The sequence below is a fragment of the Macaca thibetana genome, chromosome 5, assembly GCF_024542745.1.
Source record: "Macaca thibetana thibetana isolate TM-01 chromosome 5, ASM2454274v1, whole genome shotgun sequence".
Lineage (NCBI taxonomy): Eukaryota > Metazoa > Chordata > Mammalia > Primates > Cercopithecidae > Macaca > Macaca thibetana.
In genome coordinates, this window is record NC_065582.1 from 53,818,815 (window position 1) to 53,890,903 (window position 72,089).

Here is a 72,089-nt window from a genome sequence, read left to right on the forward strand (position 1 = left end):
AAAATACAATTGTACCTTAATAACAATCCCTCAAAAGTCTTAACTCATTTCAGCATTAACTCAAAATCTACAGTCCAAAATCTCATCTGAGATAAGACAAGTCACTTCAGCCTATGCGCCTGTAAAATAAAAGACAAGTTAGTTACTTTCAAGAAACAGTGGGGGTATAGACATTGGATAAATATTCTTGTTCCAAAACAGAAAAATCTACAAAAAGAAAGGAGCTACAGAACCCATGCAAATCTGAAACCCAGCAGGACAGTCCTTAAATCTTAAAGCTCCAAAATAATCTCCTTTGACTCCATATCTCACATCCAGGACACATGATGCAACCAGTTGGCTCCCAAGATTTTGAGCAGCTCTACCACCAAGGCTTTGCAGAGTATAGCTTCTGTGGCTGGTTCACCAGCTGGCTTTGAGTGCCTGAGGCTTTTCCAGGAGCACTATGCATCTACCATCCTGCAGTCTGGAGGATTGTGGCCCTCTTCTTAATGTTCCACTAAGCAGTGTTCCAGTAGGGTTTCTGTATGGGGGCTTCAACCCCACAGTTCCTCCCTGCACAGTTCCTCCTTAAGGAAAACCTTAGTCGAGGTTTTCCACGAGGGCTCTGCCTCTACAGCAGACTACTGCAAGACATACAGGCTTTTCCACACATCCTTCAAAATCTAGGTTGAGTCTCCTAAGTCTCAATTCTTGCATTCTGTGCACAAGTAGGCTTAACATCATGTCAAGGCTGAAAAGGCTTATGACTTTTACCCTATGAAGCAGTGGTCCAATCTGTATTTGGGTCCTTTTTAGCCACAGCTAGGTCTGGAGTAGCTGGGATGCAGGCAGCAATGTCCCAAGCCTGCACAGCACAGCAGAGTCTTCTGGCCTGCCCAGGAAACCATTCTTTCCTCCTAGGCCTTCAAGCCTGTGATAAGGGGGGCTGCTGGGATGGAGTCCGAAATACCTTGGAGGTCTTTTTCCCATTGTTTTGGCTATCAGCATTTGGCTTCTCTTTACTTATGCAAATTTTCACAGCCGGCTTGAATTTCTCCCAGAAAATATTTCTTTTCTTTTCTACCACATGGCTGAGATGTAAGTTTTCCAATTTTTTATGCTCTGCTTCCTTTTAAATATAAGTTCCAGTTGTACATTTCTTTGCTCATAAATATGAGCATAGGCTTCTAGAATCAGTAGGCTATGTCTTGAGCACTTTAATACTTAGAAATTTATTCCACTATATACCTTAAATGATCATTCTCAAGTTCAAAGTCCCACACATACCTAGGGAAAGGGCAAAATGTCAACAGATTCTTCGGTAACACATAAAAAAGCGACCATTGCTCTGGTTCTCAATAAGTTTCTCATTTCCATCTGAGATCTCCTCAACCTTGCCTTCACTATCCATATCACTATCAGTATTTTGGTCACAACAATTTATCAGGTCTCTAGAAAGTTCAAAAATGTCCCTCATTTTTCTCTTTTCTTCTGAGCCCACTACAGCCTTCCAACCTCTGTCTGTTACCCAGTTCCAAAGTTTCTTCTACATTGGCAGATATTTTTATAGTAATGCCCACTCCTGGTACCAATTTTCTGTCCTAGTCTCGCACTACTATAAAGAAATACCTCAGACTAGGTAATTTATAAGGAAAAGAGATTTAGTTGGCTTATGGTTCCACAGGTTGCACAGGGAGTATGGTGATAAGGGCTGGCTGTGTCCCCGTCCAAATCTCATTTTGAATTGTAACTCCCACAATTCCTACATATCATGAGAGGGACCCACTGGGAGGTTATTGAACTACGGGTGCAAGTCTTTCCTGTGCTGTTCTTGTTACTGTGAATGGGTCTCACAAGATCTGATGGTTTTAAAAACGAATTTCTTTGCACAAGCTCTCTCTGTTTGCCTGCTGCCATCTATGTTATGATGTGACTTGCTCCTCCTTGCCTTCTGCCATGATTGTGAGGCCTCCCCAGCCATGTGGAACTCTAAGTCCAATAAAGCACTTATTTTGTAAAATGTTCAGTCTTGGGTATGTCTTTATCAGCAGCATGAAAATGGACTAATACATATGGCTATGGAGGCCTCAGGGAGCTTTTACTCATGGGAGAAGGCAAAGCCAAAGATGTCCAGGACAGGAGGAGGAGAGAGACTGGGGAGGTGCTACACACTTTTAAACAACCACAACTCATGAGAACTCTATTATGAGAACAGCACCAGGGGGTTGGTGCTAAATGATTAGAATCCACCCCTGTTATCCAATCACCTCCCATCAGGCCCCACCTCCATCATTAGGGATTACAATCCTACGTGAGATTTGGATGGGGACACAGATTCAAACCCTATCAGTTGGCAACCTGTGATTAACAGAAACACCAAGATTCCAGAAAGGGCTGTGAGAAGAGTGGTCTTCAGATCTGGACTGCAGTTATCATGAGGATACTTGAGAAGTTCCTATCCCATGCAGATACCACACGAAGATTCTTAGAGGGAACAATGGGACAGCAGCATCTTAAAAACATCTCCTGCTAATTCAGTGAGAGTAAGTGCTAATCATTCAGATTTGAGTGATTCAATTAAATATGAGCAATTTGTAACCAATATAGTTACAAGTGAAGACCGATATATACCATTTGAAGTTTACAAAGAAAACGAACTCCTAAGAAGAAAGTATAGACGTTTTCCATGAAAACTACAAGATGTCCTAAAACTATAAATCTGTTCCAAAGGCAATGTGAATAACATGAGAGTTCGTTCAGGAAAATATCAGAAAGCATGTTAATGCTAATATAGAAAATAATAGTGATAGCGGCAAACTCAGACTAACGTGGCAAGAGACAGCAGGCTGTTACTGCCACAGGAGACTAATGAGGGCACCTGTGACAACATAGAGGACAGTATTGTTCAAGTAATGAGTCCATCGAGAAATCAATTAAATACATAAAACAAGATTATCAAATAAAATAACACAGTGACTTGAAGATTTGATACAGCTGGAAGTTGAATATGTTTGTTAGAGCCATAGCAGATAAAATCCCCTGTACAAATAAAAACAAGAAAAACAGAATAAACACAATGAAGAAAAGCAGGGGGCATATCCATATGATCCAACACCTATAAAACACAAATTTTATATACATATAATAGAAAGTACAATGCAAATAAAAGAAAATAATTATTAAACTAAAATAAAAACAAATTAACGTGTTTCTTTTTTTTTTTTTTTTTTTGAGATGGAATCTCGCACTGTTGCCCAGGCAGGAGTCCAGTGACGCGGGCTCTGCTTAATGCAACCTCTGCCTCCCGGGTTCAAGCGATTCTCCTGCCTCAGGCTCTCAAGTAGCTGGGATTACAGGCGTGCGCCACCACGCCCAGCTAATTTTTGTAGTAGAGACGGTGTTTCACCATGTGGGCCACACTGGTCTCAAACTCCTGACCTCATGATTTGCCTGCCTCCGCCTCCCAAAGCCGAGGTTTGGGAGCCATGATTACAGGCATGGGCCACCACACATGGCTCAAATTAATGATTTTAAAAAATCCTCATAAATCTACAAAATGAGTGTAGACGAATCATAAGATGATTAATTAAATCAACATTCTCTCCAGTAACCCCCTAACACACTACCCCAAACACAAAACCATAGTTTGTGGGGGTTTTTTTATATATAATTTTAAAAATAAAGAAAAGCTCTATATGGCTAAAGTATGAATGTGATGACTTTCTCATATGTCATATTGAGAAAGTAACTGTTGTGTATAGGGTTGAAAATTATATATGTTTTATATTAAATATATACAAATTGGTATATGAAATATATACTAAATGGTATATTACATATATAAATCTTTCAGTTTCATTTTAATTTATCTTCTATTAAATTTCAGTGAAATTGTATTTAGCATTTCCTACACCTATAATTCACGTTTTTAAAATGCACAGTACAATTTTTTTGTAGTACATTCATTAGCTTTTGCAATCATTATCACAATCCAATTTTAGAGCATATGCATGGCCACAAGAAGAAACCTCTTAACCATTACCAGTCCCTCCTCAGCTACCCACTACAATGGCCCTTGGCAATCACAGACCTACTCTGTCTCTACAGATTGCCTTTTCTGAATATTTTATATAAATGGACTCATAAAATATAAAGTTCTTTTGTTTAAATTCTTTTTCTCAGTGTAGCATTTTGGGGGTTTATCCACATTATAGCATGTATCAATATTTTATTCTTTTTGCTACCAAATAATATTCTACTGTATGGATCTACCACAATTTATAATAATATTCTATTGTATGGATATATCACAGTTTATTCGTTCATCATTTGATGGCATATTGGGGAGTTTCTACTTTCTAAACACTGTGTACAATACTGTTATCTGAATCTGTAGCATCTGATTATTTTGGACATGTATTTTCATTTGTCTTCATTAGAGAGCTAAGAGTGGAATTTCTAGATGATAGGGTACTTCTATGTTTAACATGAAAAATTGTCACAGTGTTTCCAAATTAGTTGCATGATTTGGATGAATTGTTCCACTTCCTTGCCAAGACTGACATCTTGACTATGGCATTCCTAGTAGAGAGAAGTAATATCTCTGCTTTCAATTTGCATTTCCCTCATGACTAATGATAATGAGCAATGTTTAATGTGTATACTGTATACCTTATTTAGACAAGCTTCTATTCAGGTCCTTTATCCATATTCAGTTGAGGGTATTTATCTTATTACTATTGAGTTGTAAGAACTTTTTACATATTACTGGACCTAAGTTCATTATTATATAACATGATTTAGATTACTGTAACTCTGCAATATAATTTAAAGTCAAGTAATGGTGATTCTTCCTGTTTGTCCTTTTGGCTCAGTATACTTTTATCTATTCTGGGTCTTTTCAGGTTCCTTATAAATTTTAGAATTATTTTTTTCTACTTCTGTGAAGAATGTCATTGGTATTTTGATAGAGATTGCACTGAATCTATATATTGCTTTGGGTAGTATGGACATTTTAACAATATTGATTCTCCCAATCCATGAACAAATATATTTTTTTTTTCATTTTTTTGTTTCCTCTAATATTTAGCATCAGGATTTCATAGTATTCATTGCAGAGATCTTTCACTTATTTGATTCAGTTTACTTCTGGGTATTTATTTTACTGATTTTTTTTTTTCAGATTGTTTGCTGTTGGCATATATAAATGCTACTAATTTGTATATATTGATTTTTTGTTCTGAAACCACTGAATTTGTTTAATAGTTCAAAAGTTTTTTTGTGAAGTCTTCAGGTTTAACCAAATATAAGATCATACCATCTGCAAACAAGGATAATTTGACTTCTTTCTTTTCCAATTTGGATGCCGTTTCTTTCTTTCATCTGTTTGCTCTACATAGGACTTCCAACAATATGTTGGATAACAGTGGGGACAGTGGGCCTCCTTTACTTGTTCCTGATGTTAGAGGCAAGGTTTTCAGTTTTTCACAATTCAGTGCGATACTAATTGTGGGTCTCTCATATATTTATCTTACCATGTTGAGGTATGTTCCTTCTATACCAGTTTATCCATAGCTTTTATTATGAAAGGATGTTGAATGTTTTTAAATACTTTTTACAGCATCAATTAAAATATTTGTATGGTTTTGTCCTCCTTTCTACTGATAGGATATATAATATTCACTGATTAGGATATGTTGAACCATCCTTGCATGTCTGAGATAAATCCCACCTGGTCATAGTGGGATTTCTACTGATAGGATATATAATATTCACTGATTAGGATATGTTGAACCATCCTTGCATGTCTGAGATAAATCCCACCTGGTCATAGTAAATAATGTTTAAATGTATTTTTGAATTTGGTTTGCTCATATTTTGTTGACAATTTTTGCATCAATGTTCATCAGAAATGTGGGTCTTTAGGTTTTTTTTGTTTGTTTGTTTGTTTTGATTAGTTTGTATCTTGATTGCTTTTAGCCTGGCTTTGTTTTCAGGTTAATACTGGCCTCATAGTATAAGTACTGGCCTCCTCTACTGTTTTGAATAATTTAAGTAGGATTGGCATTAGTTCTTCTTTAAATATTTGGTAAAATTTAGCAGTAAAGCATTGAGTCCTGGGCTTTTCTCTGCTAGGAAACTTTCTATTACAGCTTTAATCTTGCTATGTGTTACTTTTTTGTGAAGGTTTTTAATTTCTTCATGATTTAATCTTGGTAGGTTTTATGTGTCTGTGAGTTTATTGATTTCTTCTATGTTTTCCAATTATCTGGCACATATTTTATAATAGCAGCCTGTAATGATCCTTTGAATTTCTGCCATATTGATTGTAACATCTCCTTTTTCATGTCTGATTTTATTTATATGGGTTTTCTCTCCATTTTTCTTAGTCCAGGTAACAGCTTGTTCACTCTGTTTATTTCTTAAACAAAAACAACTATTTTTTCTTTGATATTTGTATAGTTTTCTTCCTTTCAATTTCATTTATTTTTGTGCTGATCTTTATTATTTATTCTCTTGTACTAATCTTCACTTTGGTTTGCTCTTGGTTTTTTAATTCCTTAAGAGGCATTGTTAGATTATTTATTTTAGGTTTTTCTACTTCAAAGGCCTTTGTGGTCTTGGTAAGATCAAGAAAATACTCTGGATTACCAGGAAGAGACTCTTGTTCTCTTCCCTTAATTTCTCCCAAACAAATGGAGTGTCTGTCTCTCTCTCTCTCTTTCTCTCTCTCTCTCTCTCTCTGTCTCTCTCTCTTGCTGCCTGGAGTTGGGGGAGTGGTGATATAAGTGCCCCTGCAGCCACCAACTCATGGACTGTGCTGGGTGAGACCCTAAATCAGCACAACACTTGGTCTCACCGAAGGTCCACAGTGACCACACTGGGTCTCACTGAAGGCCCATGGTGACCACTTCCGGGCTACCACCTATGTTCACTCAAAGACTTAGGGCTCTACAATCAGCAGGTGGCAAATCTAGCCAGGCTTTGGTTCTTCCCTTCCAGGAAGTGAGTTTATCGAGGCCCCAGGTTGGTTCAGAGATGCCGTCCTGGAGCCATAACCTGAAGTCTGGAACCTTAGAAATCTAGCTGCTGCTCTATTCTACTGTGGTTGAGCTGACACTCAAGCCACCAGACAAAGTCCTTCCTGATCTTTCCTCTCCTTTCCTCAAGCAGAGAAGTGTATCCCTGTGGCCACCATCACACCAGTCCCATGACAAGTATTGCCTGGCTACCTCCAATGCTTACTAAGGTCCGAAGTCTATTAATTCAGCCTGTGGTAAATGTCGACTGTCCTGATTCTTTCCCTTCAGGGCAGCTGAATTCTGTCTGGCCAAGGGCAGGTCTAGAAATGCTATGCAAAACCAAGACCTGGAATCGAAGACCCCAGGATCCTCCTGGTGCTTTACCCTACTGTGGCCAACGTGTTGCCCAAGCTAATTTTGGTTCTACTGAAGGTTACTTTTTGTGTGTGCAAAGTTTTTCAATCTGGTATTCCTGTAAAGGGAATCATTGCTGGAGGCTTGTTTTCTGCCATCTTGCTCTGCATCCTTCCTAGTTGTATTTTTATGATATAATATACCCAAATTTCCACATTCCCAGAAAAAAAAAAATCTAAGAAGTTAAATTTTCAACAAGAATCTCTATTCATAATTTGGCTCTTTTAACTTAAATTGTGCATCCTTTTTGAGAGATTATCTTCTTTCAAACTACACCACTAGTAACCAAGACATTTAACCTCTAGGTAAAAAACGGCTACGTCTCAGTGCCTATCCCCCTATTTTTGACTCTCCATTATTCAGTATAGATTAAAGGCTCAAGAAGCTCAAATCAATGTCTTTGGTACTCCAGTTTCTACATAATAGGCCAGGGTGAGGTTTTTCTTTATCCCGTCAATATCTACTCATGTTTGGTACACAGAAGAAGAAAGGTTAAGTGTGAGGTCTATGTACATTGTCTTCCAGCCAAGGAAATTTGGAAAATGAATTACTTTAATCAGACATTCTGACACACACGATAACAGTATTTACAAAAGGGGTTGCCATATCTATAAAATGTTTTGTCAGGTATTACAATGATCTGTCTAGATTATTCATGGCAAATAAACCTGAAAGGTATGAATTTATGGAACATGCATATGGGTGGTAGTCACATAGGCTGTGTCTAAATTGTAGTAGTATTGTAGTAGTTTCTTTATTCTTTTTTTTTGAAGGAATTTTGTTCTGTCGCCCAGGCTGGAGTGCAGTGGCACAATCTCGGCTCACTGCAACCTCCACCTCCTGGGTTCAAGTGATTTGCCTGCCTTACCCTCCTGAGTAGCTGGGACTACAGGTATGTGACTCCATGCCTGGCTAATTTTTTGTATTTTTAGTAGAGATGGGGTTTCACTGTGTTAGCCAGGATGGTCTCAATCTCCTGACCTTGTGATCCTCTCACTTCGGCTTCCCAAGGTGCTGGGGTAACAGGTGTGAGCCACCATGCCCAGCCAGTAGTTTCATTTTACAATAGTATTTCAAAATATGTAACTTAAAAATTTGCCTGTTTTTACTAAAGTCAAAAAAGGAGATTAAAATACTTTCTGAATCATCTACATGATATTGTTTGGGGGCTCCTCCAGGAAGAGGATTGCCTCTGTGCCTGGAAAAATGACATAGCGTAAGATCTACAATTGTCTTGAGATCTCCTTCACAATTTGGCCCTTTTTGTTAACACAGAGATGCACTTCCCATTGTCCAAGTTTCATGAGCTATTAAGTCAGGAATGCACTTACAAACATCCTTAAGATAAACATAGAGTCTCAGTGATATTTTAAATTTTTAGGGCAAGATGAAGTAACAGTGCCTTTGTTAAGAGATACATGAATAGGTGCACATGCAGAGTTACCCACTTGCCTGGGAGATCAAAGCAGTCAATCATGGTAGACAGTAATAGTAATAGCAGTAGTAGTGCTGGTAGTAGCAGTAAATACAAGTTGAATTAATAAAGACAAATTCCAGACTTCATAAATTTGTCTAGAATCAGGCCTGGGAACACCATTAGGGTATCATAAGGTGTGGTACCTCAGTGGATAGTTGCTGGTAAACTGAATTAACCCCTCTTTATTTGCATTTTCATTGTAGCCATGGAGTGATTTAAACATCACAGACTTTCTAGCTTATTGCTATTCTAATTAGTGTACAAATGAGAACTTTTTGAACAGAAAAATTTAAACCAAGATGCTAGGTGCATTTTAATAGTTGAAAATCAGAATTACTGGCCTGAGAAAAAATAGTATCACCTAGATATATTCATGATAAGACAGTTTTCTGAATCTGAGTATAGCAGGCACACCTAGTATGATGAATACCAGTATGTACGTATAAAAATTCTGAACATACTATTAAGCACTATTTATATTTTTTCCATGTATTCTGCTGATTTGTGTGTTTTACTTTGTGTAATGTAAAACTTTCTGTAAACATTTCCATCGGCTGTGCAACATTTATGAAAATAACAAAATTAATTCAGACACCTTCAGAGTTTACAGTGTTGAAAAACCTATTCATTTGTATCCAGGTTTCTGAAAATTTCTTTTAATAGATGAAGATAACATTTTAAAAAATTAATAACAAGAAAGACAAACATGTTTTAAACAGACTAGTTTTAAGTGTGTCATTATTATTAATAAATATATAGTTTTATGAAAGATAGTATTTTCAGTTGTGTCAGTAAGTATAAAAACTTAACCCCAGTTATTATGTGATATCAGCAGATATCACAGTAACAATTTATATACCATTCAAGAAGTAGTTTTATAGAATTTCAGATATTTCCCAATTAAACAATTATATTCTATTAATGTAGTTAATAGATATATTAAATGTCTTCCACTTAGAGGAAATTTGAGATATTTACTTACTAGGAATTTCAGGTATTTTTTTACTTAAAAATGTAACAAGTTGTATCTATCGTATTCCCCAGTGAGTCATCATTCATTCAGCCACAGATCTGCAGAATACTTCTAAGGAAGTACATATTTTTTTTCAGATAAATGAAATATAGCTCTTTAAGAGGTATGATGGACACTCCTGATGCAGACATCTGCCAAATCAATCACTTTTTTTATACTTAAAAATTGCAGAAGTTGAAGAAAGACACAGAATTTTAAACTATTACCATAGCAGTACAATTCTATAATGCATAAAATAAAAGTATTTTAAATCTCCTGGGTATACATATCAAAAGTCATCAACTCTTGAAGTCAGAATTTGGGATTTGCATTCACATTGATGGGTTAAAACATCAATATGTTTTTTGGAAAGTTTATATTTTAACACTTTTCAACATTTCAGTTTTTTTGTATTAACTTTTCTATGAAATACTTCTTTAATTATATTATATGCAGATAAGTTATTAAAGAATCAATTGTTCCATTTATGAAACAGTGCTAACTGTGCACAGCCACATATAATTAACTGAGATTATCAGTCACTATCGATACTTTTGTTTTAGGGAAGGTATCATCCATGTATGCAGTCTAGCTTGGAACTTGGCATATAGATGATAATTTTAAAAGGCCAATTATCTCTTTAAATTTATAGTCAAACCAGTTATACATGCTTGTAGTCTATATGGTAGGCCCTGGAAACAACTTCAACCACAACACACATAACACTATTTATTAAGAGGGTTGGAGAAAAACTTAAATTTCTGTAATTAACATTAATATTATGATGATTTTGATTTTTGACAGAGAATAAGTGAGTCAATAACTGTTATTTTTAGAAAACATTATAAAATATTTTTAGAAAATTTGCAAAGCAGACAGTTTAGAAATATTTAAAAAAATTGATAAATAGGCCAGATACGTTGCCTCATTCCTGTAATCCCAGCACTTTGGGAGGCTGAGGTAGGTGGATTGCTTTAGACCAGGAATTGGAGACTAGTCTGCGTGACATGGGCAACCCCATCTCTACTAAAAAAAAAAAAAAAAAAATTAATGGAGCATGGTGATGGGACCTGCAGTCCCAGCTACTCCGGAAGCTGAGGTGTGAGGATCAACTGAGCCCAGGAGGTAAAAGCTGCAGTGAGTCCTGCTCTTTCTATGATCTCTCTACTGCACTCCAGCCTGAGAGAAGTGACACCTTGTCTTAAAAACAAACAAACAAGCAAAAACCCAAATAGATAAACTCTACAGCTCTACTTATCAATTTCTCTACTTACCTAACTAAAATATTTTTATAATGGGTATTAGAAATAGCTAAGAGTTCTTGTTAAATGCCAGGCACTTTAAATAGTGCTTTACAATTTAAACTTTAATTTTCACTTTAACCCAATGAGGTAGTTACCAGAAGGATCCTTATTTTATACAAAAGAAAATTTAAGCAGAGAGAAAGTACCTTCTTCAAAATCACATGTATAAAGGGAATAATTTGTAAAAAAAATAAAATTCAGATCTGGCAGTAGTCTCCCTTGAGTCTATAGTTTTAACTGCTATATAGTACTGCTTCTACATGAAATCTGCTTATGGTATTCCATATTTCAATGATAGCACCATCCTGTGTGTGTTAGTTCGTTTTCACACTGCTAATAAAGACATACCTGAGACTGGGTAACTTATTAAAATGACAACAACAAAAAGAAGTTTAATGAACTCACAGTTCCACATGGCTGGGAAGTCCTTACGATCATGGTGGAAGGTAAAAGGAAAGTTTTACATGGCAGCAGACAAGAGAGAATGAAAGCAAAGCGAAAGGGGAAATCCCCCATAAAATCATCAGATCTTGTGAGACTTACTCACTAACACGAGGACAGTGTGGGAAAACCACTCCCATCATTCAATTATTTCCCACCAGGTCCCTCCAAAAACATGTGGGAATTATAGTAGCTACAACTCAAGATGAGGTTTGGGCGGGGACACAGCCAGACCATATCACTGTGCAAGCATCTATTATTGGTTACGTTTTGCTCCTGATAGCACCTTCTTCCAAACCTCGTTGCCAACAATTCACTTATTCCAAGACCCATTTTCTTAAATTTCTTCTGATCTGTCATAATGGATTAGAGAAAATTGCTAATCAAACGAACTAAATTTAGTTAGAAAATGAATCTTCCCCTTGTAATATACTGTTCTCCATTTAATCTTGTAGTGACTAATGTATGTTATTTCAAGCAATACAGCAGGCTCGAGTCAGGTAACCTAACATATCTTTAAAACATGGTATGCAAGTTTCCAAAAAAAACCGTTAACAGGTTTTGAAAGTTATATGTTCATACCTCTTGGGATGGACATAGGATGATTGACTATGTTTATTCATTGACAACTAAAGAAAAATAAAATTTATTTAATGCTATTGTAGGAAAGAATAACTCAGGAAACTTCAATAGGAACCATAGGTCTTTTCCCCTTAGCAGACAAATTGAATTAATTATAGAAATGTCCTTGTCGATGAACATTATATATATACCACATGTGGTCATTTTGATAATACATAAAAAGATTATAAAATGCATAGAATCCAGTACTAATTAACATTTGATACATGTTATATACAATGATAATGGTGAAGACATACATACAAAATTTGGATCGCTTATTGTCATGTGCTTAATTTGTTTTTAGTAATACACTAAATATGTAGAGAAATTTTGGGAAGGACCACATAATTTGTGCTAGGCCCTAATTGCTTCCCTCTTCCATGTTAAAAGTCATATCCTGTCTTGCCGTACAACCTTTGTGACAGGTGAGTTCTTATAGCTGGGTTTCATAAGTAGTAAATATAAACCTAATAACCTTTCCTTAGTCTAATATATTTGCCATCCTCAATTGAACAAATACATTTTTATGATGAGCTGCTAGCCAGAAAAGATTCTGAAATCCATCATCTACTAAGTATACATAATTGCTTTAAATGCATTATGCTAAAATTTCAATCATAGTATCTCTATTATTTCAGAATCCATGTCAAACTAGAAAAGAAGTCAGGAAAAATCATCACATGTCTTGAGTGCAGATATGTGCCAGCTGACATTTATATGTTCATATATTGACAAGTTTTCTATCTTTACAACAATTTTATATGAAGGTTACTTAAAAATTTCAATTACTTAAAATTAAGTTATTTTATTGATATCAAGTACTTATGAAAGTCTAATGAAAATTAGACTTTACAATCAGGCTTTATGAGTTACAAGAAAGAAACTAAAGTCTGCTTTGTTTTCTTTCTCAGAAACTTTCGTAGTATCTTTCACATGTAGGGAGTCTAAAAATGGTTACATATTGAATGACTAAATGAAACCCATATAGTTAAATGCAAGTTTACGTGCAAATTCATGCTGTTTCTGATAATTGCCTAAAATCGAAAATTTATGCTCCTGAGATGAAATCAAATTGAAAAACATGCAGTGGAAATGCATCACTTCTGCTGTTCTGATCAGTGTACTGTCAAGTTGGTACTATTTCCTCCATCAATTCTCTGCAACCCTACAAAATTAAAGCTGCCACTTTAAAACCTAATATGACTATCTCAAAAGTCTACATGGTATCAACCTCTTTTTCTTGGTGCTGTAAGTTAGATACCCAGAAAACAATCTTTGCTATACTGAGAGTGTTGATGTAAAGGTTAATCATAATATTATTTAAGGAAAAATACGGTGAGAGTTGAATGAAGCAATGGTGAACAGAGGGAGAAGTTGAACTGTGATGCAGATGCAGTGGAAAACTTATCCAAAAGAAGATCTGGACCAGTTGTGATGGTCCTGCATAGTGATCTAAATTATGAAAAGAACACCAGGCTGTATAACCTACCATCAACTATTGGCTGTGCCTGTCATCAGGGAGGGATGCATAATCTTTTAAGTGGTGGCTGGCTCTATTTGGCTAAGTACAGTTTCTGAAAATAGACTTAGCTGAAAATAAGAAGTTTTCAGTGTACTGATAAATAACGAAAGAGGTTTATTATCCTACTAAGTCCAATGGAAATATTTGTAAAGTCTTAGGTTATCAACAGATGTCACTATTCCTGCATAGTTACTGTCAGTATTGAATACTGTTGAAGAAAATGCCTTACCATCCCATTACAGGAAATAGAATTTGTGTAGTTTCCTGGAATCGGGTTGTGTGTATGATTATCTTTCAAGATGGTATTTAAAGGTTTGCAGTAGACACTTATCTTAACTTCTAGAGCTGACAAAAGAAACATCCTCCTTGGAGTGGAAGCTGGATGATCTGTTGGGTAACACCTTTAGACTTAACTCCAGAAACCTTCCATTTGTGGTTTTACCTTTGCTACAAGGTTCCTTATTTCTATCTCTGCAGAAGCTAGAAATTACACATTTCTAATTATTTTCTTTGTGGCCTTTTCCAATTAGATCATCCAATACATACACACACAGACACACACACACACACACACACACACACTTAACCTAGTAATACTTATTATATTTTAATAATCATAATAAGAAAAACATTTAACACTTACTATGTAACCAGAAATGTTCTAAGAGCCTTCATATGTTAAACTATATAAACTGGGGCAAAGCTAAACTGCGATAAAAAAGGATCCAAAATTATAGTGGTACAAAGACAATGAATTCATTTTTCTTTCATGTAACAGTTACAATAATAATGTTCCCATCTCAGGAACAATTCTTCTCTTCATGGGTTTTTGGGGAATTTAGCTCCCTTCTAAACCATTGTTCCTTGAGAGAAATCAAGTCATCTTCTGCATGTTTGAAGCTCCTCTATATTCTAACAGTTGAAAGAGAAAGTGGAGGTAGAGGATTTATTTCTGATGTCATTATTCTCAAACCAAAAATGGCACACTCCACTTCTGTGCAAATTCCATTGGCAGATACTTAGCTACTTGTTTATAACTAACTGCAAAGGAAGCTGGTACAAAGTATCTAACTGGGCCAAAATGTGTCTGGCTATAACAATATTACAATGAATGAAGGAAAGACTCTTGGTGGAAAGCTAGCAGCTTCACTGGTTAATTCACTAGTGACTTTTTTTCGTTGTTGCTGTTTCATCAGCTGCCTTTCCCCCCCATCCCCCTTTCCTCAGGTTCAAAATAAATATTTTCTAGTCTTTGTGGGAAACACTCCTGAAGTGATAACGATCAGAAATATTGTTTTAACCATGGTATTCCTATTAAAGATAAAGTATTTAAAACCAAAATCAGGCACCATTTGTGTGCCGTATTCCCTGTTACTCCTTTTATTTTGAATCGGTGGCCAAGCTTTTGAAATGTGAGTGGGAGTGGTAAGGAGAGAAAGGGCTAAAATTAAAACAAAGGACAAACATTACCAGTGTTTCAAAAATATTGGTCTGCTATGGAAGCCTATGTATTCCGGAAACTAAAGATGTCATCCAATTAACCAATGCTTTTAACAAATCATGTGAAAACACAAGAAAATAGCAGGAAAGAGGGCCCCACCAGAAATCCTTGAACTGTTTCTCTGCAACCCAAGCAAATCAAATAAATCGTATTATCTGTCCTGCTTCTTGCCCTTCTATTAACTTATCTTTGGCTTGACTATAATTACATACATGGAATTTTCTTTAATATAACATCATATTCATAAGTCATAAAAAGAGTTAACTGCATAAATCTGGGTTTGATGACTAGAAATACATTAATTAAGGCATTCTTCTCACTCTGTAAGAGCTTGTTCCAGTGATTAGAAGTATTTGACTTGATTTTAAATACTAGGAGAGACCTTGTAGATCTTTCAGCTAAGCTTCTTCATTTTAAAGATTAAGAAGCTATTAGACAAAGTTTTAAATAGTTTGCACAATATCGTGTAGCTTATGTATTTCAGGTCAGGACTGCCACCTCAGTTCACGGACCCACGCTAATATTCATTCCAGTGCACCTCACTGCCTCTCCATTCTCTTCCTCGCTTCTTTTTCAGCATAATTGTCCCTGTCATCCACTTTCTAAACATCTGCACATCTTAATGAACTTTTCTAACATCAGAATCTGGAAGCTGAGGAGAACTCCATTTTTTTTTCTCTATAATTCAGTTTGCCTTTAAAGTGGTATTTCCCAAAGTGTGTTAAACTCTCATTTTTTTTTTTTCAGAAATGTTTTATACCAAATAGATTATGGGAATTACTTTGAGAAATGTTGTGCATTATGACTTTTCTGAGATGTATAATATATAATAGCATGTTAAATGCTTTATGCAATAATTTATCCTAAATAGAAAGTGTCTAAATTTGCATATAACACCATTTTTGAAAATTATATTTAATATCTTTTTTCTCTTTGCACCTATAACATTTGACTGCTCCATGTATTCCTTGGAAAAACTACCTCAGACTTATGATCTACTAGTCTTAGAAGGTCTCTAAAATTGAAGGAATGATCAATCTGGAAATAGTATTTGATATACCTAGGCTTATCAATAAAACCCATTATCAAAATTTAAAGTGATTGTGCAAGACACTGATCATTAATTCAATAAACATTTTTAAAGATTCAGTGTGATTTACATTAATAAAATTTATGTCACATACTGCCATTGTGTTCACTGATGATTCTAGCACATTTTGTTATGAAGGGAAACTTTGGAATATGTGTCTCTCATATGTTTGTGTGTGTGTGTGTGTGTGTGTGTGTATACACACACACACATATATGTCAATTTACAAACTGTCAGAACAAATGGGAGGTGAGGTTGTACTAAAGCAATAGAAATATAATATATTCAATAAGTATAATAAAGTAATATATGAAATGAATAAATATTTGGATCATGTCAATATGTACCCAAACTTAAGGATTAATTCAAAAGCATCTGAGAAATAATACTGCAGAGCAATAAATACGTCTTTTTTTTTTTTTTTTTTTTTTTTTGCTTTGTTTTGTGAGACAGAGTCTTACTCTGTCACCCAGGCTGGTGTGCAGTGGCACAATCTCGGCCCACTGAAAACTACACCTCCCAGATTCAAGTGATCCACCCACATTAGCCTCTAGAGTAGCCAGGGCTACAGGTGTGTGTCACCACGCCCAGTTAATTTTTGTATTTTTAGTAGAGACAAGGTTTCACCATGTTAGACAGGCTAGTCTCGAACTCCTGACCTCAAGTGATCCACCTGTTTTGGCCTCCCAAAATGCCAAGATTACACAATTTTTATCTCTATTGCTATCTCTATATACTCAAAGTGTCATTTCAAGAATAAGAAAAATTAAAATACTTATTTAGCTAATATTTAACAGTACATTATATCGTTAAGAACATTGTATTGGTGGGCAAAATACAAATAAAGATTATAAATTTTGAAATATTTAATTATAAAAGTCAACTTGTGATTCATTTTTATTTATAATTTATTAATTTGTATTTTTTATTTTATTTTTTATTTTTCTATAGACTAATGTTGGAAGTGACATTAATTTTATAATATACTATTTTTACCAGGTTTCCTAAAATGCCTATGATTTTAAAATATTATACTAAATATAAAATTTCTAAGCACTTTGCAATAGTAACAATGACAATAATTAAAATTATTAATAATCACTATTTTAAGACCATTTAATTTTTACATATAAAAGTTATATTTTGGTTACTGTAGCCTTGTAGTATAGTTTGAACCAAAACAGCATGGTACTGGTACCAAAACAGAGATATAGACCAATGGAACAGAACAGAGTCCTCAGAAATAATACCACACATCTACAGCCATCTGATCTTTGACAAACCTGAGAGAAACAAGAAATGGGGAAAGGATTCCCTATTTAATAAATGGTGCTGGGAAAATTGGCTAGCCATAAGTAGAAAGCTGAAACTGGATCCTTTCCTTACTCCTTATACGAAAATTAATTCAAGATGGATTAGAGACTTAAATGTTAGACCTAATACCATAAAAATCCTAGAGGAAAACCTAGGTAGTACCATTCAGGACATAGGCATGGGCAAAGACTTCATGTCTAAAACACCAAAAGCAATGGCAGCAAAAGCCAAAATTGACAAATGGGATCTAATTAAACTAAAGAGCTTCTGCACAGCAAAAGAAACTACCATCAGAGTGAACAGGCAACCTACAGAATGGGAGAAAATTTTTGCAATCTACTCATCTGTCAAAGGGCTAATATCCAGAACCTACAAAGAACTCAAACAAATTCACAAGAAAAAAAACAAACAACCCCATCAAAAAGTGGGCAAAGGATATGAACAGACATTTCTCAAAAGAAGAGATGCATACAGCCAACAGACACATGAAAAAATGCTCATCATCACTGGCCATCAGAGAAATGCAAATCAAAACCACAATGAGATACCATCTCACACCAGTTAGAATGGCGATCATTAAAAAGTCAGGAAACAACAGGTGCTGGAGAGGATGTGGAGAAATAGGAACGCTTTTACACTCTTGGTGAGATTGTAAACTAGTTCAACCATTATGGAAAACAGTATGGCGATTCCTCAAGGATCTAGAACTAGATGTACCATATGACCCAGCCATTCCATTACTGGGTATATACCCAAAGGATTATAAATTATGCTGCTATAAAACACATGCACACGTATGTTTATTGCAGCACTATTCACAATAGCAAAGACTTGAAATCAACCCAAATGTCCATCAGTGACAGATTGGATTAAGAAAACGTGGCACATATACACCATGGAATACTATGCAGCCATAAAAAAGGATGAGTTTGTGTCCTTTGTAGGGACATGGATGCAGCTGGAACCATCATTCTTAGCAAACTATCACAAGAACAGAAAACCAAACACCGCATGTTCTCACTCATAGGTGGGAACTGAACAATGAGATCACTTGGACTCAGGAAGGGGAACATCACACACCGGGGCCTATCATGGGGAGGGGGGAGGGGGGAGGGATTGCATTGGGAGTTATACCTGATGTAAATGACGAGTTGATGGGTGCAGCACACCAACATGGCACAAGTATACATATGTAACAAACCTGCACGTTATGCACATGTACCCTACAACTTAAAGTATAATAATAATAAATAAATTTTTTAAAAAAAGTTATATTTTTGTAACTTGGTTTATGAATTCAAGTTAACTCCTAATATGACTTTTTTTTTCTTTTTTTTGGATGAAGTCTTGCTTTTGTTCCCCAGGCTGGAGTGCAATGGCATGATCTTGGCTCACTGCAACTTCCACCTCCTGGGTTTAAGTCATTCTGTTGCCTCAGCCTCCCGAGTAGCTGGGATTACAGGCGCCTGCCACCATGCCCGGCTAAATTTTTTTTTTTTTTTTTTTTTTGTACTTTTAGTAGAGATGGGGTTTCACCATTGTGACCAGGCTGGTCTCGAACTCCTCACCTCAGGTGATCCACCCTCTCGTCCTCCCAAAGAGCTGGGATTACAGGCGTTAGCCACTGTGCCCTGCCTGATACGGCTTTTCAATGTCCATATCATTTAGAAAGAAAAACTGCTTTAAGTTTATTTTCTGCTTTGTTTTGAGTCTTTTTCAGTTTTTTTTTTTTTAATGTTTAATTCACATAAACCATGAATGCTTGCAAAACAATACATGAGAAAGGTATATTTCTTGCATTCAATGTAGTTACAAAGAAAAGGAGTAGCTGAAATTCTGTGTAAGTTTTCTAGGGTAATAATACGATTAAAGGAGAGCAAATAGTTTTAGTTCTTTATTTCTAAACTTTAATTATATTTAGCTGCATTTTTGTTACAGTCCTGCTGAATTTTTTTAGTAAAGTAAATTGGCTGACTAGAAGATAAAATATTATACACTGCTAGAATTTCTAAATCTTTTATACTTTAGAATCACCCAGATCGTTTTTAAAATTCTTCATTGTTCTTCCCTGTAAGAAATATTAAATCAGAATATATGGGCTGAAATCTAGTAATGTATTTTTTAAGTCTCAGTTAATTTTCACTAAAATTCCTAAGGCATGATACTTGGCAATAAACAATTTTTGATACTTTATCATCATAAATGAGAGTTATTTGAACGATTACAGGACATAAACATTTTGATACAGTATGTCTTTAATAAGTCACAATGGTCTTCCGAAGGAAATGAAGAAGTGTAGGACTTGAGGTCAGAGATGATAGATTCTAATTCAATTGCTACAAATGAACTAAAAAAACAGGACATTCGCGTGGTAATTCCTCTCACAGCACTTGATAGGATGTCTCTGGCAATATTTATAACACCTGCAAAAATGATAAAGTAATTGTTCAGAGAAAATTAATAATAAAATTCATTTATGTAAGAAAAGAGTAAGCAGTCATTTGTGTATAAAGTTGGCAAATTCTCTTTCCCTTCAAATCCTAATCTTAAGCATGTTGGACCTAGAAAGAAATGTAAGGTTTTTATTTATCCTTCATGTAAATAGAAATAATTCTAATATTCCAGTTGGAATCCCTTAGAATGCCAACCATTCTTAGCTATATAATCATTGTTGGCTAACAAAATGAATAGGGACCTTTCTTGCTTTCTCTAAAATGCAGTTGTCAACTCTACAGTGCTTTCATCATTCATAGTGAAATGAAATCATGTTTACTGCCTTTTGAGTGCCTGGGAACCCCAGTATCTTTTTCCTTTCAGTTTTTCTATTTGCTCAGAAGGAAATCACTTCTGGTCTTCTTAGTTTTTGTGCCATATGCCCACATTTCTTTTATTTATACACCTAAGTTTTCAAATACACACATAGGTGTTACTCAGAAAAGAGGGATCACTATTAAATGTGTCACTCCAGTAGCTTTTTGTTTCTTTCACTGACCTGAAAATATTACCCACTGTGATGACTTCTAAATCTTTTATACTTTGGAATAACCCAGATTACTTTTTAAAATTCTTCATTGTTCTCCCCTCTAAGAAGTATTACATCAGTATACTGGGCTTAGACCTATTAATATATTTTTAAATTCCTACAGATAATTTTGTCTAAAATTCCTAAGGCATGATACTGGGCAATAAAGAATTTTCTCTATTTCAATTACAAAAAATATTTTACCAATAGATGATGGACTGTAATAACTAATTACAATAATTTTAATAATAATTCCTATAGCATACCAACTGGGTAATCACATATTAACAAATCATATCCTTTCCTTATAGAGGATAAGAAAGATATTTTGTCAATGTGTTTCTTATATATTAAACATAATATTTTCTTTTAATTTTATCACTGAACTTCTGCAAAAATAGGAAAAATAGCTTGCACATGCAAGGTGCACACATCTAGGCTACTAATTAAATTGCATGATTCTGATGTTAATCAATTTTCTATATGCATATGTGTGTGTACACATATATAGATATATCTTTTCAATGTTTAAAGACATTAAAATTAAAATATTTAACTTTAATTTCTTGAACATGGTTTAATGTGTTGGCAAAATATTATAAGATAATATAATCAAAGATAAAATGATTAGTATATCTTGAGCAAACATAGTAAGACTTGTTATAGTTACATAGTTAAGTCAACCAAGAAAACTGAAAAGCTACGCTAATTGATATGGGTCAATATTTCCAGTCAGGGCAGGTTATTAAGCAAGTCTCAAATCTCAGTGGCTAGCACATTTCATCTCCAAGACCTGAATTCTCCTCCACATCATTTTTTTTTCTTTCCTACATCAATACCCTAACCACTGTACCCCATTTATTATTTTTGCATTTCTGTTCAGTATCTGATCCATAGGGTGTGGGGTGCATACATATACTTTCTTTGTCATGTGTTTGAAGCAAAGAGTGTGATTAAAATTTTGAAAGAAATCTTAGAAAATAGTTATTTAAAATTCATTTAATACTCTCAAATGCTCATGATCTCAGCCTTTGATATATCTTTCTTCATTGAACTTTCTCTCTTCCATTTCATTTCAGTATGTTATTTCTAAAGTGCAGACATGATTTCCCTGATTCACATTGGTTATGTTTGAAGACTAAACCTGTTTAAATTGGTCTTCCACAATCTGAGGAGTATTCTCCCTCCCTAACTTCCTTTTCTGTCTCACTCTTCGTAAATTTCAACACTTTAATCATACAGGGCTTTTTACGGTTTTTCAAATGAAATGTTATCTTACTATTTTATCTTGATAGATTCCAGTTTTTACTCTCAATTCAATAAGTAATGACAATGAAGTAAATCTGCATATTTTTGATGATTCGTCAGATATCTACATAAGCATGTATATTTTACTGATAAGCCAACAAACAAAAAGTAAAATAACTTGTATGTAAATACAATTTTAAAATTTATTATATTAAATATGCATTGATCAACAACAGTGCTGAAAATTTAATGGTGACATTTGAATAAATCAGACTTTGGGTGTTCAGTTTTTATGTCTTAAAATTGGAAATATTATAACGTAATTTTAGACTTTCCTCCAGGCATCTTCTGTTGGTTTATCTGTTCATGTTAAAAAGTGCATTTGAAATAAGAATATTTGAAATGCCACAGCATATGCTCAGGAAGATTTCAACCATATATATTTTTATTTTTCCCTAGAGTATCTATCATATAAGTAATACAAGAGATAAAACTGAATAAGGGACTGAATAAAATAATCAATATTGAGATTTTGTTGTTTGTATTTTGAAATTCTATTTATACTATATAGATCAAATAGAATTAATATTTTTCAGCTTTCAAATCTAATTATGGCTGGTAAACTCTAAAGCTAGTGATTGCTTCCTGCTGTGTATTTCTAGATAAATGTTTTCTAAGGCATGTACTTGAATATTTACCATATAGTTTAAGGAATATGTTAAGTTTAACTTAATTCTAAAAGATTTTCAATGTCTCACAACCTAGATGTTCTTAAAGAACAAGGTTAATGAAAAATATTTCATTTATTCAAATGTCACTTCAGCATAGAGGATCTAAAATTACAAACAAGATTTTCTAAGAATCTTTCACTGGGGATGCTTTAAAATTAAAGAAGGATGATCAGAAATAAACTTCAAGCACAAACATTAAATTGCGTGAGCAGTTTCTATCCACAATTTTCAATTCATGGGAGAAAAAAACTGTCATTGCTGAAACATAACCCCATCATCCAATTTACTCTTCACTTATAATGACCTCAGGAGTGAAATCAAATATCACTTGCAAAGTTAGAAAAGATTCAAAAAATAATTTTCATACAAAAATCTTCAAAATTTTTATCAAGACTGTTTATGAAAAAAATCTTAATTATGATCCAAATTTTCCTACTATATTTCTACTTAAAAGTTAGTTTTAGCTTAATATCATTCCCCTGATCAAGATAATGTTTTCTCAATCCATTATATAAACACCTTTTTACAATCTATATGATCCAGTTAATTTTTATCTCCCGAGGATCCTTGTCTGTTTCAGCCGGTCTTGGATGCGCTCTCCTCTTGATTCCTGCAGTACATTAGCTCATATTGTATACTAATTATATCCAACTTTTAAAACTTTCCCAATGTTCCATGTTTTTATTCTTATTATGTCTAATCATCCAGAGCAAATTTTAAAGACAGTGGTTGTGTCTCCAATTCCTTCTACAATCCTAACGCTGACTAGTAGAACTAAGTAAGTGGCAGGCAGCTAGCATGATCGTTGCAAGAGTAATTTAGTAATTAATTCAGTGATTTGGGTTGCATCTGAAAAAAAGCTATTGACCACAATAAACCTACTATTTTGTGTATGCATTACATTTTCCAGTCCTTTATTCATTCTTTTTCTTATAACTTTTGCTATTTATCTTCATCTTGCTTATGGCTTATCCATGAAACTTTCATTAATATATATTCATTTGTTTAGTCAATATCATTTAAGGCTAAAGAGTTTGCTGAACATTTGATTAATCTACTTTAAATCAGGTAATTATATCAAGAATATATTTAGACTATTTTAAATGCAAATATCAAGAAGTGATACAAAATAGCCATTGTAATTAGTTATTTCTAATTACTCTTTTGCCTTTTGCTCTTTATTTCCCAAAAGATTTCATGATTTTAAATATTATGTATACTAGAGTGGATTTGTTAGGAAAAAGGTAAACATCTTTTTCTTATTATAGTATTATTACTACTTTGAGCCAATGCAAATTTAGAACACAACAAAATAATTCGACATTAGTTAGCATCAATTTGACTAAAGATATGGTGTCTGCTAAGTTCAATAAATAAATAGAACATGTTGTTCTATTTTATTGAACATCTAGAAAATATACCTTTTATTTTTGGAAATCTCTAGGTATTGTATGTCCATAGAATTGTGAATCACCATGTAAACCACATAGGTGTTTCAGTTTTCTTTGGTTTTGTTTTAAAATAACTGTGATTTAATTTAGCTGCATTTGACAACTACTTCCTGGAAATATACATATACATTTACAATCTTATTTATTCTCAAATACATAAAATATTTTTGTATTCGCAACTTGCAGAGTTGGGGAGTGGCAGGATAAAACGATTCAAACGAGTGGGTGCGAATGAAATTGGTTTCTGTTTCCCCGAAGTTTTGTAAATAATGGACTTAAGCCTACATAATGAACCAGCTGCTTCTGAGAATGAAAGTTGTTTTTTTGGAAATAAGTGCTTGGGGATGCATATCTTAGGTCACTAGAATACTATTTAGTGTGCTATAATAACACTAGATGAGTGCACTCTCTTAAAGGGGTGGATGTGCCTTCTTAATCATTTAACCTTCTATAGTATCAGTAATATACACAGAGGCTGAAGTTGTTTCCTGCTGTGATTTGAATGTTTTAAACAAATGTATAATTGCATTTGCCTAACTTTTTTAACAAGGTAAAACTGCCTTAAATCTCTAAAGATATGTTTCTTATCTGTCTTTGTAACAAATAACACCTTAAAAATTCATGACTAGGTGTAAATTGTGTCTCAAATGGGTTTAAGAGGCTATTTTCCTACCAGAAGGAGTGGAGAAGGCATCAGTGAGAAAGAGCATAAGAAGCCTGAATGCATGAAGGACAGAATATAAGAGAGCCATGGAAAGAAGACCATGATTTTAAAGCAGTTAAATCCACTAAGGATATATTATGGCAAATTTTAAATGTTACCTTGGTTGAGAAAATAATATAATTTAGAGAAATAATATAAAAAATCTTAAAATCTTACAGTAAACTTATGAAGTTCAAAATCTTTTTATATTATTGTAGTTGGCCTTTTATGTGCTTACTATACGCCAAATACTATGCTTTATGCTTTGAACAAATCATGAAATTAAATTTTTATGTCAGCCCTACCTACTAGGTCATATTACTATTTTTAATATATATAGAAACATATTGGTTCTTAGAGTTGTCAAAAAAATTTGTTAATTATTATTTAGTAAATTGCTGAACAAGAATGTAAATCAGGCATGACTAATTTGATGGTTTATACTCTTAACTACTACAAAAATGTGCATATTTTAAGAGTCATTTTTATAGGAAATTTAGAGATATAATTTGAAGAAAAAATTATGTAAGGTGAGAATGTACAGCCTCCACATTAGGGGTTCCAACCCCTGAGCCACACAGCAGGAGGTGAGCAGCAGACAAACGAGTGAAGTTTCATCTGGTTTTATAGCAGCTCCTCCTTACTCACATTATTTCCTAAGCTCTACATCCTGTCAAATCAGTGGCAGCATTAGATTCTAACAAGAGTGTGAACACTATTCTGAACTGCGCATGTGAGGGATTTAGGCTGCGCACTCCTTATGAGAGTCTAATGACTGATGATCTGCCACTCCCACCAATCACCCCCAAATGGGACTGTCTAGTTGCAGGGAAACAAGCTCAGAGCTCCTACTGATTCTACTCATGGTGAGTTGTATAATTAATTCATTATATATTACAATTTAATGATAAAAGAGATAAAGCGCACAATAAATATAATGCATTTGAATTATCCCCCTCTCCAGCCTGTGGAAAAACTGTCTTCTACACAGTGGGTTCCTGGTGCCAAAAAGATTGAGGATCATTGCTCTACATAACTCTCATTGAAAAGTGGATAAAATGGCCACTACATTTCCAGGAACATGAAGTACCGAGAGAGGAAGAACGAAGGAGCTGGTGAGGCAGCAGTTAGGGCGGGTCCTCAGTAAAACTCCTTTAAACCAAGAACAGCCTGAAAACCAAGCTGCAGGCCCCAGGTCAGAATAAGCCTGCATCCCTAAATGAAAATCGCCATTCAACTAGCCCAGATGAATAAATTCCAATTCTTTTTAGGCACACTTCTCTCTCCCTTTGGCATGCCTTTGTCCTGTTTCACATGCTTTGTCTTGGCCCTTATACTTCCCTCTCCTGCTTGGTTCTTTGTACTCCTCTGCATTATCATGTCTCTCTGAGTTGATTTTGGTGCACTGTTCAGTCTAAGCCTTTCCCATAATAAGACCATAAAAACTCCTTTGCTCAACCTCATTGTTGGCAATCCTTTTTTGGGTCCCCTCTCGCTGCTGAGACCCTTTCTGTCACTTAATAAATCCTCTTCTGTCTTACTTTCCAGTGTCCATTAGCCTTATTCTTCTTGGTCATGGGACAAGAAACCAGAACTTGCCAAACTGCGGGAGCAATAGAGCTGTAATGTTTCCACTCATCAAGTTGTAGATGGTGGGAGTAAAAGAGCTTTAACACTCCCTTCTGCTTGCTGAACTACAGGAGTTAAGAAGCTGCCAGGTGCCACTCTCTCCTGTTCATCGAATGGCACGAGTAAAAAAGCTGCAACAGTATCATCAGTATATTCAAGCTTCAGTAAATACCAAATGATATATCAGCTTTTAGAAGCCAAATATTCATAGTGTTTTATTGGACCCCAGGGGATGAAGGTCTTCTTAAATCCTTATGTTCTACATTAACTGAAGGGATTGGAACTGCTTCCCTGACAGAAAATACACATCCAGCTACAAGAGGTCATGTCTTTCTGTAAGTTATAATAAAAAAAATGTAATTTCTCAATTGAAGAAAATGTAAATAAGAATGTTTTTTAGAAAAAAACAAAAATGTAAAGTATTGTTTTGCTATCAATTTATTGTCAGGACCAATTTGGAATTCTGAAATAATTCAATAAAGTAGCAGCCAGTAAACTACAATTCATTTCAAGTTTACTTAAGAGCAGTCTTCAGAAAACGCTTCAATGTCCCATTCCAGTTCCTCACTCTTTCCTCAAAATGGAGCTGTAATTTCAGTGAAATGTTTCCATAAAAGAGCAAGCTGAATAGAGGAGCAGAACTTGGATTTGTCTTTTGACATTCTCCTGTAAAAGATGAGTCTTATTTATTCAATCACCTTCTGTAGTTTCGGTTGCCTGGGAAATAGACTTTGTAACTGAAATATGCATTCTGGATGGTTCTTGTAGAGGAATTTGGGGACCAAAACTTCAAAGGGAGTAAAGAAAGGAGAACTGTGCAGAAGGAGAAGTTGAATGCACCTTCAAAATTGAGACATGAGAGGTGAGCCTTGGAAATGCTGAATGAACCAATCATTTGATGCGAGTGTCATAGAAGAGGGGAGGGAATGGTAATCTTGAATAAGACAGGTTATTTTCCACTAACGATTTTTTTTTTTTTTTTTTTTTGACAGAGTCTTGCTTTGTCATTGTCCAGGCTGGAGTGCGGTAGCATGATCTCGGCTCACTGCAAGCGCCGCCTACCGGGTTCACACCATTCTCTTGCCTCAGCTTTCCGAGTACAGGTGCCTGCCACCACACCCAGCTAACTTTTTTTTTTTTTAAGTAGAGACGGGGTTTCACTGTGTTAGCCAGGATGGTCTCGATCTCCTGATCTCATGATCTGTCCCCCTTGGCCTCCCAAAGTGCTGGGATTACAGACATGAGCCACCATGCCCGGCCTCCACTGATGATATTCTTATGGAGAGTCTCAGATGTGAACTATTAGCAGTTCACAATCTGCTTTTGGAGAAATATGTTCTGAAAGAAGATCTGGGTGATCCACCTAAGCATCCAAAATAATGAATAACTACCAGACGTGTCTCCACTTGTGTGTTTTCGAGGGGGTTATGCAAACATCTGATAGTATCAATTAATCATATTATACAAAAACAAACACACAGACGAACACTTTGTGTTTTCATATTCAAGGTGATTTAGCCTGAGAAATTTATACACTTACAAATTATTTACAATGCATATAGCTACCCAAGAAACACCAAAAAATCTAACTTCTGAGTTTGTACCAATATAGCTCAGTATTGCCAAACAATGGTGGTTTGCAGATTATTTGTAATCATTGGTTCCTCAACTATATCTGCAGCTGTAATTTTCCTAAGGTGAATTTTTTTCAAATCCTGCTAAAGTTCAGGCTGTGCAAAGTGTGTGAGCTGCCTGAGGCGAAGGGTGAAAGAGGTGAACTGAATATTAAAATGTTCATAGTAGTCAGTTTCACTGCTTATCAGTCTCTCCTACATGAGGTAGAAAACAGCAGTTGCTGAGGCACAGCAGTTAAACTGAGGAATCAGCTTTATTCTGCTGTAGAGTAAATGACATTCTGGGATTTGAGTAGATTAGCTAATTAATGAATGCCTTAAGTACCTACATTGCTTTCCTGTCCCAAGGCTTTTCACATCTTCAACTTACACTCTGGGTAATGTCTCTGAAGTCAGTTTTATTTCAAATGCAAAAACATTGTATCGTTGACTCCAGACCATAGGAAGGTTTCTGTTTAATATTTTAGTGTCTTATCAGTATTGTACACACCAACTCAAAGAAAACAATCATACACACACTCATCATTTTTTCAGGAATGATTACTTTCATACTCTCATACTGCAATCACACAGACCCACAAAACTCTGTAAATATATCCCTAGTATTGGCGAAGTCACAATACCCAAAATTGTTAATTTTAAATTTCATTTCTTCATATTGGAATATTCCATCCATTAATGAGTAGCAAATGTATGTCCTGTACTTCTTTAGAGTCTCATACATGATTCTATACTGAAGAGCATCTGTAATATCCATTTCAACACCAGTAAGCACAACATCTTGAACAGACTCATAATAAAAGGGAAGCAATAACATTAGATTAAAACTTTCCAGAGAAAATAGGATGGGTCATCTGATAAGTTTAATGTACAAAATCAAACCAAATTTTCCCATTCAGTCTATTAAGAAAGATTCTTAGCTCTACTAATCTTTTACTGTAGAATAATTAAACATTTTACAATTTAAAAATGTTTTAAAATATAGGATGGACACTTAATAATGATAATTTTGCCCTCTATGTATATTCTTATCACTTAAAACTTTGAAAGTTATAGAAGCCTCATTGAATCCTCAAACTAGGGATTTGTTAGACCCCACAGTAGCATTCACTGCTACTATTCTGCATTTAATTCTCTTGAAGAAAGTGTTTGTGACACCTTAGGGGCTTCCCAGCAAGTAAATCAATTCCAAATGTTGGCATTGCAGTGACATGGAAACAACAATAACTTCAGAGAAATGTGATCATAGTCAATGGCATCTTAAAATTGTAAACCATGCAAATGCATCAGCAGGAAAACACAAATACACAGGGGAGGCAAAAAGAAAGAGACATGCTAAGCAAAGACTATTGATGCCAATTGTAATGGCCAAAAAGAATTACAGTATAGGGAACACAAAATCAGAATATGACATTGTTAGCATATATATTCATATTTTTAATTTTTTAGTTAAAATAATATGTTAGTATTCTCTATATATGTATATATACATTTCCAAAATATCTTGGAATCGAATGCATAAACATTAAAATTCAAACTACGGTATTATATAATAAAATATATTCTATATTCAACTAAAATGAAAAACTCAAATTGACAATATGTACACAAACAGAATAAAAATACAAAGCAAATCATATAATGATAATGTCACAGTATTATTCTTAATGTGGTCAAATATAATATTCAACTGACTTTATAAAGAAAAACTTTGTTACTTAAAAAAATCAGTTTCCGCCAGGATGTGGTAAAATTACTTTTAAAATTTTCACATTCCTTTCAGAGATTTGGGTCCTTTGGCATATTTTTTACCTTAAGGATAAGTATCAAATATTTGATTATATGCTCATCTTTTTAGGTATTGGCTATAATATCAATATCCATATACTATATATTTAGATTTTGTTAACACATCCTGGATCCCTATGGCTATTATGTGAGGTGAAATTAACACCAGGACAATTGGAGATTTTTCTCAGGCAAGATATAATGAGCTTGTGGGTGGAGCACACAAGGGAACAATGGACAGGAACAGAATCCTAGTACCAGCTCCCAGAGGGGCTCTGTTCTGGTCATTTTGAGGAAGTTGAGGTAGGAAAGGGAATGACCAACATACAAGCATTTTTAGTAAGGATCTTTTCTCATCCCATGACCAGAAAAAAAGCAGATAAGTCCCACCTACCTTGGCTGAAGAGTTTAGTATTACAATGAGATTATAATGAAGAAAACGTCAGTGAAAGGTCAATGCTGAAGTTCACCTTGTCTTCAGGCAGCCAGATCTGGTTATATTCTTATTAGGAATGCCAGAGTCTTCCTCCAGTGACCTCAGAAAGCATCACTCAAAGAGATAAACACATTCTTCATTCATGATTAGGATCTCAGCCTGGTCACCTAAGTTACCAGGCTGGTCACCACAGCAAGCTACGTGACTTGGATCAGCTTGCTAAGGGAGGCAAAATTGTAGAGGAAGGAATATGCCCACACATGTAAGACCCAGCAGGACTTTGGTTTTAATGCCACCTGTCGGCCAAGATGGAGTCTCTTCCCTATACTGCCTCATGTTGGATGATTTATATGGTGCCAAGTAGTCAAGAAAAATAAATAATCTCTTTTCTATATATTTGAAAATATTATTATCCAGTGTCATACAGATAATCGCCTTGACATTTTCTGAAGTTTTACATAGACATATTTTAATGCAGACACTATGTTAATATGTTAATATCTTAATATGTTAGCATCATTTTAATACTTTGAAGAAACTATAGTTTGATAGAAAATATATGTATATATATACTTTGCTGATTTGACTTCCCAAATTGTTAATTTTCAGAGAAAAAAATTTATTTTATAATATTTAAGCTTTATCTAAAGCATGAATGTCAGGTGCACATAAGATTCTAAAAAAGCAAGAGAGGATTTGGAAAGACATACATGTACATTATTCAACTAATTATGCCATTTCAAAGGTTTATCACACTGGTCTTGCTATCAGCTTGTAGAGAAAAGTAACATTTGCCATACTCTAGGGTGGGCTACTGACAAAGGCTTCAATCATGCAGAAAGCAGTTTTCAAATTTCCATTAAAAAAAGCGGGCTTCATTTCCATGATAAATTACTCCGAGACAAGAATCGTAGCTGACTACTCATGTGCTTGATTCTGTTATCACTGATTTGTCCTTCAGTCTTCAAAAAAATGAAAATGAAGGGCTTACAACTAATTGTGCCAGGAAACAGAGCTAATTTCCTCATAAGGCCAGAAAAAGAAAAAGAAGATTGTACACCATTAAACTTGAGAAGGAATCATATCATGTGCAATAACAAAGTGTTATTAATATCTTTGTTGTCCTACAAAGTGTTTTGATTGCTATTCTTAAGTAAATTTGCTCCTGAAAAATCATACAGATTTTCCTCAAGAACAATGAAAAAAAAAATAGGTTTCAGTTTATAAAGAAGCCTAAAACTTTCTGAAGGAACTTTTAAATTTTTCCTTTTAATTGGGAAATCAGAAGCATTTCTGAGTGGGATAAATATAGTAGATTAGCACAAATGTTAACACTTCACTTGAAGATACATATCTCAACTTTTAACTAAGAATCACTCCCTCCAATATTCCACTGATTAGTAATCAGTTAAATAAAAATTAAAACTATAATGCAAAACCGTTTTATAGACATCAGATTAGTAAAGATTTAAAATGTGTTGGAAGTTATGTAGGACATTGGGGTTTCTCATCCTCTGCTAGTAGGAGCAACCATTTTGAAAAATGCTTTTGCATTAGCCAGTGGAAATGAATATGTCCTAATTAAAATGATACTTCTAAGAAGATGCCCTGAAGTTAAATCTCTTGAACATGTACCAATATGGACTTTCAAACAGAATAGTAATTGTTTTTTAAATTCAACTGTTACTACAGTTTCTTGTTTCTGGCCAGATAATTTTCATATTCATTAATTGTATATAGTTTAGTTAACAACAAATATTTCTTTTCCATTTTATTTGCAGCTTTTTGCTTTTCATGTTGCTAGAAAGATGGCTTATTAAAACTTTTCCAGTAAGAACAAATGTAATTGGCCACCTGAAATGCTTTCAGATATACCAATATTCTTGATTAGGTAATGAAAAACACAAGACTACGTCATTCATATTTAAAAGTTGGTAAGGATAACCATTTTTATTTATAAAATAACGTGTGCTCCAAATATTGATTATATCTGGGCTATTCATTACTTATGCAAACATATTTATAATTGTTTATGTTATATTAATTTATTTGAAATTTCATTAACACAACAAGATAGAAGTTTGCACAAGGAAGATTGTCTATTTGCCATTTTTGTATTACAGTTTAAATAGCTGTCAATTACACACATCACAACTTTCCTTGATGACTGTTTGTCTAGAGGATAAAGTAAAATCACACATCTCCTGACTTCTTACAGGTATAAAATCAATTTTTTTTCCTGAATCTTTTTATCCAGGTTAATGTTTCTAAAGTCATCTCCCTATTTATGAAGAGACAGACTTAAAACTGTCTCATTAAGTTGGGTTCCTATTTCTGGATTCACTCAGATTTACCTATTGCAAATTATAGATACAACCTACTTAGCACTGTCCTTCTAAATGGTAAAAATAATTGAGTGACTTTTTTTTCTAATATAGTGACAGGGTTCAGGACACAGAACTGTAAAATACAGCACCTTAGAATTTGAGAAAACAGCGGAAGCAGGAAGATCACTTTAACCTTCCATTTCCCCCTTCCCTTCTCTCTCCTGAAATAAATCATAACATCCTCATTCCAGAGGTTCCACTTTCTCTCTGTCCGGAAGAAAGAAATACCCTTATCTCTAGCAGCACAGAGACACAGAGAAGAATCTGAACAAAGAGACCTTGCTAAGTTCCCCCTAGTTCATAACCATTATATCATCCCCCCTTTTGCCCAATCATATTTCCTGACAAATGTTCACTCTTTATCAAACATAAGTGTAAAAACACACAGGTTTCCCTGTTCCTTTGAGTCTTCATTCCTGAAGGCTCCCATGTCACATGAAATTTATATTAAATAAGTTTGTATGATTTCCTTTTGTTATTCCGTCTTTTGTTATAGGGGTCTCATCCATGAACATTGTAATGCATCAGTGAGGAAAAGATACTGTTTTTTCTTCTCTCCAATTGGTAATTCACTCCAACTAAATACTATCTCAATTTGTCATCTGCAGAGGTTGTCCTCTAGTAAACATATTCACACCGTGGTGACAGCCCGTCTTCCTAAGACGTCTGGGCATTGCCAAATCTCCTGATCTCTGATGACATTCAGTTGGAGGGGAAGTTGTGTCACTGGAATATTGCTCCCATGTTTATAAAATACCTATAATGCACAAGAGAGATCTTTGCCCTCCTATCCTCACTGGATATTATATATCTGACAAGCAAAAATACATTTTTGAGTATTTGTGCTTTTTTATCATTAATTTGTTCGATTTTATATATTCATTGACCTTCTGTGTGTATGCGGATTTCTGGGTATATTTTTAAAACACTTTACTGAAGTATAATTGACAAACAAAAAGTTGTACATATTTAATGTACACAACTTAATGAGTTTGGAGATAAGAACACACCCATAAAACCATGAATATAATTTGTGCCATAAACATGCAGCACCTCCAAAACTTTTCTCAGAAAAAATATTATTATTTTCTGATAAGAACGTAACATAAGATGTACCATCTTTGCAAATGTTTAAGTATGCAAAATTTAAGTACACAGTACACTATTGCTAATTGTAGGGACTATACTGTATGGTAGAACTCCAGGATTTATTCATCTTGTGTAACTGAAACATTGTACCTTGCCATTTTCCTTTCCCCTAAGCAATGACAAAAACCATTTCACTATTTCTAGGAGTTTGGCGATTTTAGATTCCTCATATAAATGGTATAATCTAATACTTGTGGTTCTGTGTCTTATTTCAATTTTAAAAAGTCCTTCAAGTTTATCCATGTTGTTGTAAGCAGTATGATTTTTTTTCTTAAAGTTGATTAATATTTCATTGTATGTATATACCACTTATTATTTATCCATTCATCTGTTGATGGACTTCTGTGTTGTTTTCCATGTTCTTTCCTTTATTCCTTTTTAAAACTTTAATTCCTTACCATTTTGTATCAGATTACATTCATTCTTTTCATGCTTGTCAGTTTATTGTAAATTTGTTATATTAACATTTGGACTTACATAGCTGAAAATGCTTTTCTTGCTTTTTCTAAAGATTTTATCTTTACTTATATTGCTTATGTTGCCTTTTGTCCAAATAATTAAATTGTTAAAATCTATTTAAATAATTTAATTATTACCATACAACTTCCTGGATTGTTTCCCTTGCTTAAGATATCATAAATTTTAACCTTAATTTTGGATTCTTTCTGCATATTCTGTAAGTCCAGTTTCAAAATGATGAACCAGAAACATAACTCGGAATTCATCAAACTTAATTCCCATTACGTTTTCCTCATTCCACAATCTCTTTCTTTTCATGTCTCTTGCTATTGGTCTGTTAAGGTGAACATGGATATTTTGTTCATCGTGTTGGGCAGTACTTACAGCAAACCTAAGACAGCTATAATGCATAAATTAGGTTTTCAGAAAATTGGAGTACTTTACTTTTAAGAATAAAATTAACATATAAGCATTTATCATATTTATTACTTTAATAACAATGTTGAATGAGTGCTTCCTAACTGGTGATTTATGAAAACCCTGGGGCTTGTAATGATTTGAAAACATGCCATAGGCCATTTACTGCACATACTCTCATGGCACTCACAGAGCTACAGTAAATACAAGTTACTGTCATTTCTTTCCAGTAAGTGAAGTTCTGATAAATTCTAGTATCATTCTACTCTCCAAAAGAGCCTCTGTTATTATTATATGCATAAAGATGAATAATTGAAATGCAATTTATTTTGCAGTCTGATATTTTAAATAAATATAGAATAAAAGTTACAGCCAAACTAGACATATAAACATTTCAATGTTTTATTAGATATTTGGGGTCTGCAAAACAGTGTTTTATTTTTTAACAAAAAGAATCTGAGGTAAAAATCCTTAGCATTTTGACCACTGATGTCCAATGTATGTCAGATATTTTTTGTTAGTTTCCCTGGAATAAAACAGTGCTATGATCTGTGTTCCCCAAAATTTATATGTTGAAACTTAATGGCCAATGTGATAGTATTAAGAGATGAGGCCTTTAGGAGAGATTTTTTGTTTGTTTGTTTATGTTTTTTTTTTTTTTGAGACGGAGTCTCGCTCTGTCGCCCAGGCTGGAGTGCAGTGGTGCGATCTCGGCTCACTGCAAGCTCCACCTCCCGGGTTCCTGGGTTCATGTCATTCTCCTGCTTCAGTCTCCCGAGTAGCTGGGACTACAGGCGCCCGCCACCACGCCCAGCTATTTTTTTTTTTTTTTTTTTGTAATTTTAGTAGAGACGGGGTTTCACCGTATTAGCTAGGATGCTCTCGATCTCCTGAACTCGTGATCCTCCTGCCTAGGCCTCCCAAAGTGCTGGGATTACAAGGTGTGAGCCACCACGCCCAGCCAGGAGATGATTAAGTCACGAGGGCAGACAGAGTCTTCATGGATGGGATTAGAACCCTTCTAAACAGGCTTAGAGAGTGGGTTTGCTCTCTTCTGGTCTTTTGTCATGCAAGGATGCAGCAAGATGGACATCACCATATATGAAATGGTGGTGCCTTCATCTTAGACTTCTCAATCTCCAAAACTGTAAGAAATACATGTATATTCTTACACATTAGTCTCAGGGATTTTGTTATAGCAGCAATAGTGAACTAAGATAAACACTAACATTTTTGTCCTCCATTGTTAAGTTTAATTTCTTATTCTACAGGTTCAAGAATAACTATGAAGAATATATAGAGTAGGCTCTGCATTACTTGACTCTGTTGTACATTTTACTATGTTACTGAACAGGATCTATCAATGTAGTTATCAGTTAATTTTCCTGAAACAGGGCTCTTATTTTTACTCTCTCCGTGATTTTTCCCCAAAATCCCAACCTATTGCCAATAGAGTTAAGATTTAAGTCAGCTCTAGAACTTGCAAACTAAGGAATCTCCATATGATTCTCATTTTATTTTCATTAATAACTTAATAAAACTTGTGAGTACTCTAAGAAAAAAATACCTAAATACATGACTCTAGACTTTTTATTTTTGGTCTTTGATCTATAGGGTATTACAAAAATGTGGTCATGAACATCCATATATAAATCTTTGATTGTATAAATATTTTCATTTGTCTTGAATATATGTAGATTTATATTTATGCATATTTATATACCTAGAAAGATAATTGCTTTTATTGCAAGGATATGGTAAATCGATGTTTAATAATGTTTAATATTTTAAAGCACTGTCAATGGATACCCACAAACAATGAATATATATTTTAGGTTCTGCAAATAGTTGCCTACACTTGTTACTGTCGAATGTTTTAACTATAGCTATTCCATTAGGTGTGAAGTGCTATTTCATTAGAGTTGAATTCACGTTTCCCTAATTGCTACTGACTTTAATGCCTTTTCTTGTGCTCTTTGACCATTTGTATGTCAAGTTTAGTGAAATAAATAATTATTTATATTCTTCCAAATTTTTAATGAGGCTATTTATATTCTTATATTTTAAGAGTTCTTTCTATATATATTTTGGCTGTAAATATTTTATAGTATAATTATAAATATTTTATATTTTATGCTAGCTTTACTTTGATTTTTTACTTTCTTGATTGTATCTTTTGAAAATCAAAAGCTTTTAATTTTGATTAAGACAAATTTATCAATTTTTCTGTTATCGCTTGCCATTTTCATGTTACATCTGATTATGTATTCCAAATTTAAGAATATTTAATTTTAATATAAGGGAAATACAATTTTTTTTAGAGTTAATAGTTTTAGCACTCACAGCTGGGAATATGACTTATTGTGAGTTAATTTTTCTGTAGAGTATGAGGTTAGGATCCAAATTTCTCTTTTTGCATTGGATGTACAGTTATCTTAAGATAATATGCTTAAAAGAGTATCCTTTTCTCATTGAGTACTTTTAGCCTCTTTGTTGAAAATCAGTCAATCATGCGTGCAATAATTTCTTTTAGAATTTTAATGATGTTTCACAAATTCATATGTCTTTCCTTATTTCACAACCATACTTTGTAGCTTTGTGCAGATGCCCCTCAACTTATGCTGAGTTAAATCTCAATAAATTCATTGTAAGTCAAAAATATTTTAAGTTGTACCACAATAAGTCAGGGACTGTTTGTACTAAGATTTGAAAGTAGAAAGTATGTTCTTATTTTTTAAAAGTGTTTTGGTTATGGGGTCTTTTGGGTTTTTATATTATTTTAGCACAAGTTTGCTAACTTCTGCAGAATATGTCAGCAACAGTTGGAACAGGGATCATTTTGTAATTTATATATTAATTTAGGAATTATTGCTGTCCTAAGAATACTAGTTCTCTTTATACTTTTATATGGAAGTTTTACAGTTTATTTATATTTGCTCTTTCTCCATTTTCTTTGAGTACTATTTGTAGTTTTCAAAATACAATACTTGTACAATTATGGTTGAATTCCTAAATATTTTATTTTAATGCTACTATAATTGGAATTTTCTTAGCTATATTTAAAATTGATATTTGATCTTTTGACTGAGACTGGTAGAGTTCATAGTTTTTGAGTATGTGTGTGAGCATGTTTACACATTTAATCTTGTTAAATGTGTAACTATGTATATTTTTCTGCATACAAGATTATATTGTCCACAAGTAAAGAAAATTTATCTTTTCCTTTCTAATCTGTCCTGATTTTGTTTCTCATTTTTTTCTTTCATTGCCTAATTGTACTGGCTAGCATTTCCAGTAGAATGTTGAACAAATGTGTTTAAAGGAGAGAATCTTTTCTTGTTCTGGGAAAAGCATTCAGTCTTTCAACATCAATTATGATTGTCAGCAATAAGGTATTTTTTTACATGTTTATTATCAAATCAAGGTGATTCCCCTTTACTTTCAGTAGGTAAAAAGTCTTTTTTTAAAATTAAAAATGGATTTTTTATTTTGCAACTGGATTTCACTGTATCTATTAAGATTATAATTTGTCTTGTGTCTATTGTTCTATTACTATTGTGTTTTATAACTCTAACTGGGCTTTTGGATGTTAAATCAATCTATTCCTGCCATAAACACTACTCTACATGGCATATACTCCTTTTTTTGTTGTTGTTGAATTTAGCTTGCTAGTGTTTTATTGAGAAATTGTGTGTCTACAATCATGAAGGATATTGGTCTGTAGTTTATGTTTTGTTCTGTTTGTTTTGTTTTGTTTTTGATGTCTGTATCCAACTTCATCTAGTTGTATCTGGGCAACACTGGCTTTATAAAATGAACCAAGTACTATCCTCTTGTCGTTTTTTTTTTTTACATAGTTTACACAGTATGTACTACTTATTCCATAAACATTCAGTGGAATTTACCAGTTAAAGCACCTGGGTTTGGATATTTCAAAATATGTGTGTGGGGGAATGATTTCTAATTAATAATTTAATCTCTTTATTTTGTATACTCCTTTTCAGAGTATCCATCTCTTCTGGGGTCTATTTGGGTAATTTGTGTTTCTGGAAGCTTATCCACTTCATCTAAGTTGACCAATTTGGGGCATACATTTTTTCATACTATTCCTCCAACTCCTTTTATATCTGTTAGGTCAGTAGTGCTGCCCCCTCTTTCATTCCTTATATTGGTAATTTGTGTCTTCTCTTTATTATTCTTGGCTAATCTCGTTAAATGTGGATGAGTTGTATGTTTAATCTTGAAGAAGATCCGATTTCTGGTTTTATTTTTTTAAGTATTTTCTAATTTGTTAATTTCTGTTTCAATCTTTATTAGTTCTTTTTCGGGTTTATTTTCATTGGTTTGAATTAGTTTTCAAGCTTTTTATAAGAAACACTTTGATTTGAGATCTTTATTCTTATTTCATATTATTATGGATATAGTATAATTTACATCTTCCATTTAGATATTAAACACTTTGATTTGAGATCTTTATTCTTATTTCATATTATTATGGATATAGTATAATTTACATCTTCCATTTAGATATTAGCTTTCTTTGGGTAAGTTTTGACTTTTTGTTCCCCTGATTTTCTGTTATTGCCTTCTTTTAACAGCTTGCAGACTGTTATAACATTTTGATACATGTTTGATGTTTATTCTTAGTAGTTGTTCTAGAGATGACACTACACCTCTTGTCTGAATCTGCTTCAAATTTATGCTAATCTAATTCTATTAAAATACAGAAACTTTGCACCATTATAGTAACATTTTCTTTCCCTTTCTTCAAGTTGAATCATCTGTATTACATCTAGGTATGTTATAAACCCAACATTAGAATGTTAAAATTCATGCTTTATATAATCCTGTGTCTTTCAGATTCTATAAGCACAAATAAAATATAAAATATATTTACATAATCATGCATATTAATCTACTTATTTATTGTTTCTTGAATTCTTTATTTCTTGCATTGGAGAAGGTTGAGTTACAATCTGGAGTCATTCCCTCTGTCTAGTAGAGCATTATTATCCCATTCTTAGATTGCCCTGTTGTCATGTATATACATCTTTAAAAGTGAAGGGATAAAATTTTATAATTCTTGTTTTACGTACTTTTTAAAAGTTACTTAAGCAAATATTGGAGAAAATATACAATTATATAATTACCCACCTTATTTCTTTTACCAATGCTCTTCATTTGTTTATATAGATTTGAATTACTTTCATTCTCACTTCTAACCTGTTCAAATATATATGTATGCATATACATATATACACACACAGCTCTGTGTGTGTGTTTGTGTGTGTATGTATTTCTTATAAGCTAGTTCAGATAGCAGTAAAATTTCTCAGTCTTTGTTGTTCATGACTGTCTTTAATTCACCTCCATTTTTGAAGGATAGTTTTTCTAGATGTAATCTAGAGACTTTTGTTTTCATTTTTATTTTGTGTTTATTGTTTTATTTGCAGGACTTTGACTATGCCATCCATTGCCTTCTGGCCTTCATTATTGTTAATAAAATATCAGCTATTAATCTTTAAGTGATTCACTTGTATGTACTGAATCGTTTTTTCTCTTGCTGCTCTGAAGACTTTCTTTTTGTAACTGTATTTTAATTGTTTGACTATGGGTGTCCAGGTGTCAATATCTTTGTTCAAAAACTTGGAGTTTTTTGAACTTTTTATATGTGCATTCATGTGTTAAATATAATTTAGTAAGTTTTTGGCCATTTATTTCAAACATATTAGTTTTTTCTTCCTTTTCCTTCTGACGCTCTTTATATTTATCTTGGTAAGCTTAATGGTGTCCCACATATCTCTCTATATATTTATTTGTTCATTTTTTTCTGTTCTTCAGATTAGATAATTTATATTGATGTATCATCAAATGTTTATGTCTTTTTTTGTCACATCAAATCTACTTTATCCCATTTAAATATTTTTTTTCTAGTTACTGTATTTTTAAACTCTAAAATTTCTATTTGCTTACATATTACCATTTCTGTTTTTTATAAAGATTCTCTATTTAATGAGTAACCGTCATATTCTTTTGTGATTCTTTTAAAATATGTTTTTTTTTAAAAAAATTGTATTTTGAGCATGTTTAAAAGACTTTCTTTGAGGTCTTTATACTCTAACTTCATCATTTGGACCTGGCTTCCTCAGTATTGGCCACAATATGCCTAGTTTTATAATCAGCCAGTGATATGTCAGAGGTTGTGCTTAAACTTTAAGTCATATGGCTTTGACGCTTTGAGATAGGTTTTTGTGTATCTTTAGGAATGTTTTCAACTTGGGGGAAGTTAAAAGTAATCCCTGTAATCAGCCAGTGACAAGTGTTCACAATTTCCCTCTCTGTGTCTCCTGAACAGCCATAGCTTTATACATGTGCATTGCCTTCAGAACCACAAAAGATGGAGTTTGATCTTAGGAGAGTCCTCTTTGGCTGTATCCCATTCTGAGTTTCCCTGACAAATTTCTGGCCATTTTTCCATTTTTTCTGCCCTATGTATATATACATATGTATATATATGTATGTGTATGTATGTGTGTGTATATATATAATATATATATATATATTTTTGCCACTGTGATTTTTGAAAATTGTTTCTAGAAACTGATTTTTTCCATACTTCATTCTGTATAATGTCAAACACCTTAGATCAATCCATGAGTAGAATTTCTTCAACATAGTGTCAGTAGTAGAAATGGCCTCTGCCTGGAATGGAATCTCTGTACAATAGAGCAAAAACTGGGTGCAGGAGGGAGTAGAAAGGAAGCAGCCATTTCTCGTGGCCTCTTTTTCTTGCCTAAAGTAGACTATCTGCACCACAGAGTCAAAGTTATGATAAAACGATGGAAACTTAGAGCAACTCCCAGAATAAACTTTCCAAACTAGTTGCTAAGGGTAGATGGGAACAGCCTTTGACCTATCTCAAAATTCAATGATGTGTTCTCATAATAGGACATTTTCTTGAATAAACTATTTTTTTAAGTTTATTCAATTTTCAGAGTCTCTGTAGTCAATTTTCAGAGACTTAAAATTGTTATATTTTACTATTTTGACCATTTTTTGCTGCATTATTCTAGAAATAATTTTTCAAGCTCTTTATACAGGCATTTCAGAAGTCTACCCATATACTACTTTTTTTTAATAATAAAAGTGTTGTTTTAGGAAAACATAAACATCAATATAAAACAAACAAGATATCTACAAAGCATTTATTTGAGACAAAACTGGTAGCAGAAGATGGAATAAATGCAAAGTATTTTTATTGCAAAAGTTTTTTTCTTTAAGAAGGTTATACTCTTCAATTTACTGTTAAATTTTAAAGAGAGAAGACTGATATTTTACAATAATATATAATAAATAATACATACTATAAAAAGAAGAATTAAATAATAAATTCAGGGCTGTCTATATGTGATTTGGTAGATAAATAAGACATAAAGGTAGTAATATAGATTACTGTTTTTCTTGAATATTTACAAATGGACATCACAAATTTTATCCTAGGTTTTGTGAGATATCCAGTATTTTCCTCTGAAATTTCCCACCCATTTTGTTTGCATATATGTTGCTATTAAATGCTTGATGTCATTCATACAACCTCTTTTTTTTTCTCTACAATAAATTCAAATTTAGGGAATATCCAAATTAGATAGGCCTAGCACGTCAAGTGGAAGTTGGAGGTGGGAGGATCGTTTGTGCAGGAAGTTACACTGCAGCACAGTAGAGAAGGCAAAAATCAAGGAAAGGAGGTATTATACATTTTCACTTTCAAAAATCATTCAGCTATCTTCAACAAGTATAATTACACATTAAGAACATTCTCTAAAGTTACATGAAAATTCATAAACATAACCAAAACAGAAATGACCAATGGAAACAACATTAAAGAAGTGTAAAGCAGCAGTCAGTGAACACTGTAACTAATCTAGATGAATATAGTTACAATAAAATAAATGGAGAAATCAATCATAAGTATTTTGTGTTTATAATGGAATATATATATGTGAAAATCAAAAACATTCAGAAATAAAAATAGAGATAGAGCAATAATCTACATGGGAAACTTCAATAACCTATTTTGATATATGTTGAAGGTGGAAAATAAATGCATTTTGGATGATTTCTAATAATTTATTTTACTAATAGTATAAAATTTCTTTATCTTATTCTCAATATACTAAACCAATGTAAATCTTAATAAAACATGAACTATTATCAAATACTTAGGCTGAGAATACATGCCTGAGATGCATGCGTTTTTTAGGTATATTATTGTATTTTATAATTGTAGATTTGAGATATATAATGAGATAGGTAAACTGTTTTATGAAATTGTGAAAAACAGTAATTTTTCTTTATTTTTAGAATATTTTGTTTGCTTATATTTTTATCTATACCACAGAGCAAAAGTCAAGGAGCTACTAAGATTGTGCTATGACTATGCTGGTAATTTGATCTCTTGTGAAAAGGCTTCTCCAAGGCTAGGAGCTCCCAGCTGTTCACTCATTTGGCTCATATTTAAAAGCAAGTATGAAATTATACTTTAACATTGCCAAAATATTTCCCACTGCCGGTAGTACACAGCCAATGATGCTGAGAAAACATAAGGTGATGTTTGAAAGATATAATTCAGAATATGTTCTTTCTACATTTTTGGCATCTATACAGATATTTCACGTAAGAAGAAAAAGCACAAGAGTGAGGAAAATGCAAGAATTGTAGTTTTTGTATGGAGTTTAATTTTTGAAACCTTTAAAAGTATGTTATATTTAGCAGGTTTGCAGAAGACCATTAAGATCCTAATGATCAAAATAAACATAAACTATAGTACTTGCAGGTTTTAAAATATAGTAAATTTAGGAAGAAAAAAACTAATGTAAAAATATGCATGAAAGAATGATAAGATTAATCTAAATAACATATAGCAAAGACATCTCACTTAGAGAAAAATAAGGTCTCAGGAATATCATGAACTCAAAACACTTTAAAAACAATTTGGATATCACTGCATTACTTAAGTTAACTTAAGCCTCATATTTAGTGAAGGTCATATACATAATAAAGCTCAGTTAGTGAGAAACACTGTCTTTATTTAAATTGAGAAGCATGTTTGCTTAAATTCCTTTATGTAAGCAAATACAATTTTCATACCTTAAATTTAAGTATCGAGGGAGTGATATTTTAAAGATTGTGCAAAAATTCTTAATAATGAGAATGTGTTTGTTTAATCTGAATAGCACCACAGAAACTTGACTGGAGTGATTCTTAGCAAAGCTTCTACATGACACATTTAATGTGGAGAAATGGTAGTCCTAGAATACTTCTATGCTCAGGCTACAGTGTATCTGCTGTAACTGTACTGAGAAGGACTTAAGAATATTGGTATGAGAAACAAGATCAGAACAGCTGTTAGTAAGTTACCTATTATTCTCTATGCTCACTCCATGCCACCAACAAGGAACTCACCATGATTGTTCAAACATGCCAGGCATACTCCGACTTTATGGAATCACTTTGGCTGTTCCCTTTGCTGGAATGCTCTTCCCTCATATATCTTCTGGTTACATTTTACTCCTTTAAGACTTAGCTCATAGCTTACCTTCACAATTCTGCATACTGCCTCACTATATATTCCAGGCTTTCTGGTCACTTTAGCAGATTTTTGTGTTTTATATTTATGCTATGTGTTTCTCATACATAACTGCACCCTTTTAACAAATAATTTACTCATTAAATCTATTTTTCTTTGCCTGTTTCTGAAACAAACCCAATTTTCCCATATAACTGATGCTTATGGTTTCTTTAAGTAAACAAAGAATTTGATACTACCAGTCTTAAAACTTGTGATAGTTACAATTGTCTGATTTGAGTTTCCTTCTCAGGAAACCAACCATCAGGCTACCCAGATAATCAAAGAGCTGAAGCACTGGATCATTGCACCTGGACCATAAGATGCCAGACTGATCACCTATTATGATTGCCCAAAAATCACCTGCTTCCTGTTGATCAACTTATCTTACTTACACCTCCCTAATTGCTGTTTTCTCATACTTGGTTACGTTTCTTCCCTGCTATATAAACTCCTACATTTAGTTGGTCAGGAAGATGAATTTGAGACTGAACTCCCATCTTCTTGGCTGCAGCAACTTATTAAAGCTTTCTTCCATGGCAGTAATCATTGTCTCAGTGATTGGCTTTCTGTGCCATAAGCAGCAAGACCTAGACCAAAATCCCTAGCATTCTGGTGCAGTTTCTACCTCCTAGAATATATGCAACCAGAGGTCAAGTAACTTAGTTTTGTTAAGTGAGGTATATCACATAAACAAAACCTGGTACATAATGGGCACTTGATAGGTAACTGCTGAGTGAATGTCTAATGAATATACCTTACACACTTAACTCTAAACAACACAGCAAACCATCAGTAGCACAATTGTCTAAGACAATATGCAGATATAATTACAAGTGGGCTCTTTTTTTAACTTAGTTACTATTTTTCCTATAATTGTTGAAAATTATATTCACAAATAATTTAGGTGTACCCCAATTCTTGTCCAACTTCTCTCCTTTCTTAGTTTGCTACGGTTGTGTTACTTTTTAGCATTTTTTGTGCCCCTAAATCAATGATTTCTACCTCTCATATCAAAAATTGATTAAAATATCATTAAATGTAGATATTTTTGGTGGAGTTTTTGTTAGCTCTTTATTTACATGAATTTTTTTTTTTTTTTTTTTTTGAGACTGAGTCTTGCTGTGTCCTCCAGGCTGGAGTGCAGTGGCACGATCTCAGCTCACTGCAAGCTCGGCCTCCTGGATTCACGCCATTCTCCTGCCTCAGCCTCAGCAGTAGCTGTCAATGTGTGGAAGTGATAGAATAAAAAATATTTTCCAAAATTAAGGTAGAAAAAATGTTATATACTCTTCTCCAGAAAAAAAAAAATCACAGACATGTGGTCTGGGTTTTATTGATTTCTGAGACATTAGGTAGGACAAAAATAATTTGTGTTGATAAACAGCCTGGTGAATTTCCTTCTTACTAATTTTATCTTGAATATTTTCAGTCTCCTTATGACAACTATATACTGCTTACAAAATTATCCATATCTACTCTCTCCAAAAATTCCTTCTTCTAAGGCTTAAACACTGGGATTTTGATAGTTACTTAAGAAAAAGTACATGCGAACACTGCTATATGGTATGAAGATATATTTTGCTTAACATCGTTTCTGGCTAGAATAATTTACAAGGTTTAATGCACCATTTTGACTTCAATGTCATCTACTTCCTCTTTGTGAATTAGGGTAAGTCACTTACTTCATAATTTTGTTTTCTTCCCCCTAATTTTAAATGAAAGGAATTGCTCTAAATTGTTTTCAAAATATTTTGTATTTATCTAACCTTCTCCAATTACAGCCTTCCTATATGGACATGGATTACCCTCTGGAAACCTTTTCTTCCTTAAGGTCTCATTCAACCATGATTGCTTACCAGAACTCTGTAGCTGGTTGTTATCTTTCACAGAAAGTTGCTTCTTTAACTCATGTGCACGGACTAAAAAACTATTTTCTCTGATACCGCAACACAAAAGCATGTACATAAACAGACAAATCTTGCCTCTTAGTAATTTAAATATGAAATATTTTGTCATGACAGAATCTTCAAATATTAATATTTTTATGTCTGTAATTTTCACCAGAACACCTGAACTAAAACATTCTGAAGATGTAAAACATCTAAATACAAAAAACATGAAGACTTTGAATGACAAGTGGAGGGAAGCACATATATACATGTGTGTTCACATGTGTAATATGTGCACCACAGATAAGAATACCTCATTTCTAATAAGTTTTGTGTAGTAAATTTTATATACATATCATAAATTAGTGTTTATATTATCATGTTTACCTAAGAAAGAAGGCAATCAAACTAATTAATTGGAAGATTTTTACTTTAATTGTGACTTGTTTATTGTCTAGGTATATCAGCTTACAGTACTTGCCCATGTGCAAACTAGTCTGACATTTTGCCATAAAATTGCAGTTTGTCATACATTTTTAATAAAATCATGATGAGAGGTGAAGCTGGCTGGGCTTCTGGCTATCCGAGTTGGAGAACTTTTCTGTCTAGGTAAAGGATTGTAAATGCACCAATCAGCACTCTGTGTCTAGCTAAAGGTGTGTAAATGCACCAATCAGCACCCTGTAAAAACACACCAGTCAGCGCTCTGTGTCTAGCTAACGGTTTATAAAGGCACCAATCAGCACTCTGTAAAATGGATCAATCAGCAGGATGTGGGTGGGGCCAAATAAGGGAATACAAACTGGCCATCTGTGCCAGCAGCGGCAACCCACTCGGGTCCCCTTCCACTCTGTGGAAGCTTTGTTCTTTCGCTCTTCACTCAATAAATCTTGTTGCTGCTCACTCTTTGGGTCCACACTACCTTGGTGAGTTGTAACACTCACTGCGAAGGTCTCGGCTTCACTCCTGAAGTCAGCAAGACCATGAACCCACCGGGAGGAACAAACAATTCCAGACATGCCACCTTTAAAAGCTGTAACACTCACTGCGAAGGTCTGCGGCTTCACTCCTGAAGTCAAGCGAGACCACGAACCCACCAGAAGGAAAAAACTGCAGACACATCTGAACATCTGAAGGAACAAACTCCAGACACACCATCTTTAAGAACTGTAACACTCACCTTCAAGAATGAAGTCAGTGAGACCAAGAACCCACCAGAAGTAACCAATTCTGGGCATATTTTGGCAACCCAGATGGAACTATCAACTATCGCCAAGCGGTGAGCACCATTGGACCCCCTTGGCTTGCTATTCTGTCCTATTCTTCATTAGAATTAGTGGGCTAAATACTGGGCACCTGTCGACCAGTTAAAAGCACCTAGCGCAGCCACTGGACTAAAGATATGGGTGTCAGGCTTTCTGAGAAAGGGCCGTCTAACAACCCCCAACTCTTTGGAGTTGGGAGTGTTGGTTTTCCTGGAACCAGCTTCCACTCTTCTTGTGCTTCTGGGCTGAGGCAAGGGTTGACAGAGAGGAAAGACATTCAGCTCCGGGGTCCTGACAACAAGATCATTGACCTGCGGCCATGAGCGGAACTCTCAAAGTCATGTTGCCCAAGCAAGACTCGCCCATTTATCCTATCTATCCTGACCCTTGCCTCTTGGGTCCTAATTCTTGTGAGACAAACTTCCTCTCATCTCTCTTCTCCAAGGCTAGTCCTGCTTCTAAAACCACTCCCTGTCTCTGGTGCTTTTCTAGTTTATCCTATAAGAATGATTTCTAGTATAAACTTCAGGACTCTGTTACCTTCTTTAGGCACCCAGGCTCACCAATCAGAAAGACATAATTTTTGCCCAAAGCCTCATCACAGGGGGGACTATCTGGAATTTTAGGATCCCTCCTCAGACAAGCAGGCCTAACAAATCTATTCCTGAAGCTAGGATATAGGGAGCCTCAGTAATTATATCCTTCCTATTCATATAAGTGAGGACAAAAGGCATCACTCTTCCAACTCTGGAGACCCCTCCCCTCCCACAGGGTATGGCCTCACACTTCATTTTTGGGGCATAACATCTTTGTAGGACACGAGTAAAGTCCCAATATTAACAAGAGAATGCTTAGGACTCTAGCAGGTTTTTGAGAACGCATCAGCAAGGGCCACTAAATCCAAATTTTCTCGGTCCTCTTTGTGGTCTAGGAGGACAGGCAAGCGTGCAGGTTTTTGGGAATGCATCAGTAAGGGCCACTAAATTTGACCTTTGGTCCTCCTTGTAGTCTAGGAGGAAAACTAGTGTTTCTGCTGCTGCATCAGTGAGCACAACTATTCTGATTAGCAGGGTACAGGGACCATTGCGGGTCCTTGGGCAAGAGGTGTTTCTGCTGCTGCATTGGTGAGTGCAACTATTCCAATTAGCAGGGTCCAGGGACTGTTGCACGTTCTTGGGCAGGGGGAAAAACAAATAAACCAAAACCACAGACAGTTTTGTCTTTCAAATGGGAAACACTCAGGCATTAACAGGCTCACTCTTGAAATGCATCCTAAGCCATTGGGACCAATTTGACCCACAAACCCTGAAAAAGAGGTGGCTCATTTTTTTCTGCACTGTGGCCTGGGTCCCAATATTCTCTCTCTGATGGGGAAAAATGGCCACCTGAGGGAACTATAAATTACAATACTATCCTACAGCTTGATCTTTTGTGTAACAGGGAAGGCAAATGGAGTGAAATACCTTATGTCCAAGCTTTCTTTTCATTGAAGGAGAATCCACAACTATGCAAAGCTTGCAATTTGCATCCCACAGAAGGACCTCTCAGCTTACCCCCATAGCCTAGCCTCCCTGTAACTCCTCTTCCTTTTAATGATAAGCCTCCTCTAATCTCCCCCTACCCAGGAAGAAATAAGCAAAGAAATCTCCAAGGGACCACAAAAATCCCCAGGCTATCGATCATGCCCCATTCAATCTGTAGGGGGAAGAGAATTTGGCCCAACTCGGGTACATGTCCCCTTCTCCCTCTCTGATTTAAAGCAGATCAAGGCAGACCTGGCCTTTAATGAAAAGAATGCGCCTTTAGCTGCAGCCTGAGAGTTTGGAAATAGTTGGCATCTTAGTCAAGTGATAGAATGACAACCAAAGAAAGGGACAAATTATCTACCATTCAGCAAACCATCCCCAGTATGGAGTCCCACTGGGACCTTGACTCAGATCATGGGAGACTGGAGTCGTAAACATCTGTTGACCTGTGTTCTAGAAGGACTAACGAGAATTAGGAAAAAGCCCATGAATTATTCAGTGATGTCCACCATAACTCAGCGAAAGGAATAAAATCCTTCTGCCTTCCTACAGTAGCTATGGGAGGGCATAAGAAAATATACTCGCCTGTCACCTGACTCACTCAAGGGCCAATTGATCCTAAAAGATAAGTTTATTACCCAAACAGCTGCAGATATCAGGAGAAAGCTCCAAAAGCGAGCCCTGGGCCCTGAACAAAATCTGAAGGCATATTAAACCTGGCAACCTCGGTGTTCTATAATACGGACCAAGAGGAACAGGCCCAAAAGGAAAAGTGAGATCAAAGAAAGGCCGCAGCCTTAGTCATGGCCCTCAGACAAACAAGGTGGTTCAGAGAGGACAGAAAATGGAGCAGACCAATCACTCTGTAGAGTTTGTTATCAGTGTGGTTTACAAGGGCACTTTAAAAAAGATTGTCCAATGAGAAACAAGCCACCCCCTCCTCCATGTCCGCTATGCTGAAGCAATCACTAGAAGGTGCACTGCCCCAGAGCGCAATGGTTCTCTGGGCCAGAAGCCCCCAACTAGATGATCCAACAACAGGACAGAGCGTGCCCGGGGCAAGCGCCGTCTCATGTCATCACCGTCGTTGAGCCCCGGTACATTTAACCATTAAGGGTCAGGAAATTGACTTCCTCCTGGACACTGGCATAGCCTTCTCACTGTTAATCTCCTGTTCTGGAAGACTGTCCTCAAGGTCTGTTACTATCCGAGGAATCCTGAGATAGCCTGTAACCAGGTATTTCTCCCACCTCTTCGGCTGTAATTGTGAGACTTTGCTCTTTTCACATGCCTTTCTTGTTATGCCTGAAAGGCCCACACCCTTATTAGGGAGGGATATATTAGCAAAGCTGGAGTTATTATCTACATGAATATGGGGAACAAGTTACCCATTTGTTGTCCCCTACTTGAGGAGGGAATCAACCCTGAAGTCTGGGCATTGGAAGGACAATTTGGAAGGGCAAAAAATGTCTGCCCAGTCCAAATCAGGTTAAAATATCTCACCACTCTTCCTTATCAAAGGAAATATCCCTTAAGGCCTGAAGCTCATAAAGGATTACAGGATATTGTTAAACATTTAAAAGCTCAAGGCTTAATAAGGAAATGTAACAGTCCCTGCAACACCTCAATTCTAGGAGTACAAAAATTGAATGGTCAGTGGAGATTAGTGTAAGATCTTAGACTTATCCATGAGGAAGTAATTCCTCTATATCCAGTTGTACCCAAACCCTATACCCTGCTCTCTCAAATACCAGAGGATGCAGAATGGTTCACTGTTCTGGACCTCGAGGATGCCTTCTGTATTCCCCTGCACTCTGACTCACAGTTTCTCTTTGCCTTTGAGGATCCCACAGACCACACATCCCAACTTACGTGGATGGTCTTGCCCCAAGGGTTTAGGGATAGCGCTCATCTGTTTGGTCAGGAACTGACCCAAGATCTAGGCCACTTCTCAAGTCCAGGCACTCTAGTCCTTAAGTATGTGGATGATTTTCTTTTGGCTACCAGTTCGGAAGCCTCATGCCAGCAGGCTACTGTAGATCTCTTGAACTTTCTAGCTAATCAAGGGTACAAGGTGTCTAGATCGAAGGCCCAGCATTGCCTACAGCAGGTCAAATATCTAGGCCTAATCTTAGCCAGAGGGACCAGAGACCTCAGCAAGGAATGAATACAACCTATACTGGCTTATCCTATCCTTAAGACATTAAAACAGTTGTGGGCATTCCTTGGAATCACCAGCTTTTGCTGACTATGGATCCCCAGATACAGTGAGATGGCCAGAGGACTCTAAACTCTAATCAAGGAGATCCAGAGGGCAAATACTCATCTAGTAGAATGAGAAACAGGGACAGAAACCACTGTCAAAATCTTAAAGCAGACCCTAGTACAAGATCCAGCTTTAAGTCTTCCCACAGGACAAGACTTCTTTTTATATATCACAGACAGAGAGAGGGCAGGGATAGCTCTTGGAGTCCTTACTCAGACTGGTGGGACAACCCCACAACTAGTGGCATACCTCAGTCAGGAAATTGATGTAGTAGCAAAAGGCTGGCCTCACTGTTTAAGGTTAGTTATGGCAGTGGTTTTCTTAGTGTCAGAGGCTATCAAAGTAATACAAGAAAAGAATCTCACTGTCTGGACTACTCATGACGTAAATGTCATACTAGGAGCACCGGAAGTTTATGGCTGTCAGACAACTGCCTATTTAGATACCAGGTGCTACTCTTTGAGGGACCGGTGTTTCAAATATGTATGTGCATGGCCCTCAACCCTGCAACTTTTCTCCCAGAGGATGGGGAACCAATCGAGCATGACTGCCAACAAATTATAGTCCAGACTTATGTCACCCAAGATGATCTCTTAGAAGTCCCCTTAGCTAATCCTAACCTTAACCTATTTACCAGTGGAAGTTCATTTGTGGAGAATGCGATACGAAGGGCAGGTTATGCTATAGTTAGTGATGTAACCATAGTTGAAAGTAGGCCTCTTCCCCCAGGGAGCAGCACACAGTTAGCAGAACTAGTGGTACTTACCAGAGCCTTAGAACTGGGAAAGGGAAAAAGAATAAATGTGTATACAGATAGCAAGTGTGCTTATGTAATCCTACTTGCATATGCTGCAATGTGGAAAGAAAGGGAGTTCCTAACCTCTGGGGGAATCTCCATTAAATACCACAAGGAAATTACGGAATTATTGCATGCAGTGCAAAAACAAAAGGAGGTGGCAGTCTTACACTGCCAAAGCCATCAGAAAGATGAAGGAGAAAAGACAGAAGGAAACCGTCAGGCAGATGCTGAGGCCAAGATTCCTGCCAGGAGGAACCTCCTATTAGAAATACCTATGGAAGGACCCTTGGTATGGAACAACCCCCTCCAAGAGATTAAGCCACATTATTCCCCAACTGAAACAGAATGGGGACTTTCACAGGGGCATAGTTTTCCCCCTTGGGGTGGTTAACAACAGAAGAAGGAAAGGTACTTATACCCAAAGCCAGCCAGTGGAAAATACTTAAAGCCCTCCACCAAGCTTTTCATATGGGTATTGAAAACACTTATCAAATGGCCAAATCCCTATTTACAGGGCCAAATCTCCTCCGGACCATCCGACAGATAGTCAAAGCCTGTGAGGTGTGCCAAAGGAATAATCGCTTGGTCCATCATAAGGCCCCTTTGGGGGAACAAAGAAAAGGTCACTATCCTGGAGAAGATTGGTGGTTAGACTTCACCCATATGCCTAAGTCAAAGGGATTTCAATACTTGTTGGTCTGTGTTGATACCTTTACAAATTGGATAGAAGCTTTCCCCTGCAAGAGAGAGAAGGCTCAGGAAGTGTTTAAAGTCCTAATTCATGAAATAACTCATAGATTCGGGCTTCCCTAAAGCTTACAGAGTGACAATAGTCCAATTTTTAAAGTCATGATAACTCAGGGAATTTCCAGGACACTAGGGATACAATATCACCTTCACTGTGCCTGGAGGTCACAATCCTCAGGGAAGGTAGAAAAGGCAAATTAAACACTCAAGAGGCACTTAAGGAAACTAACACAAGAAACTCATTTCCCATGGCCTACTCTTTTGCCCATGACCTTATTAAGAATCTGAAATTCTCCTCACAAAATGGGGCTCAGTCCATATGAAATGCTGTATGGACGACCTTTTCTCACAAATGACCTCCTACTTGATCAAGAAATGGTCAACTTGGTCAGTGATATAACTTATTTGGCAAAATATCAACAAAACCTTAAAAACCTACCTGAAAGATGTCACAGAGAAAAGGGAACAGAGTTGTTTCAACCAAGAGTTCTAGCTGTGGTCAAATCTCCCCCCTCTACCTCCCCATCTATGGACGCTTTGTGGGAAGGACCATACTCAGTAATCCTCTCTACCCACACTGCAGTTAAGGTGGCAGGTATGGAATCTTGGATTCCCCACACCAGAGTTAAATTTTGGACACTCCCTGAGGAACCTGTGGGACCGTCAGCTCAGGAATTCCAAGATCAGCCAGACCAGCCTTGATATTCCTTCGAACCGTTAGAGGACTTGCATCTCCTATTTCAGAAGGAAACATCCCAGACTAAAAAGGCTCCTACCACTGATCCTGAAGAAAAACCCTTCCTCCTTAAAAAATATAAGTGAAAACATACATAATCTTCATCTTGAACACCTCTCCTTGCCCCTTTAATGGAATCCTTATACTATTTCTTCACATTATTAAGCAGCATACTAACCATGCTCTTTGTGACAGGGCTGTATACTGTAGCTTCTGATGGGATGAAAATAAAATAGAAGACAGGGAGTCACTAAGTTTGCTCCCAACACCCCTTTCCAGCTGCTCACCAGAGCTACCTTGGCAAGTACCCTAGGAGTATGGGAAAATGAAAGCAACAAATTCACACACTTTTTTAACATACACAACCAGTTCTGTCTACCCAGTCAAGGTATATTCTTTTTATGTGGAACGTTGACCTATATCTGCCTCCCCACTAACTGGACAGGCACCGGCACCTTAGTCTTTCTAAGTCCCAAAACTAATATTGTCCCAGAAAATCAGGCCCTATTAGTGACCCTCAAAGTTCAAGTCTATCAGCATGGGGCCATACAACTAAATCCCCTACTTATAGGATTAGGAATGTCTACTGCTACAGGAACAAGAATAGCCAGTTTATCTAGTTCATTATCCTACTTCCACACACTCTTAAAGGATTTCTCAGACAGTTTGCAATAAATAACGAAATCTATCCTTACTCTAAAATCCCAAATAGACTCTTTGTCAGCAGTGACTCTCCAAACACCATTGAGGCTTAGACCTCCTCACTGCTGAGAAAGGAGGACTCTGCACTTTCTTAGGGGAAGAGTGTTGTTTTTACACTAAGCAGTCAGGGATAGTAAGAGATGCCACCAGACATTTACAGGAAAAAGCTTCTGAAATCAGACAATGCCTTTCAAACTCTTATACCAACCTTTGGAGTTGGGCAACATGGCTTCTCCCCTTTTCTAGGTCCCGTGGCAGCCATCTTGCTATTACTCGCCTTCGGGCCCTGTATTTTTAACCTCCTTGTCAAATTTGTTTCCTCTAGAATCGAGGCCATCAAGTTATAGATTGTCTTACAAATGGAACCACAAATGAGCTCAACTAGCAACTTCTACTGAGCACTTCTTCACTGACCTGCTGGCCTTTTCACTGGCCTAAAGAGTTCACCTCTGGAGGACACTACAACTGCAGGGCCCCTTCTTCACCCCTATGCAGCAGGAAGTAGATAGAGTGGTCATCACCCAATTCCCAACAGCAGTTGGGGTGTCCTGTTTAGAGGGGGGATTGAGAGGTGAAGACGGCTGTGCTTCTGGGTTGGGTGGGGACCTGGAGAACTTTTCTGTCTGGCTAAAAGATTGTAAGTGCACCAGTCAATGCTCTGTGTCTAGCTAAAGGTTTGTAAACACAGCAATCAGCACTCTGTAAAAACACACCAATCAGCACTCTGTAAAATTGACCAATCAGTTCTCTGTTAAATGGACCAATCAGCAGGATGTGGGCAGGGCCAAATAAGGGAATAAAAGCTGACCACCCCAACCAGCAGTGGCAACCCACTGGGGTCACCTTCCACGCTGTGGAAGCTTTGCTCTTTCACTCTTCGCAATAAATCTTGCTGCTGCTCACTCTTTGGGTCCACACTACCTTGATGAGCTCTAACACTCACTGAGAAGATCTGCAGCTTCACTCCTGAAGTCAGCGAGACCATGAACCCACCAGGAAGAACAAACAACTCCGGACACGTCACCTTTAAGAGCTGTAACACTCACTGCGAAGGTCTGCATTTTCACTCCTGAAGTCAAGCCATACCACGGACCTGCTGGAAGGAAGAAACTCCAGACACATCTGAACATCTGAAGGAACAAACTTTGGACACACCATCTTTAAGAACTGTAACACTCACCATGAGGGTCCATGGCTTCCTTCTTGTAGTCAGCGATACCAAGAACCCACCAGAAGGAACCAATTCCAGACACAATGAGTCCTGTATTTTGACAAAATCATGTATCCTGTGTTTCATTTTTCAAACACTAAAGATGTCTAGTCTGTTGTTGATTAAAGACAAACATTTGAAATGACTGTATGTCAAAGAAAGGTTTATTTATTTGCATATTTGAGGAATATAATCACTGGGAGAAATTCTTTTGGTGATACTACTAGTCGAGACATTTTGACATGTGTTGATCATATTTTAATTAACTGTAGTGAAGAATGGCATTTTAAATGACTAATATGCTTGTTCATTTTATTAACTTTCTCAATTATAAAATGTCAGCAATCTAAGGGATAATTATACTTCTGTCTTTAAATTGTAAATCATAAAATTAGATTAAATATAGTTTAAACTGTATAGAAGCATATTTAAGATGTTAAATCTCTCTTACTACATAATCAAGTTAATTTTTGTGCCCTTTGTCATTGTTTGGAGAAAAAAGGTATATACATATATTCATATATATAAAATATTTTTGACAGCACTCAAGAGACCATGCAAAGAAGTGGCCTCCTAATATTTCCTACTGAATTAGATGTTTATTTATGAGCTACATATTTAGAGACAAAATGATATATGCAAACTCTCCAAAATAATACATTAATATTTCCCAATTCTAGTTTATTATTTGTAGAATTTATATTACATCAAGTAACCTGGAATCTTGTGGTTAGGGATTTCATCATTCTCAAGTACCATCTTAATCCCACCTTCAGACTAAAAATATAAATTAACTTTTGAATGTTTATAATTTTTAAAGTTCTGTTAGGATTCAAACATATTTAAGGAAACAAAAAACAAAATACAAGCAAACAATGAGATTTAAAACAGCAACAACAAACCAAAAACAACAAAAATGTGCTGCCATAGAGAATGAGAACTAAAGGAGTACATATATGAGAAATACAGTTACAGAAATTGATGCTGTTCATAAAAAAATTAGTGCAGATCATCATTAAATTATAAAAATATGTGCTGGGACAAATTACAGTGTACTTTTCATATGTATTAAGTCACTACGACTTATTGTAATTGTTTGTTTTTTTCTTCAAAATCCGATAAAATTAAATCAAGCATTGCATTTCTGATATCCTTCCAAGATTGCCTTGTGCATTTGAAAAGCTTGGAGACACCTAAGCTTAAATGTTAATAGTGAAATGGACTTTAAATCTCAGCTACAAAATGTAAAGAACCTGGAAGTTGACACTGGAAAGTGTTGGACAATCTCAAAATGGATGATTTTTGTTGAACCCATTCAATAATTGAGGTTGCATGGCAAACTGTCACCCTATTTGGAGAGATTAGGTACACACAGAAAAATGGAACAAACAGGATCTACTTACCTGGAGCCAACACTGCTGTTTCTGATCATCAATCGTGTTGAAGTTGGCTGATAAACTCTTCCCATAATATAGATACTATTGTATATTTTCTGTCAATTTAAAACATTCATCAATTCACTCTGCCACAAAAGGAGCAGGAGAAACTAACATCAATTCAGCTATAGGTTACATTTTCTAAATAGTTTCCTGATCAGCAACATTTTAGCAATGGTGTAGCTCACTATGTCATAGATTAATATCCTGTCATCTGACATCATCTGCCTTTGGTCAGGAAAAGGGGAATGGATGTATGAAAATGCAACCCCTGTCAGCTAGGAACTGACCTATTGTTGCCAGGAGCTAACCTGCCATTCATAGCTAGGTACTTAAAGCTAGACTTTGTGTTCCATGGAAAATAAACGTTTCTCAAAATACAAATAACAGGTGAGACCACTGTTTGATCATGATGACTCAAGACAAAAACAAGGCCACTTCATAATTATGCCCGAACTCATGTACAAATAAACCACACAAATGATCAAATGTCTACTTTTCCTGACTAATATACATAACCACTTCTTCTTCATCAGGTAGAGGTCATTCTAGTACTGCAGTTTTCCTCACATAATTACGCACACTTCATTGCTAACACTTTTCATATAAGATTGATCAGGCTATCTAATCATAGAATTCATATCACTTTCTGGTAGCATCCAATCCAAAGCAAGCACTAAGGTTTTTTAAACCTACCCAAATCTCCTAAAATTCTCCTACTAAAAGGCCTCACATTTCTCCACGGTGTTCATTCTCTTTTATTGCATTGACTCAGTACAATCAACTCGTGTGTTCCTGATGATCTTTAGCTAGAGAGCATTGACACTTAGAATAAGAAAATATTTACTCTGATATAAACAACTATTATTTTATTGCCAGTGATTTATTTTTCAGTTTGCGTATAACAAACTATTACGTTCATTTCAATAATTTTTTTCTTCCTTAAAGTTGCTTAAGACTTTCTTCTTTAAAGTCTTAAAATGGGGTTTAAATATTCTCTTCTCATTTTTATCATTGTTTTTCTCATTTAACCTTGTTATCCTTTCCCTTCTACTCTAAATGATATATTTAAGTTTGACTTTCTTCTTCTTTGATTGTTCTTCACATATCAAGTATATGCTTAGATCTCTAATACTAATTTTAGTTAATCTTTATAAATTTAGATATATTTTAATATTTCCTGTTTACCTTGTTATTGTTCTAACTTGTTTCTTGTCTGATATATCTTCTTCTTATTCCTTAATATTTTCTACTTTCTCTACAACCTGCAAGTTGGAATTATTCTCTATTCATGGTTTCTTTATTTTTCATTCTTTTCCCATGGTAAATAACACTTATTTGATATATATTTGTTGCTTGTTGTTTATTTCCTCTACACCAAAATGTAAGCACTTTTAAACACAGAGTTTGGCTTTGTTTACTGCTAAATTTCCAGTAGAAATTGTATGTTCTCAACAACAAAAGTCACTGTTGTATGTAGTGTTCCCATCACATATTCACTCTTTCCTTGACATACCCTTCATATGAGAATATCTGCCCCATTCTAAAGAAGATTTAAGCTATTCACAGGCCCTTGATAAAGAAATAAATGTTTGAATTTTGGAGTGTTTGATACACAGCATTATCACAGAAACACTGAAAAATATCTTTATTCACACTTGAATAATGCTTTCTCTGAGTCAGACACTGCTCCTAGTATAGTACATAGTTAACCATGTACATATATCAGCATGTTCAATCTACCAATGAGATAGACACTATTACCAGGCAAATGTATAAATGAGAGCTCTGAGGTACAGAATTTAAGTAACGTATTTAAGTTTACATAGACTATCAACTATAGAGCTAAGATTTAAAGCAAGCCTTCTGACTCCAAAATTAGGGTAGTCACATTTAGCAAATGAAAATTATAGGATGTTAGTTAACTTGAAGTTCATATCAATGATGAATAAGTTGGTATTTCTTAGTATAAGTTGCCCCAAGTTTTGTAAAGGAATAAGTATTTTATCTGCAATGCTATTCAGAGTCCATTATCACAATGCTGTAGTTTTTTTTCCTTATAAATGTTTTTAAAATGAATTAATGAGTAGCCAAAAATAATGAGATATGACTCAGGTTAGAATTAATTGCTCTTAAAATTTGTATGCCATATATTTGTTGATTGTTTCTATATCAGCAAGCCTTAGCATATTTCAAGCTTGTGATGATCCTTATAGATGGCCTCTGTGCTTATATTTCACATAAAGTACTGAAAAACTTATGATTAGCGTCCATTAGATGCTTTCCCATAAGGAAAAGCCTTGATTGCTCCTAAAAAGGAGAAATGTTAATTAATCAAGAATTTTTTGCCATTGCATATTCAAGTCATTTAGCAATTCAAGAGCAGATATAATTTTAAAAATAGCATAACAACCATTTTAGAGCCAAAAAATGTTCAAAAAACAAAATGAGATTATGATAAATTAATATTATTCTTAACCTTGTTTCTGATGCTGGGTAACTACAACAGGTTAGTTGGAAATATAACTTCATGTACAGGCGTCTGTGTTTCACATTATTGTACTTCACTGATATTGTGTTTGTTTGTTTGTTTTGTTTTAAATTGAACATATATGGTAACCATGCCTCAAGAAGCCTGTTGGAACCATTTTCCAACAGCATGTGTTCACTTGGTTTCCGTATTTCATGTGTTGGTAATTCTAGCAATATTTCAAACTTTTTCATTATTATTATATAGGCTCTAGTGATCTATTATAAGTGATCTTTAATGCTGCTATTGTGATTATTTTGTGGTGCCAAAAACTATGCTCATATAAAGTTGTAAACTTAATAAATGTGCATGTTCTGGCTGCTCAATTGACTGGCCATTTCCTAGTCTCTCTTTCTGTCCTCAGGTCTTTCTACTCCCTGAGACAAAGCAATACTGAAATTAGGAGAGTTGATAACCTCACAAGGGCCTCTAAGTGTTTAAGTGAAAAGAAGAGTCACAGGTCTGCCTCTCACTTTAAATTAAAAAGTAGAAATTATTATGCTTAGTGATAAAGGCATGTCAAAACTCGAGACAGGCCAAAACTTAGCTCTCTTGAGCTGAAGAGTTAGCCCATTGTGAATGCAAAGAAAAATTCTTGAAGGAAATTAGAAGTGTTGCTCTGGTAAACAATGAATGAAAAGAAAATGAAACAACCTTATGGCTGATATGAAGACAGACTTAGTGGTCTCTATAGAAGATCAAATAAGATGCAGCATCCTCTTCAGCCAAATTCTAATCATGAGCACAGCACTAACTCTCTTCAATTCTATGAAAGCTAAGAGATGAGAAAGCTACAGAAGAAAAGTTGGAAGCTAACAGAGATTGTTTCATGAATTTCAAAATAAAAAAGCCATCTCAATAACATTAAAGTACAAGGTGAAGCAGAAAGCATTGCAACAAGTTACTCAGAATATTTTACTAAAATAGTTGATGAAAGTTACTATGCCAAACTAAAAATTTCAGTGTAGCTCATGAAGCAGCCTTCTATTTAAAGTAGATGCCATATAGGACTTTCATAACTAGAACAGAGAAATCAATGCCTGGCTTCAAAGCTTCAAAGAAGAGACTGACTCTCTTGGTAGGGGCTAATGCAACGGTAACTTGAAGTTGAAGCCAATACTCATTTGCCGTTTTAAGAATTACAAGCTTCTTAAGAATTATTCTAAATCTATTCTGCTTGTGCTCTATAAATGGAACAATAAAGCCTAGATGACAGCACATCTGTTTACAGTATGGTTTACTGAATAGTTTAAGCACATTGTTGAGAACTACTGCTCAGTAAAAAAAAAAAAAAAAAAAGATTCCTTTCAAAATATTACTTCTCATTGAAAATGCTCCTGGTCATTTAGTAGACAGAAATATACAAGCAGAATAATGTTATTTTCATGCCTGCTAAGACAACACCTGTTTCGCATTCCACAGATCAAGGAGTAATATGATTTACAAATTGTATTATTTAAGAAATACATTTTATTAGGCTATAGCTGCCATAGACAATTATTCCTCTGGTGGTAAAAGTAAATTGAAAACCTCTGGAAAGGATTCACAGACTCTGTTAAGGATATTCATGATTAATGGGAGGAGGTCAAAATATCAGCATTGACAGCAATTTGAAAGAAGTTGATTCCATTGTTGTGTTATTTTAGAAATTACCACAGCTACTTCAACCTTCAACAATTACCACCCTGGTGAATCAGCAGTCATCAAAATTGAAGAAAAACTCACAACCAAAAATATATTGCAATTCGCTGAAGGCTCGGATGGTTGTTGATATGGTTTGGCTGTGCCCCCTCCCAAATCATATATATTTTTTTAAATTTTACTTTAAGTTCTAGGATACATGTGCAGAATGTGCAGGATTATTACATAGGTATACATGTGTCATGGTGGTTTGCTATACCTATCAACCCATCATCTAGGTTTTAAGCCCTGCATGCATTAGGTATTTGTCCTAATGCTCTCCCTCCTCTTTCCCCTCACCCCTCAACAGGCCCCGGTGTGTGATGTTCCCCTCCCTATGTCCATGTGTTCTCATTGTTCAACTCCAATTTATGAGTGAGAACATGCGGTGTTTGGTTTTCTGTCCCTGTGTTAGTTTGCTGGAAATTATGGTTTCCAGCTTCAGTCATGTCCCTGCAAAGGACATGAACTCATTCGTTTTTAGGGTTGCCTAGTATTTCATGGTGTATATATGCCATATTTTCTTCATCCATTCTATCACTGAGGGGCACCAAATCATATCTTAAACTGTAGATCCTATAATCCCCATATGCTATGAGAGGGACTTGATGGGATGTAATTGAAATGTGGGAGTGGCTACCTCCATGCTCTTCTTGTGATAATGAATGAGTTCTCATGAGATCCAATGGTTTTATAAAGGGCTTCCCTCCAGGCCCTGCTCTTCACTCTGTATTTCTCCTTGCTGCTGCCATGTGAAGGAGGATGTGTTTGCTTCCCCTTCAACCATGATCCTAAGTTCCCTGAGACCTCCCCAGCCATGCCTCCCTCTCACATATTTTAATTGTGACTCAGTTAGACAGCTTTCCTTGATAAATTACACAATTTTGAGTATGTCTTTATTAGCAATGTGAGAATGGACTAATACAGTAAATTGGTACCACAGAGAGAGGGGTGCTGCTGCAAAGATACCCAAAAATGTGAAAGCAAATTTGGAACTGAGTAACAGAGGTTGGAACAGTTTGGAAGGCTCAGAAGAAGACAGGAAAATATAGGAAAGTTTGGGATTTCCTAGAGACATGGAGGGTTTAGAAGACAGCAAGACTTGGGAAAGTTTGGAATGGCTTTGACCAAAATGCTGATTTTGGTAAAATGTGGAGGTTATTCCAGGTGGAGATGAGTAACTTGTTAGGAAATGGAGCAAAAGTGATTCTTGTTATACTTTAGCGAAGAGACTGGCAGCATTTTGTCCATGCCCATGCGAAAGATCTGTGGAACTTTGAACTTGAGTGAGATGGTTTAGGGTATCTGGCAGAAGAAATTTGTAAGCAGCAAAGCATTCAAGAAATGACAGAGCATAATAGTCTGGAATATTTGCAACCTGAAAACATAGGAGAAAAGAAAACTACTTTTATGAGGAGAAATTCAAGCCAGCTGCACAAAAGTGCATAGATACAAATTTGCACATGTATCAAAATGTGAATCACTGGGACAATGAGGAAAATGTCTTCAGAGCATGTCAGAGACTTTCATGGCTGCCCCCCTCCACCCACCCTGCCACTTTACAGACCCAGAGGCCTGGGGGAAAAAATGTTTTCGTGGGCCTGATCTAGGGCTCCCCTGCAGTGTAATCCTAGGGACTTGGTGCTCTGTGTCCCAGATGCTCCAGTCATGGCTAGAAGGGGCCAAAGTACAACTCAGGCCATGGCTTCAGAAGTTGCAAGCCCTAAGCTCTGACAGCTTCCACATGGTGTTAGTCCTGCAGGTGCTCAGAAGACAGAAATGGAGGTTTGGGAAACTCTGCTTAGATTTTAGAGGATGTATGAAAACGTTTGGAAGTCCATACATTCTCTGAAATCGAGGTGTGCTTCAGGGGTGGAGCCCTCATGGAGAGCGTCTGATAAGGCAGTGCAGAAGGAAAATGAGGGGTTGGAGCCCCCACACAGTCTCCACTGGGGTTTTGCTAGTAGAGCTGTGAGAAGAGGGCCACCATCCTCCAGACCCCAGAATGGTAGATCTGCTGACAGCTTGCACCGTGCACCTGAAAAAGCTTCAGACAATCAACACCAGCAGTGAAAGAGGCAATGAGGGGGGCTGTACCCTGTAAAGCCACAGGGTTGGAGCTGCCCAAGGTGATGGGAGTCCACCTCTAACATAAGCATGACCTAGATGTGAGACATGGAGTCAAAGGAGATAATTTTGGAATTTTAAGGTTTAATGACTGCCCTATTGGATTTTGGACTTGCATTGGGCCTGTAGACACTTTGTTTTGGCCAATTTTTGGAATAGGTGTATTTTCTAATGCCTGTACACACACTGTATCTAGGAAGTAAATAACTTGCTTTTGATTTTACAGGCTCACAGGTCGAAGGAACTTGCCTTGTTTCAGATGATATTTTGGCTTTAGATTTTGAGTTAATGCAGGAATTAGTTAAGAATTTGAGGGATTGTTGGAAGGACATGATTGCATTTTGAATTGTTAGCACATGAAATTTGTAGGGGGTCAGAGGCAAAGTGATATGGTTTAGCTGTGTCCCCACCCAAATTATATCTTGAACTGTAGTTCCCATAATTCTCATTTCTTGTGGAGAGACTCAGTGTGAGGTAATTAATCATGGCGGCGGTTACCTCTATGCTGTTCTCATGATAGTAAGGGAGTTCTCATGAGACCTGATGGTTTTTATAATAGTCTTTTCCCTGCTTCACTCTGCTCTTCTCCTTTCTGCCACCATGTGAAGAAAGACATGTTTGCTTCTACTTGCACTATGATTGTAAGTTTTTTGAGGCCTCTGCAGCCATGCTGAACTGTGAGTCAATTAAATCTCTTTCCTTTATAAATTACCAGTCTCATGTTGCCTTTATTAGCAGTGTGAGAATGAATTAATACAGTTGTTAGCATTTTTAGTAATAAAATACCTCATTAATGTATATGCATTTTTTAGGCTTAATACTCCTTCATATTCCTTAAGTAATATTAAGTACTAATCAATACTACTACAATATAAACTTGTACTGCATTTACAGAAATAAGTCTTATTAGTAATTTATAATATTACATACTCTAGATGACCTACTATAAGCCAAATAAATGATGAACAGATATAATTAACTGCATTCAATTTTTTAATCCAAGAAATAATTTTCAAACTGTTTTCCTTGGGCAAGACACAAATTTTAGATTCTAGAAATATAATTTTTTACTTTGAGAGAGTTTAAAAATAATGCACATTAGCAACACTCAAAAGTTTGACCTGAAAAGTTTTATACATGCATGTGAAATTATAATGAAATTTAACAATTAGTAGAAGCAATGTTCTCAGAGAAATTTGGAAAAAGGATACAGGACTAACAGTGAGTTGGAGATGATAAACTGATGTTTTAGTATATCTTTAAGGAGTCGCAGCTATTACCAGGCAGAAGTGACAGGCTTTCAAAGGGGTAGAGAGCAATATAGGATGCCATGTTCAAGGTATATTGAGATGCTAGATTACAAAAAAAGAAAAAAAAAGTTTTATTTGCAATTGGGTTTTGAAAAATTACAGAGAATAAGATTGAGAAGAAATACTTTGTTTCAAGGGCAATGTGGCCTATATAATATGTATGTATATATATGTATTGAGGGCCATATAACCCCTGAAACAAAGTATTGCTTCACAGTCTTTTAACTAAACTTTTAAACATTTTTGAGGTAATGTGTAGCAACATAGATTCATAAACAGAAGTCTATCATTCTTACATTAGTGCGTTGGAAGGGAAATGTCAGGAGCATCATGGAAAACTTGAAGTTTTCTCTCTGGAAAGATGTGATCCCAGAATGCAATGTATACAAAAGCACGTCCCTGATTATATCAGTTTAGTAGCTCCAAATAATGTTTAATTATGAATAAGGTATTTCCTCAATTGATAACAGATTTTAACACTGAAAAGACTGGAACATTCTGTGTGTGTATCATTAATGAGAATAAAAGGCTTTTATACAGAACTAAAGCATAATTATTCCTGTGTCTGGGGGGAAGCTGTATTTTGGAGGTAACATATTATCTGAATTTTATCATCTTCACATTATCTTGCTGCTGGGATTTCTTGGATACTCTTGGCCTGACTATTGGTTTATTGATGAGGGATATGGAGTAGGAATAAAAAGTTATCACCCTGAAAATATTTGAAAAACTCTTGATTGTCTTGAATATTCAGTTGTATAGATTCAGTCAAAGGAGAAATAAATGCACTCTAAGTCCTATTCACATATTATGGAAACTTTAAAGAAATAATGACAATATGTATATTTATTTAGAACAAGTACTGTTGCATAAATTAAGTAATAAACTTGCTTAATGAATAAATAATAAGTTTAATGAATATTCCTCACATATATTTTAATTTTAAAACTTAATCACTTAAAAATTCAAAAGCAGCTTCTGAAATAATTACATATTGAATTTTGAACATCCCAAATCCAAAAATTCAAAATCCAAAATGTTCCAAAATCTAAAACTTTCTGAGTACTGACATGATTCTTAAGGGAAATGTTCATTGAGGTAATTCAGATTTCAGATTTTTGGATTTGAGATACTCAAGTAGTAAGTAAATGCAAATATTCCAAAATTTGAGAAAATACAAACTCTGAAACACTTCTGGTCCCAATTATTTCAAATAAGATACCCTGAACCTATAAAAATATTTCTTATCAACTTTCCTCTCTGAAATCAAATGAAAACAATTATATCATGGAAAGATAAGAGATAAAGCCAGCTTTATTGAAAATAAAATGTGTCTCAAAATCTAAATTTCAAACCAGTAAGAATAGTTGAACTACAATAAATATTACCTGCTAACTCTCCTCTAGATACTCTTCTAACACTTGAGATACATCAGTGAGGAAAACATGAAAAGCACTAAATATTGCTACTTTTGTAAAGCTTGCATTTTAGTAGGGGATAGACAAGCAATAAATAATAAATATTAGAAATAAATAAATTATACAATATATAAGAAGATTCTAAATCATGTGAAAGAGGGAAAATATAGAAGACGAAAACTGGATAGGAAGTTTGTGGTGGTGTCAAAGATATATTGTACTAGATGGATTTAAATGGGTAGAAATACTTAATTCAAGACTATTGCAATAGAAAAAAGAGATTGAACTCAACTCTGTTGAAATAGTATAAGTGTGAAAATTTTTCAGTACTAGGTTATGAAAAAGTAGTAGAGGGTGTTAGGTGGGAGATGGGTCAATGTTATTTGGCAATCTGTTTGCTAATTGGTGCTTACTAAAATTAGGCTCCTACCACCCCACAGAAACTGGGTTATAGGAGTGCTATCTTTTATAATGGTTACCTTTTTTTGAAATTTTGAAAAATTAATCAATTTATTTTACTTTTTTTTTTTTCATTTCAATAGTGTTAGGAAAACAGGAGGTTTTTAGTTACAAGTTATTTAGCAATGACTTCTGAGATCTTGGTGCACTCATCACCTGAGCAGTGTACACAGTACCCAGTGTATAGTCTCTTATCCCTCACCCTCCTCCCATCCTTCCTCCTGAGTCCTTGAAGTCTATTGTATTCTTCTTATGTCTTTGCATCCTTATAGCTTAGCTCCCACTTAGATATGAGAACATACAATATTTGGTTTTCCACGTCTGAGTTACTTCACTTAGAATAATGGTCTCCTACTCCATCTACATTGTTGTAAATGACATTATTTCATTCATTCATTTTTATGATTGAGTAGCATTCCATGGTGTATGTATATCACATTTTCTTTATCCACTCATTGGTTGATGGGTATTTAAGTTGGGTCCATATTTTTGCAGTGAATTGCAAATTAATTTTGCAAATGAATTATGTTACATTTCAAAGAGATGGCTCCTAGGTCTTTGAGAAAGGCATTAGGTTGTGTTAAAACATTTTGGGGTAGTAGGAGAATGGGAGATTTATATCTTAAAAGGAAGAGAAGTAATTTTCAATTGCAAGTAATGTACAGTAAAAACCCTAAGAAAAAGGAGGACCTCTAATCAGAAAGAAGTCTGTCTAACATTTTGAAAAGCAGACGAGAACTTTGGGGAGGTATACTGCCTCTTATAATATTAAATAGGGTGGTTGACATAGACCTCATCAAGAAGACATTACTTGAGCAAATGAAGTACTAGGCCTTGGAAGATCAATCTTGGTGTGAAGACAAAGGTAGAGTAAAGGCTTTAAGGTGGAACATTGACTGGCATGTTAGAAGAAAGCAAAGAAGTGTGTAAGGCTGGAGAGGATTGAGTGAGTATGAAAGCAGTTGGTGAATTTACAAAGATAAAAGGGTCCAGATCATTTGGGGTCTTGTATGCCACTGTAAACATTTGATTTCACCCTTAAAGAGCCAGAAAAGTTCACAATGCCATTCTATTCAAAGACCAAAAAGAAAGACCATATTGCAAAAACAAAATAATCCATATAAATATTTTTAAAAATCATGTAATATGTAGAATGCATTTGTCTTTGCTATGCTTCCATAATGATTCACAAAGCATTCTTTATGAAGTATTCATAAGCAGCCTTCATGAAGGATTATTCTCTATAGAATCTGTCTCTACTTCTTCTATAGAATCCAATGAAATATAGAAAAATACGTTTACTATGTGGAATATAATTGTTTATAGCCATTATATCTTTAATCAACTAATAATATATTAAAGAATAAAAATGTATGAAACCCACAAGAATTAATAAAGTAGAAGCTGAGGTAATAGGAAATAAAAACTTTAACAAAATTTACAAATACTTTATGTAATAACAGTCTCTGAAATATCAATTTTCATACACAATGTGTGACCAAAAAATAAACAAACAAAAATCAAATATACCTCTATTCCCAAAATAAACATTACTACCTCCAAGTTTTATTCAGAATCATCTGAAAATTGTTTCAAATCTGATTGGTTATCCAATCCTATGCAATATGAGCTTATCAATTTGTAAACAGTTTACACTCGTGGAATTTCACTGTCAGTGTTTGTCAACTGTAAGACAGAAAAAGTTAAACACCATTTTGATTTATTGAAAATGGCTTGCAAAGTGCTAAACTCATGAAGTGTGCATACAAATAATTTCCAACTGTTCTGAAACCAGCTGATTGTCATTTCTACTTGCAAAATGAATTCAGAAATTATGTGACCTAAGTGACTTTATATACACTCCTTGATATAGTCTCGCTCTGTGTCCCAACCCAAATCTCATCTTAGACTGTAATCTGAATTGTAACCCATACGTGTGGGAAGAGGGACCTCATGGGAAGTGACTGAGTCATGGGAGAGGTTCCCTCATGCTGTTCTGATGATACTGAGTGAGTTTTCACAAGATCTGATTGTTTTGTGATGGGCTTTTTCCCCCTTCACTCTACACTTCTCTTATTCTTCTCCTTCCTGCTGCCATGGGAAGAAGGAGGTGTTTGCTTCCCCTTCTGTCATGATTGTAAGTTTACTGAGCCCTCCCCAGACCTGTGGAAATATAAGTCAATTAAACTTCTTTCCTTTATTAATTAGCTAGTCCTGGGTGTGTCTTTATAGCAGCATGAGAATAGACTAATACAATAAATTGGTACCAGGAGAGTGAGGTGCTGCTATAAGGATATCTGAAAATGCGGAAGTGACTTTGGAACTGGGTAACAGGAAGAGGTTGGAACAGTTTGGAGGGATCAGAAGAACACAGGGAAATGTGGGAAAGTTTGGAACTTGCTGGAGACTTGGAGGACTCAGAAGGCAGGAAGAAGTGGGACAGTTTGGAACTTCCTAGAGACTTGAATGGCTTTATCCAAAATCCTACTAGTGATATGAACAATGAAGTCCAGGCTGAGGTGGTCTCAGATAGAGATGAGAAACTTGTTGGTAACTGGAGCAAAGGGACTCTTGCTATGCTTTAGCGAACACACTAGCATCTATTAGCCCTGCCCTAGAGATCTGTGCAATTTTGAAATTGAGAGAAATTATTTGGGGTATCTTGCTGAAGGAATATCTACCTGGCAAAGTGTTCAAGAGAAAGCAGAGCATAAAAGTTTAGAGATTTTGCAGCCTGAAATAATTCAATAGAAAAGAAAAACACATTATCTGGGAATAAATTCAAGACAGCTGCAGAAATTTTCATAAGTAACAAGGAACAGAATGTTAATCACCAAGACAATGGGAAAAATGTCTCCAGGTCATGTCAGAGACCTTCACAGCAGTTTCTCCCATCACAGACCTGGTGGCCTAGGAGGAAAAAAAAAATGATTTCATGGGCTGGGTCCAGGTCCTCTCTGCTGTTTTCTGCCTAGGGAATGTATCTCAGTCATTCTAGCCATGGCTAAAATGGGGAAAGGTACAGCTCAGGTCATTGCTTTCAAGGGTGAAAGCCCCCAGCCTTGGCAGCTTCCACGTGGTGTTGGTCCTGCAGAAGCACAGAAGACAAGAATGGAGGTTTTGGAACTTCCACCTAGGTTTCAGAGTATGTATGAAAATGTCTGGATGTCCAGGCAGAAGTCTGCTGCAGGTGGAGAGTAGTCATGAAGAATCTCTGCTAGGGCAGTGTGGAGGGGAAATGTGGCTTCAGAGCAACCACACAGAGTCTCCACTGGGGCACTGTCTAGTGAAGCTGTGAGAAGAGACCCACCATCCTCCAGACCCCAGAATGGTAGATCCACTGACAGCATGCTTCACACACCTGGAAAAGACCCAGACATTCAACACCAGCCCTGAAAGCAGCTGGGGCAGGGGCTGTACCCTGCGATGTCACAGGGGCAGAGTTGTCCAAATATGTGAGAGCTTAACTCTTGCATCATTGTGGTCTGGGTGTCAGACATGGAATTAAAGGAGATCATTTTGGAACTTTAAGGTTTAGTGGCTGTCTCATTGCATTTCAAACTTGCATGGGGCCTATAGCCCCTTTGTTTTGGCCAATTTCTCCCATTTGTAATGGGCGTATTTACCAAATGCATGTACCCTCATTGTACGTAGGAAGTAATTAACTTGCTTTTGATTTTTCAGGCTCATAGGCAGAAGGGTCTTGTCTTGTCTCAGATGTGACTTTGAACTTGGACTTTTCAGTTACTGATGAAATGAGTTAAGACTTTGGGAGACTGTTGGAAAGGCATGATTGTGTTTTGAAATATGAGGATGTGAGATTTGGGATGAGCCAGGGGTCAAATGATACAGTCTGGCTCTGTTTGCCAATCCAAATCTCATCTTGAATCATGATCCTAATTGTAATCTCCAAGTGTTGAGGGAGAGATCTTATGGGAGGTGGTTGAATCATGGGGGTGGTTCTCTCGTGTTGTCCTTCTGATAGTGAATGAGTTCTCACAAGATCTGATGGTTTTATGAGGGGCTTTCCCCCAGCTTCACTCTACACTTCTCTCATTCTTCTCCTTCCTGTCACCATGTGAAGAAGGACATTTTTGCTTTCCCTTCCACCATGATAGTAAGTTTCCTGTGGCCTCTCCAGCACTGCAGAGATGTGAGTGAATTAAACCTCTTTCTTTCATGAATTACCCAGTCTCAGGTATGTCTTCATGGCAGCTTGAGAACTTATTAATACACCCCTGAAGACAGTACATAAACTGAACCAATATATATATGCCCATATTTCCTTTGATTAGCATAAATTGTTAATTCTCTCATGAAGTATAATATTGGTCCTTGGATAAAGGGCTGATTGATTAGATTTGTCAAATCAGGAAAGAAGATTTACTCTTCAGAAAGCCCAGAACTTGTTATTTTATATTGCACAAAATCTCGAGCATTCTTGAACAATAATAAAATAATGTAATTTAATATACATTTTATTTTTCAAAATGGATTAATGCATAAATAAATCTATATTTATTGGGCAATTATATGGCTTTACTATCTGACCTTATTCTATTTAAAATTATATTTAAAATCACACATGGTGTCATTTTGTTCTTGTTTTCCGAAGATGTTTACAATTTTATCCACATCATAATTTATTGAATTAAAGACTATGTCCCACTTTGATATAATTTTAATATGAAACAAGTGATTGGGCTAACTTTTTAAGAACATGTCTTTCCAGAAGTCATAAAAACACATCACCTCAGCTGGCTACATCTATTTATTAAAGATACATTCTTTATGAAGCATTAGGGAAATCATCACTAGATAATACAAAGAAGTATTTCTGACTGGCGTATAGTGAAATTCTATAACTGTATAGTCCTAAAAATCACTTAGACTGTGTCATATATTTAATCTTTGCGTCTGGACTCAAAGAATTCAGTGCTCAAGGCAATCATGTATTTGCTTATTGTTTTCTTCGGATCACTTTACTAAACGGTACTCTTGCGACCTAAAAAAGTTGCATAAATATGTGTTCTTTTATTGTTTGGCATAATACTTAGCTTACAGTAGGCATTCTGTAATTTCTTGCTTAAAGAGATAGTTATATTACTGGTGGAGAATAATAGGCTCTGGAAAAGTTTAAAAAACCAAAATCAAAAACCTATGGGTCTTTTTACTCTTTCCAAGTTAATTATTACTGTCTAATAACAAGGTAGACATTCGGGAGTAGGACTGGCCTCCACTACATTGCAACTATCATGAACTTACAGATGTACATATACATTTGTAACTATAAAACAGGAAAAATATATAGCAGGGCGTTAATTTTACGTAAGATTGAATAGTGGAAGCAAAAAATTTCAGCGTGACCTTTTCAGGTACAGACAAAGCAACTTTTTGTACAATGTCTGCATTGTCTTCAAATTAAAAATAAGAATACTCATATAAGTTCTGAATTTTTATTTACTAAAGAATAATTCAAGAAGGATCAAGTTCACAATCGAGTCAGATATTTGGCATTTAATCTGTGCAAAAACAAAGTACCTCTCAGTTAGAAAGTGCTTTCTTTCTTTTACCTAAAGCCTACATTTTAAATCTTACATCTAA